We start from the raw sequence: 72,089 nt of genomic DNA, 5'->3' as shown, positions 1-72,089 counted from the left end.
GCCTCAACCTCGCCCATTACCGTAGTAGAAGACTGTTTCGGCCTAATTTTTTTCTTCTTCAATACCTGAAACCAACACCACAAAAAGAATTATTTTTCCCGTCTGATGGAAGTTCTAAAAAAGAAGCGCAGCTAGAATCTGCGTACCTGAACAGCTGCGACATTCTTCGATGGGAGTATAGCACCGGAACCATCCTCCTCGTCTCCCTCTACGACGTCCAGGGCATAAGGAAAATTCATGCCCGCAAAGTTCAGACGCCAGGGGCAGAAATCTCCATAGCGAACAGGAGGAGATTCGCGCGGCTTACTATTCTCGGTAGGCCGCCAACCGCGGGGACCAGGAATCCAACCGTAAGCCCACGGACCAACTATCTCGATAACGGTGGCGTGCCACTCGTAGTCATGATCGCGCTTGATCCTCTCTCGCGCGGGGAAGAGTTTCCGACAACTGGACGCCTCCGTGCCAGGAACATACTTCAGCTTGGCATCGCTGACCTCATTTAACAGACGAATCTCGCCTCGAGGAGCAGGGAGATTCCGAAGGCTGACACTCCACGGCTTGCGATTCCTACTATTGACGTAATCACCGAAGGAGTTATTGAAATGCTCAGGAGTATACCATTCCTTCTCCGCGGGATTGGGGACGTAACAAGTCATCGACGTTTCCCCCTTACTCCACAGATAGCATTCCTTCAGGGCGCGGAGATAATTCCCCGATAGTTGGGATACGGAACGGCTGTGAGTATTGGTGGAAGAACCCTCACGACTAGCGAGCACGTCGTAGTAGAAGGAATCACCTGATTTGTACAACGGCAGCATCAGACCAGCCTCGAATGCCCCAACCGTCGTTAACAAATGAAATTCATCGAACTCATACTTGGAGATAAGATCATACGTAATATCATCCTCAGGGGCATAGAAACGAACCCCGAAGGCTTGAAGCTCATGCTTTTCCTTGAATATTTCAAGATCGATATGCTTGAAGGTTACTTTTTTCCTGCTAACAGAGACACTGCGTATCAAGGGAGCAGCCTCATCCTCCTCGGCGGGGCCGGATGAACTAACGAACGCTTCCGAAGCTTTTCTCTTCACGGGGGGATTTTTTGAAGATTCAACCCTAGGAGCTACGCCCTTCGTATTCTTCCCTTTAAAAGTTGGAGAAGACCGTAGATGATGCTCGGGCACTAACGAACGTAGAGGAGGAATGTCAAAAGAAACAGCGCGGGGCGGAGCCTGCGTACTCCTAGTATCATCACGAGGATGAGCCATTGAGCGATCAAAGACTCTTCGAGAACCAGATGGAATTATCAGAGGATTCTCTTCCCTAGAGGACGAGGCTTTCGCTCCAGAAGAAACTCGACTCCGACGAACATCATCTTGAGACTCTCGACGCGGAGGAGATCTCGATAACCCAGAATCAGGAGTCTGATAAGTAGGCCGCGGACGGTCAGACATGGCTGCGGAAAGAATAAAATCAAGAACAAGTTACACACAATCAAAAAACACATCCATAGCAATACAACCACGATAACGTAGCAACCCTAAAATTAGTATACATGCTCAAAATTTCACCCTTGAAGTAATGGCTTCCTTAATTTAAGATGAAGAACAGGGGCAAACTAGTATGCAAGCATCATAAGAAGTTCTTCATCACAAACAAGGAACAACAGTAGCAGAAAATTCACAAATCAACACAGCATAAAACGGTGGAAATAAAGAAAAGAAAAACTTACCGGCAAAAACAGCAGTAGAAGAAACAAACAGGAGAAGCGGGCGTGGTTAATGCTAAGGTGGAGAGAATTTAAGATCACAGGTGCAATGAAGACTGACAGAGAATTTAAGATCACAGGTGCAATGAAGACAGACAGAAAATTTAAGATCACAGGTGCAATGAAGACTGACAGAGAATTTAAGGTCACAGGTTCAATGAAGACAGACAGAAAATTTAAAGGAAGAATGAAAACTGAGAGAGTGTTTAGGAAGAATGAAATTGAATTTTCTTTCTATCCTTAAAATACCCGAAAGAAAGAGAAGGAAATTAAGGGAGGAATGGGGAACATGCCCGTTACATAAGCAGTTAATGCACGAATAAAAGACGTGCCCAAGTATCTAGGAGAAGTTATTAGGAGTGAGAAGAATATGCGACGATAGTTTTTCTTCAAGGCACCCATTAGTCATTCAAGCCCGAAGAAAAGGGGCAAATTGTGTACACATATATCTCACTATCATACACGTGTATATAAAAAGGTACGTGGAAAGCATGCAGGCCAAAACATCAAAACATGATGCGTCACGAAACACCGAATAAACCCCGAGGAGTTACTTTATCTCATCCCCAAAAGAGGAGCTAAGATCAACGGTGGATAGAAAGTTAGCTGACACGGACTGACAGGGGCAGAAGACACTTGTCTGACACGAGCAGACCCCTCAACTACCCACATTAAACACTCTGAGCAGTGTACGTGTCGACCAACCTGTGGAACGAGCGAGGATGCCTCTGCGGGATCAAGAGGCAAACGCAGACCTCCGCATGATGGACGCAAGGACACAAGAAGATAAGGTTCCAACGGTCTTCAGAGATGGGTCCCACGTTCTAACCTTATAAATATCCAATCTCCACCAAGAGGAAAGGAGATCGAAAATATCAGGAAGGGAAGGAGAGAGAGAAAGAGAGAAATAGTAAGTGTAAGTTAATCCCTTAGAGGAGAGAAACATGTAAACCCCAAAAGTCATTCAACTATTCGTGTAACCGTGAAGAACATAGTAAAACAACAAACCCCGTGGATGTAGGCCTTAGTGCTGAACCACGTAAACCTTGGTCTTATTTACATTTCAACACTTTACATTCATTTAGCTCCGCGCATGTTTGCTTATATGTTTTGTTTTCCTTAATACTTATATCCCATGCACAAACACCACGCATGGAGTTGTTGGATGAGGCCATGATAAACCCGAAGGTTTTGAGCCAATGAATCAACACCGGGGTACCATCATCATAATCTCTTTAGATGTTAATGATTGATTGTGAGCGTTCGGACCCCCTCGTGGTCTGGGTGCCCACAATCACTATTACCCAATACTGTCAATTTCGTCCATGAAAATGATTATACTGTCAATTTCGTCCATGAAAATGATTGAAGGCGCATGTTCCCTGTAAAAGAGCAATACAACACAAGCCATATAAATAGAAGGTACCAAAACCAGAAACTAGTATATTCATTTAATCATCTCTAACGGTCGGTTACAAATTGAAGTGTAAAGCTTTCCAGAAAAATGATGACGTACCTAGCCATAACAAAAAGCTCTCTGACCATTCTAGATCCTTCTCCAATGTATTTTTGAACCAGCTCGGAACCAGAAACCCTAATGAAGGTACAGTCGGTATGATGAGCCACTGCCCTTGCGAGAAGTGTTTTTCCTGTTCCAGGTGGACCGTAAAGCAGGACTCGCTATCGAACAATAAAGAAAGAGTGGGAATAAGGAGTTGGGGAAACGTGAACAATTACAAAGCTATAAAACAGCACAGACAAACACTTCGGTACAAAAGAATTACCTTTGGTTGAGCAATTCCAACACTCTCAAAAAGCTCAGGATGCTTAATTGGCAGCTCAATGACCTGTAGATCAGAGTAAAGCACAACTGGTTTAAGTAATTCTGATAGCAAATTCGACCAGAATGTATATAACATTAAGAAACCTCATGCTGACTGTTCAAATATGAAACAAATCTGAAATTAGAAGTAAAAGGTTGTCCGCATAAGAACCTCTTTGATCTCTTTGATTTGCTGATCAAGACCACCAATCATGTCATATGTAGAGTCTGGAACTTTTCAACTTTCATGATGCTGACAAGAGGATCTACTTTAATGGGCAAAACCAAGTGGAGCACATAGCCATCATTACGAAGAGCAACTCTTGTTGTGGGGGTAATTTTTGTGATGTCAATGCTTTTATCAATGTCGACAACATACTTCCCTTCTGGGTGAACCTACACTCAAGAAACTAATTACGAAAAAAGGCCATCAGAACAAAACTCTGAAAGGGTGGATGCACTACAGAACATAAATTTAGGGCACATCCAGATTCCTCCACAATGAGCATGACTGAAGTATTTTAAATTTGCATTGAAATATGTAACATCTGGAAAAATTATCAGTTCACCAGTAAAAATTGTAAAACACAGCTGCCATGCAGAGGATGGAGTGCTGTATTGGATTCCAAACGACAAGAGATCACAAAGAAATTCACAAAACATGTATTCCGAGCAACCTTCATGTCAGACACGTTTGAGTTCAAATTCTGCTTTCATAACATGCATCATCATATCAACTAGTTTCTAAGCTTAATACACGATAAAGGCACACTTTTTCCATACCAAATCAGAGGTTTGTGCATGATAACTACTTTAGCATAATAATGGTGTAAGATTTTTAATCAGCTGATTGAACAAGAAGAGAGAGAAACTGGGGACACTGAGTGGAAGCCATATAAATATAAGCACATAGCTATCCTGTGTCAAATCATCATTTTGGCTTGTCAAATACTACAAAACTATTTGATGGCTGCTAATATGCTCAGAATCCTGTTGTCAGCAAACTGCGACTGGTCCTAACGTACTCTGTAATTGGATGTAGTTCTATGATCTTTACACTCTTCTGGTCTCTTGCTACAGTTGCTTTAGGTATGATGGCTTCAGAGTCAATATTTGATCAGTTACTGAGCTCTCTTTTCCATGCATCAACAGCTTGCTATAAGTGTACTCCTTTGAGAAGGATACTAAGTTGTAGGAGACCCCAAAGTTAAAATGAAAAAAAAAAAAAAAAAACTTGCAGAATTGCCTAAGCTTAATCTTTCTATGTTTCTGATGTATGTCTCATCTGATTTGAGTATTGCAGACCTAAATTTCACATCCAGCTTTGTTAAGACTGTTATGGCAACCATTACTTCTTTAGCCTATCTTGGAGTTCTGGCTATTACTGTTTTCTAAGTCCGACCTATATACTATGCAACTTCTTATCAAGATAAATTAATAAGAGAATGCAAATAACATGAGAAACTCAACTAAATATAGACTAATCAAACCACATGCATCTCTATTATATATTCAGAGAAAGAGAGAGTGCATTGTTGGAATAGTAAACTTGTTTTGTATTATCTAAGAAAATACGATAGAGATACGGAGAAGTCTCGTAACTAGTAGAAAGGTTTAGAGTCCTTGTAAAACAAGGGATTGAAGTCGGTTAGCTTGGTACCTAGAAATATCTAGAGTCTGTACGGTAGAGAAGAAATATCTAGATGGGTCAAAGTCGGTTGTAAAATGGGTATGACTAGTGAATATTCTAGACATGGCTAGATTAGTTAGAGTCGGTTGTTACTCCCTATATATAGGGCAGTTGAGGTACCAATTGAAAGTGTAATCGAGTGAATGCCTATAGAGTGGTATAGGTGGAGTGAGTAGTTGAGCGACTACTTGTGTAATAGAGCGGCTAACCAAAGTGAGGTATAGGTAGCTGAGTGTAAGGAGTAGAAATCTTTTGTAAAGATCTGTGTACGACCAAGATTGAGTGCAATAAAATTCAGTTTTAGTTAAACACCAACTTGAGTGATTGTGAGCCTGTTTAGTCATTCCAATACCCATTTTCAATACCCATTTAGCCATTAACCCAAAATTCATTTCCAACATGCATCAATATCTTCAAAACACCAGTTCATCCACTCAACACACGTTCATACTCACTCTTCAAAAGTAAAAGACTCCGTAACATAACACAAGAGACCCCCAAGCAGTAAAGACTAAAGACAAGTAATTAAATGTAGCATATCCGGTAAAGAGTAGGATAGAGAGACAATGAAGAACAACAATGGTATTGTTGCCCTTGATCAAACTCTATGAACAAAAAATTGTTCCAAAAGATAAACCCCAGCAGTAAAAATCTGAAAAAGAAGAGAAGAAGCCTCTAAATAGACAGATTTTAACAGTTATCCTCTTTCATCTTTGCCGTTAGGGCAGTCATGAGGCTTTGGATTCACAAAAATCCAGAATCAAACACATATTATTATAACGAACTCTTTTCCTTGCTAGAATAAGGAGAAGAAGATTACGATTTAAGATTATACCTGTGGAGATTCTGAGACAGATCTTTAAAAATTCAGCTGTACCTATAAACAAATAAGCTCTCAACAATCCATAATCGAAAAATATTAAACGAGAATCATAGAATAAACGTGAGAAGAAGATTACTCAGAGATATACCTAGAGAATTTTTTATTTTTTTTGATGAAACCAGATAAAATAATCCTTGCATCACAAATTTGAATAAGTAAATGACAGGAGGTATCATTATGCTGATCACCCGAGTCTGAAACGCGTCGTATCAATTTCCTCACCTAGTGCAACTCGGTCTAACTCATCAATAACATCATCCCGTGGAGTGCGAACTGTGTATCTCCTTGAATTTTCTCCCATAGCTTCCAATGAGGCAAAGGTATTTACGTGAGCAATTGCTTCGACATCTTCCAACTTATCAGATGACGCTTTGTTGGAAATCACCTTCAAAATTGTGGTTTTTGTGTCATAACAATATAGCACAGATTTAGCACATAAGAATATGATTTCTCCTTTCTTTGTAAGTAAAATCGGCTGAAACTTCCTTAATTTCGACTTCCTTCTATGAGAACCACCTACTACGGCTTCGAAATCTATATCAAACTCCATACTCCAGGTTTCCTTCGAGTCGCTACCTTCCATCAAGGACCAGATTTTCATATGTGATGCATATGGATAAGATGGATAAAGACACAAAAGCCTTCCCAATGCAACAAGTCCAAATAGATCTTTGATGTTACGGTTTTGCAGACAAGGGGGGCCAGATAGAAATCGAAACTCTTCCTTAGCCAAGTCAAAGGCCACAACTTTGTCGGATGAAATCCAATAAATAGCATCATTTGCATAGGTACCCGTACCCTTGCTCACGGAATTCATTCTACCGGAAACTTTACCTATCGCTCTCCAGCCACAACCACTGCCAAGTGTGTATACTTCGACAGTTCCTTCCATATAGTCGAGATAATGGATTCTAACGACCTTGTACTCATTGGTTGAACTAGCATAACCGAATCCACATGCTACATCATAAAACATGTAGACGTCTGTGTCCACCATACGACATACACGGCCAGGACTAAGGTCTTCTTTCTTTACAACTAGTTTAGGAAGATACGTATATTCTCTGGTAAGAGGATTGCAAATATAGATGGGATCTAGAATTGTATTGTGTAGTTGAAATGCACATACCAAACCATTGTTGGAAAAAATTGGGTTTCACAAAGGATGAATGAATCAGAGAAGAAAGTGTTGCACTCCAAAACTTTCAAGGCTTGTATAAATTTCTTTTAGACAAATATTTCTACCCTCCCAATAACAATTGGCGATTACAACAGGTATGCGAAATATTGCCTTCAGGATACAATGAAAGCCCTGCAACGAAAACTGAATTCAAGGTTTGTACCCCTTGATTCAATCAAGAACATACAAAGAGATTTCTGATTTCTGATGATGCTTTTTGAAACAGAGAAAACAGATTGATTTTTTCTTATATGTTTAAACGAAACTGGGAGAAGCTATTTATAAAGGGTTTTGCACCTGTTGGGAATAGGTTTTTATTCGCCAACAGGTTTCTATTCACGAAACGTCGGGTTCCTTCATCAACAGACATCAATGGTGTCTTTTGGATTCGAAATTTTCGAACAGGCTTTTATCGGCCAAATAAAACCGTCAGTTCAAAAAATTCTTCCGGGGGCGTTGCCCCCTTGAAACCCCCACCAGGGGCGGTCTCCCCTGGACCCCCACGACCTGACCTGTCAGGTCGACCACAGCCCCCCTATTTTCAAAAACCATAAAACAAAGTTAAAACTTTTAAATCAGAGTGACTGCATCACCGAAGTGACTGCCTACGTACCCGAGTGGGATCAAGCCAACGTAGTTCAAGCACAATTGAGACTAAGCATCATCGTTGAAATCAACACATAAATGATAGGTATCTTTTGGATTTGAACCTTCACTTAGTGTAAGAAACTCAAAGCCTTATCGAGGTTCTATGGTGAAACCAGTCTTGAACCAAGTACCCCTTATGATAAAACCGGAGTCTCCACACATATTGATTTCATAAAATCATGTGTTCTGTAGCCAAGCACGTTAATGGCCATGTGCTTATATCCTTGTTCATGAGTCTTCTTTAGAGAACGGTCTTCTTCTCTTAGGAAACGGCCTTATTTCCATACTCATATAGGTAAGTCTCGAAGGTGTTTCTGCGATACACCTTTTACTAATCATAGACTCATTAAGGATTTACATCCATCCTATTTTCTTGCAGAAACCAGCACTAATAATAAATGGGAAGTTTTTATATTAGTGCTCCATAATCTACTTCCATAACTTGTTGGTACCACATTGAACCTTGTTTATCCTTTTCAAAACATAGGTTGGGTTTCTGCTATGGGAGATCAAACTTCCTTCACAGACCTTAGTCCCATTTCTTTCCTTTTTATTGAAACCACTGAACTTGGTAGACTTTTCGTAAATGGGTCTGCCAAATTCCTCTTTGATTCAATAAAGTTAACCGTAACTACTCCCCTCTTGAGTAGTTGTCTAACCATATAGTGTCTAAGACTTGCATGTCTAGACTTTCCATTATAAGTCTTATTAGAGACATTATAGATTGTAGCTTGATTATCACAATTAATCAAGACCGCCGGAGTTGGCTTCTTCCAAAAAGGAATCTCCATAAGTAGGTTTCTAAGCCAATCTGCCTCCTTACATGCATCAGTTAAAGTTATCAATTCTGACAACATTGTCGAATCAGAAATACAAGTCTGCTTCTTGGAACTCCAAGACACAGCAGCACCCCCTAATGTAAAAATCCATCCAGAAGTTGACTTGGAATTTGATTCTACATTGTTCCAGTTAGCATCGCTGTACCCCTCTAGTGCAGCGGGATAGCCTTGGTAATGCAAACCAAAATTTATTGTTCCTTTCAAGTAAGCCATAACTCTTGAAACTGCTTTCCAGTGTTCATATCCTGGATTACTTGAGAAACGACATAATATTCCCACGGCTTGGGCTATGTCCGGTCTTGTGCAATGCATAGCGTACATAAGACTCCCAATAACACTAGAATACTCAAGTTGAGCATGAGTACGGCCGGTGTTCTTCATTAACTTGATAGTATGGTCTAAAGGAGTAGGTGCTGGATTGTCATCAAAGTGACCATATTTCTTGAGAAATTTCTCAATATAATGAGATTGAGTTAAAACCAACTCATCTCCCTTTCTTAGGATCTTAATTCCCAAGATTACATCAGCCTCTCCTAAATCCTTCATATCAAAGTTAGAACTAAGAAACTTCTTTGTTTCTTCCACAACAGATATGTCAGACCCAAAGATTAACATATCATCAACATACAAACAGAGAATCACACAACCAGAACTATCGTGCTTACTATAGATACATTTGTCCGCATCATTCACCACAAAACCATATGACAAAACTACTTTATCAAACTTCTCATGCCATTGCATAGGGGCTTGCTTCAAACCATAGAGAGATTTCACTAACTTGCAAACTTTCTTCTCTTGGCCTGGTGATATGAAACCTTCAGGTTGTTCCATATATATCTCTTCTTCTAAATCCCCATTTAGAAAAGCAGTTTTGACATCCATTTGATGCACAACCAACTTATGAATAGAAGCAAGTGCAATCAAGCAACGAATGGATGAGATGCGGGCAACAGGAGCATATGTATCAAAGTAATCAATACCATGTCTTTGTTTATAACCCTTGGCAACTAGCCTTGCCTTAAACTTATCAACTTCACCATCAGCTCTCAACTTTCTCTTGAATATCCATTTACTTCCTATTGCTTTAGCACCAGGAGGTAAATTTACTAATACCCAAGTCCCGTTAGTCAAAAGCGAATGCTTTTCATCATTGATGGCTTCTTTCCAGAAATTTGCATCTCTAGAACTCATGGCTTCAGCATAAGTTTTAGGGTCATCATCAGTATGCATAACATACTGGTTAACACTAAGAATTCTATTCTTATTTGCCTCTACAAGGTAATAAATAAAGTTTGGATCAGGCTTTTTCTCAATCCTTCCTCTCTTACTCCTTCTAGGTTCGATATCTTTAGTAGGCACTGAAATATCATTGTCATGAGTAGGAGAGGGATTTTCATCATTGTTATCAATCTCCATAGGTTCTAGATCAGGTAACAATGGATTCTCCATGGGTTGCATTTGAGAACTGTTCCTATTTAAGTTCTCAAAGAATTCCACATCTACAGATTTTATAATCTCAAAAGTGTCAAGGTTTATAAATCTGTAGGTGATACTATTAAGAGAGTATCCCACAAAAGCACATTTATAAGCCCTGTTTCCCAACTTTGGTCTTTTGGGATCAGGCTTTCGAACATATGCTAAACAACCCCAGACTTTAAGTCTTCTCAAGTTTGGTTTCCTCTTAAACCACAACTCATAAGGAGAAACATTCTTCTTTTTCAAAGGAATTCTATTCAAAATATAACATGCAGACAACATAGCTTCACCCCACAAAGAATTAGGCAAACCAGAACTTATAAGCATGCAATTAACCATATCAATCAAAGTTCTATTTTTCCTTTCAGCCATACCATTTTGTTGAGGTGTGTAAGGTGCAGTACGTTGATGAACTAAACCATGCTCTTGACAAAAGGAATTAAATTCAGTAGGAAAGTATTCACCACCACGATCAGAACGTAAAATCTTAATTTTGTGCTCTAATTGTGTCTCTACTTCTGCTTTATAAATCCTAAATTTATCAAAGACTTCATCCTTAGATTTCATTAAATATGTATAAGCATATCTAGTACTATCTTCTATAAAAGTGACATAATACTTATTTCCACCACGAGTGGCAGAACCATGCAAATCACCCACATCACTATGTACTAATTCAAGTAAGGAAGAATTTCGTACTACAGACTTATGGGAAATTCTAGTTATCTTTGCTTGCACACATATTTCACATTTAGAAGCATGATCAAAATTGCAATCAGAAATCAAGCCTAATCGATTCATGTTTCTAAGAGAACCATAATTCACATGCCCTAATCTACCATGCCATAAATTAACCGAGTCAACAATATAAGCAGAACCATTATTTATTAAATTAAGCTTAATCATCCCATTACAAGCATATCCTTGTCCAACAAACACACCATTTTTGGACAACACAAACTTATTAGACTCATAGGTCGTCTTGAATCCAGCCTTCATTACAAGGTCGCCGGAAACAAGGTTCTTCACGATGTCAGGGACATGTAAAACATTAGTAAGAGTCACAGTCTTTCCCGAAGTAAACGAGAGTTCAACAGTGCCTTTCCCAATAACTTTGCTGCGTTGACCGTTTGCGGAGACAACATCGTTTCCTTCTCCACTAACCGGTTCGTATGTCTTGTAAAGATTTCTATCCTTACAGATATGGATGGTTGCACCATTGTCGTACCACCATCCACCCCCAGTTTCAGCAACAGCATTGGCGGCTTGCACCACGATCACAAGTTTGTCATCGACCATATTTGCCTCATTTTTCTGGTTCTGCTGTTGTTTCTTTTTGAGACGACAGTCACGAGCAAAATGGCCGGGTTTGTCACAGAAGTAGCAAGGGCCGACAGCGCCCTTCTTCTTACTCTTCTTGTTGGGATGCTTCTTAAACTGAGTATCATTCTTAGGTTTCAAGGAATTCGATGTTTTAGATTCTTCTACGCTATTCACCTTAGAATGGTTTTCAGAATGTGGACTATCCTTAAGTTCTCGCTTACGAGAGTCCTCTTCTATGCGAAGATGACGTTGTAAGGCCTCTAAATCATAGTCAGTCTCAGCATGCTTAAGTTTCTTCTTATAACCATTCCAAGAAGGGGGGAGACGAGAAATAATAACCCCAACAACAAACGCAGAAACAAGATCAATTCCAGCATCCTTAAGTTGATTAACTATGAGTAAAAGTTCACTGACCTGGGCAATGATTGACTTACTGTCAACCATCTTAAAATCCATGAAATTGCAAATCAGGAATTTCTTGTTGCTTGCTTCAGAAATCTTGTATTTGTTGTCAAGCGCAGTCCACAATCCCTTTGCAGTCCCAATACTCCGATGTGCATTGTACACATGTTTGTCCAGAGCATTCAAAATATGACCACGACACATGAAATCATCTTCCTGACGCTGCTTTCGTCTAGCCTTCAATTCCTCAGTGTCATTGTCAGTTGCAGCAGGAATTTCCTCCAATCCATCTTCAAGTATGTACCACAACTTGATGGTGATCAGGAAAAACTTCACAGTCTCTTGCCAACGGGTAAAACCTTCACCATCAAAACGTTCCAATCGAGTAAAGGTTTGGTTCATCACTTGCAGAGATTGAGCAGTAGCATTCGAATTCGAAGATTCAACCTCCATTGCCAGAAGATATTTGTCTAAAAACTGTTGGAAAAAAATTGGGTTTCACAAAGGATGAATGAATCAGAGAAGAAAGTGTTGCACTCCAAAACTTTCAAGGCTTGTATAAATTTCTTTTAGACAAATATTTCTACCCTCCCAATAACAATTGGCGATTACAACAGGTATGCGAAATATTGCCTTCAGGATACAATGAAAGCCCTGCAACGAAAACTGAATTCAAGGTTTGTACCCCTTGATTCAATCAAGAACACACAAAGAGATTTCTGATTTCTGATGATGCTTTTTGAAACAGAGAAAACAGATTGATTTTTCTTATATGTTAAACGAAACTGGGAGAAGCTATTTATAAAGGGTTTTGCACCTGTTGGGAATAGGTTTTTATTCGCCAACAGGTTTCTATTCACGAAACGTCAGGTTCCTTCATCAACAGACATCAATGGTGTCTTTTGGATTCGAAATTTTCGAACAGGCTTTTATCGGCCAAATAAAACCGTCAGTTCAAAAAATTCTTCCGGGGGCGTTGCCCCCTTGAAACCACCCCCAGTTTCAGCAACAGCATTGGCGGCTTGCACCACGATCACAAGTTTGTCATCGACCATATTTGCCTCCTTTTTCTGGTTCTGCTGTTGTTTCTTTTTGAGACGACAGTCACGAGCAAAATGGCCGGGTTTGTCACAAAAGTAGCAAGGGCCGACAACGCCCTTCTTCTTACTCTTCTTGTTGGGATGCTTCTTAAACTGAGTATCATTCTTAGGTTTCAAGGAATTCGGTGTTTTAGATTCTTCTACGCTATTCACCTTAGAATGGTTTTCAGAATGTGGACTATCCTTAAGTTCTCGCTTACGAGAGTCCTCTTCTATGCGAAGATGACGTTGTAAGGCCTCTAAATCATAGTCAGTCTCAGCATGCTTAAGTTTCTTCTTATAACCATTCCAAGAAGGGGGGAGACGAGAAATAATAACCCCAACAACAAACGCAGAAACAAGATCAATTCCAGCATCCTTAAGATGATTAACTATGAGTAAAAGTTCACTGACCTGGGCAATGATTGACTTACTGTCAACCATCTTAAAATCCATGAAATTGCAAATCAGGAATTTCTTGTTGCTTGCTTCAGAAATCTTGTATTTGTTGTCAAGCGCAGTCCACAATCCCTTTGCAGTCCCAATACTCCGATGTGCATTGTACACATGTTTGTCCAGAGCATTCAAAATATGACCACGACACATGAAATCATCTTCCTGACGCTGCTTTCGTCTAGCCTTCAATTCCTCAGTTTCATTGTCAGTTGCAGCAGGAATTTCCTCCAATCCATCTTCAAGTATGTACCACAACTTGATGGTGATCAGGAAAAACTTCACAGTCTCTTGCCAACGGGTAAAACCTTCACCATCAAAACGTTCCAATCGAGTAAAGGTTTGGTTCATCACTTGCAGAGATTGAGCAGTAGCATTCGAATTCGAAGATTCACCCTCCATTGCCAGAAGATATTTGTCTAAAAACTGTTGGAAAAAAATTGGGTTTCACAAAGGATGAATGAATCAGAGAAGAAAGTGTTGCACTCCAAAACTTTCAAGGCTTGTATAAATTTCTTTTAGACAAATATTTCTACCCTCCCAATAACAATTGGCGATTACAACAGGTATGCGAAATATTGCCTTCAGGATACAATGAAAGCCCTGCAACGAAAACTGAATTCAAGGTTTGTACCCCTTGATTCAATCAAGAACACACAAAGAGATTTCTGATTTCTGATGATGCTTTTTTTGAAACAGAGAAAACAGATTGATTTTTCTTATATGTTAAACGAAACTGGGAGAAGCTATTTATAAAGGGTTTTGCACCTGTTGGGAATAGGTTTTTATTCGCCAACAGGTTTCTATTCACGAAACGTCAGGTTCCTTCATCAACAGACATCAATGGTGTCTTTTGGATTCGAAATTTTCGAACAGGCTTTTATCGGCGATGCCCCCCAGGACCCCCCTTTGGTTAGCGGCGTTGAAAATATTCCAACATTCTCCCCCTATTTTCAAAAACCATAAAACAAAGTTAAAACTTTTAAATCAGAGTGAGTGCATCACCGAAGTGACTGCCTACGTACCCGAGTGGGATCAAGCCAACGTAGTTCAAGCACAATTGAGACTAAGCATCATCGTTGAAATCAACACATAAATGATAGGTATCTTTTGGATTTGAACCTTCACTTAGTGTAAGAAACTCAAAGCCTTATCTAGGTTCTATGGTGAAACCAGTCTTGAACCAAGTACCCCTTATGATAAAACCGGAGTCTCCACACATATTGATTTCATAAAATCATGTGTTCTGTAGCCAAGCACGTTAATGGCCATGTGCTTATATCCTTGTTCATGAGTCTTCTTTAGAGAACGGTCTTCTTCTCTTAGGAAACGGCCTTATTTCCATACTCATATAGGTAAGTCTCGAAGGTGTTTCTGCGATACACCTTTTACTAATCATAGACTCATTAAGGATTTACATCCATCCTATTTTCTTGCAGAAACCAGCACTAATAAGAAATGGGAAGTTTTTATATTAGTGCTCCATAATCTACTTCCATAACTTGTTGGTACCACATTGAACCTTGTTTATCCTTTTCAAAACATAGGTTGGGTTTCTGCTATGGGAGATCAAACTTCCTTCACAGACCTTAGTCCCATTTCTTTCCTTTTTATTGAAACCACTGAACTTGGTAGACTTTTCGTAAATGGGTCTGCCAAATTCCTCTTTGATTCAATAAAGTTAACCGTAACTACTCCCCTCTTGAGTAGTTGTCTAACCATGTAGTGTCTAAGACTTGCATGTATAGACTTTCCATTATAAGTCTTATTAGAGACATTATAGATTGTAGCTTGATTATCACAATTAATCAAGACCTCCGGAGTTGGCTTCTTCCAAAAAGGAATCTCCATAAGTAGGTTTCTAAGCCAATCTGCCTCCTTACATGCATCAGTTAAAGCTATCAATTCTGACAACATTGTCGAATCATAAATACAAGTCTGCTTCTTGGAACTCCAAGACACAGCAGCACCCCCTAATGTAAAAATCCATCCAGAAGTTGACTTGGAATTTGATTCTACATAAAAAAAAAAAACTTTGGTGGATGTGCTTTTCACTGCTAGACCTTGTTATTATACAGGCTTCCATGATTCTAAGCAACACTGATAGTAAGAATAGAAAATCATCTGATCTGGGAAACATATCTGAACTAGGAAAAGGAAACCTTCTAGTCTAGGAACTAATCAAACAGAAAACAAGGAGAACGGAATCCTGATAAAAGACAGATTAAAAAAAAAATTACTGTCTAAATTCCATTTGAAATTATTTATTTATTCTCTAAATTCTTATTGTAAATTAAAAATAATACTAGTAAAAATATAGATCAATTGAATTCTAAAGCCTTTGGAGTATTTATTTTTTAATCCAATTTTAATCTAAAAAATAAAATAAATTAATATTGAGATATTGATATCCTCACGATAAGATACTAACAATTTATCTTTGGAAAATAGTGTTTAAAGTTATATAACTAGATATGATAGTATATCCTTTAACTGTAATTTGCTACCATGTCAAACCTCATGTGGCGACAGAAAAATAATTTCGTCTGCGTCGTCATTTTGTGAGCTGGGGGCTTTATTTTGGTAAACGTGGAATCCTCAGAAAATATGACATTCGTTTTAATATACTAGTATTTGATTATATATTAGAAATTTTGGTATTGGGAGAAGATTATTAATTTATTAATTTTGCCTGGCGTTTCTAGGGGCCACCCGAAAGAATTTAGGGGCCAACAATAAAACAAAAAAGGTCACCCAAAGGGAAAATGTAGCCAGCCCTTATCTCGCGTAATTCGTAATGGCGAAATTACCCTTATATATTCGGAAGATATGATAACATTGTTATCCTCCGAATGCAATCGGAATCCAAAATATTTCCCAGATTTCCGATTGTAGTCGGTGCAGTATTTCTTGGTTCATGTTTTGGATTCAGCGTTAATCGGGAGTTAAGTATATTACAAAACCTACCGATTATAAGTTGCCGCAAATTCAAATTTTGAAAGCTATCATAATCGGTAGATATGCTAAATCCAATACCTACCGATTATTGGTTTCTCCACATTCAACTTTCGTCAAATTAGCCGTTGGAGTTTTTGGGAAAAACAAAAACAGCCGTTGGACCCTAAACCTACATAAAGAAACTCATATCTATCACCCCAATTGCACCAAACTCTTTCCTCTCTTCAGTTTTAATTTTCATAACAAAAATCATGGATATTGCTTTTACCGAAGAAGAAGATTGTGCTATTTATAGAGCGTGGGTTGTGGTAAATGCTCATGATCGTGTTCACAAGCTCCACAAATCGGAATCCGAAGAGCAGATATGGAACCGTATCTTAATGGTATTTGAGGCCTTAGATGGTAATCGAATTCGAAGATCATCCAATAACATTAAGATGAGAAAGAATGCGCTCGATAAGGAGATTGACAAACTTGAAGATGAGGAACGGTTTGTTAGGAACGCTTTTCCTTGGTGGACGTATGAAAAACGAGTAAGTATCTCTGTAACTCCAACTCACATTAACAAAAGTTAGTACTAACGTGTTACTCATTCGTAATTTCGGAGAAATCTTGCGGATCGCCGGTATGTGGACCTCTACGGGAAACGATTTGAACATGAAGGATGTTACAAAATCAAGAGGGGCAATTTCTATGGTCACTGGAAGTTATGATCTGTTTTAATACTTTTATGGTCAATTAGGAGTATGGATTTAGGTGCTTTTGACGAAATTGTAAGGTTAAGGCCGTTTGAACTTTATGTAATGGATGTAATCGGAGTATTATTAATATAAAAACAAGCCGATTATACGAAATCGGTAGATTATTTTGTTAAACTACCTACCGATTGTAATATTCGGTTATGGCCGTTGAGGTTTCGTATCATTGGTGCACTACAATCGGTTATTAACGATACACGTATTACCCCCGAATAAGACATTCGGTGGCAAACTTAAATTCTTATCTACCGATTAAGTTGGTATTTCTAAACACGACTATATTATTCGGAGCATAATTTTTTGTAATGTTCCGAATGTACGATGGCCCAAAAATCAGAATTTGGAAAAACTTAAACTTTTCAAATTTTGTCTTTGAAATAATCGGAGGTTAAATTAGTTACCCAAACTTCCGAATATGGGCTGTCTAACCTTCAATATTGGCCCTTGGAACCACCTGGAGCCATGGCGTGGTTTGTTTTGAACTTGTAATATTCGGAGGATAATTTTTTTGTAATGTTCCGAATGTACGATGGCCCAAAAATCAGAATTTGGAAAAACTTAAACTTTTCAAATTTTGCCTTTGAAATAATCGGAGGTTAAATTAGTTACCAAAACTTCCGAATATGGGCTGTCTAACCTTCAATATTGGCCCTTGGAACCACCTGGAGCTATGGCGTGGTTTGTTTTGAACTTGTAATATTCGGAGGATAATTTTTTTGTAATGTTCCGAATGTACGATGGCCCAAAAATCAGAATTTGGAAAAACTTAAGCTTTTCAAATTTTGTCTTTGAAATAATCGGAGGTTAAATTAGTTACCAAAACTTCCGAATTTGGGATGTCTAACCTTCAATATTGGCCCTTGGAACCACCTGGAGCCATGGCGTGGTTTGTTTTGAACTTGTAATATTCAGAGGATAATTTTTTTGTAATGTTCCGAATGTACGATGGCCCAAAAATCAGAATTTGGAAAAACTTAAGCTTTTCAAGTTTTCTCTTTGAAATAATCGGAGGTTAAATTAGTTACCAAAACTTCCGAATATGGGCTGTCTAACCTTCAATATTGGCCCTTGGAACCACCTGGAGCCATGGCGTGGTTTGTTTTGTACTTGTAATATTCGGAGGATAATTTTTTTGTAATGTTCCGAATGTACGATGGCCCAAAAATCAGAATTTGGAAAAACTTAAGCTTTTCAAATTTTCTCTTTGAAATAATCGGAGGTTAAATTAGTTACCAAAACTTCCGAATATGGGATGTCTAACCTTCAATATTGGCCCTTGGAACCACCTGGAGCCATGGCGTGGTTTGTTTTGAACTTGTAATATTCGGAGGATAATTTTTTTGTAATGTTCCGAATGTACGATTGCCCAAAAACCAGAATTTGGAAAAACTTAAACTTTTCAAATTTTGCCTTTGAAATAATCGGAGGTTAAATTAGTTACCAAAACTTCCGAATATGGCCTGTCTAACCTTCAATATTGGCCCTTGGAACCACCTGGAGCCATGGCGTGGTTTGTTTTGAACTTGTAATATTCGGAGGATAATTTTTTTGTAATGTTCCGAATGTACGATGGCCCAAAAATCAGAATTTGGAAAAACTTAAACTTTTCAAATTTTGTCTTTGAAATAATCGGAGGTTAAATTAGTTACAAAAACTTCCGAATATGGGTTGTCTAACCTTGAATATTGGCCCTTGGAACCACCTGGAGCCATGGCGTGGTTTGTTTTGAACTTGTAATATTCGGAGGATAATTTTTTTGTAATGTTCCGAATGTACGATGGCCCAAAAATCAGAATTTGGAAAAACTTAAACTTTTCAAATTTTGTCTTTGAAATAATCGGAGGTTAAATTAGTTACCAAAACATCCGAATATGGGCTGTCTAACCTTCAATATTGGCCCTTGGAACCACCTGGAGCCATGGCGTGGTTTGTTTTGAACTTGTAATATTCGGAGGATAATTTTTTTGTAATGTTCCGAATGTACGATGACCCAAAAATCAGAATTTGGAAAAACTTAAACTTTTCAAATTTTGTCTTTGAAATAATCGGAGGTTAAATTAGTTACCAAAACTTCCGAATATGGGCTGTCTAACCTTCAATATTGGCCCTTGGAACCACCTGGAGCCATGGCGTGGTTTGTTTTGAACTTGTAATATTCGGAGGATAATTTTTTTGTAATGTTCCGAATGTACGATGGCCCAAAAATCAGAATTTGGAAAAACTTAAACTTTTCAAATTTTGTCTTTGAAATAATCGGAGGTTAAATTAGTTACCCAAACTTCCGAATATGGGCTGTCTAACCTTCAATATTGGCCCTTGGAACCACCTGGAGCCATGGCGTGGTTTGTTTTGAACTTGTAATATTCAGAGGATAATTTTTTTGTAATGTTTCGAATGTACGATGGCCTAAAAATCAGAATTTGGAAAAACTTAAACTTTTCAAATTTTGTCTTTGAAATAATCGGAGGTTAAATTAGTTACCAAAACTTCCGAATATGGGCTGTCTAACCTTCAATATTGGCCCTTGGAACCACCTGGAGCCATGGCGTGGTTTGTTTTGAACTTGTAATATTCGGAGGATAATTTTTTTGTAATGTTCCGAATGTACGATGGCCCAAAAATCAGAATTTGGAAAAACTTAAACTTTTCAAATTTTGTCTTTGAAATAATCGGAGGTTAAATTAATTACCCAAACTTCCGAATATGGGCTGACTAACCTTCAATATTGGCCCTTGGAACCACCTGGAGCCATGGCGTGGTTTGTTTTGAACTTGTAATATTCGGAGGATAATTTTTTTGTAATGTTCCGAATGTACGATGGCCCAAAAATCAGAATTTGGAAAAACTTAAACTTTTCAAATTTTGTCTTTGAAATAATCGGAGGTTAAATTAGTTACCAAAACTTCCGAATATGGGCTGTCTAACCTTCAATATTGGCCCTTGGAACCACCTGGAGCCATGACGTGGTTTGTTTTGAACTTGTAATATTCGGAGGATAATTTTTTTGTAATGTTCCGAATGTACGATGGCCCAAAAATCAGAATTTGGAAAAACTTAAACTTTTCAAATTTTGAAATTGAAATAATCGGAAGTTAAATTAGTTACCCAAAATTCCGAATATACCACACAAATCATTGTCATTTGAACTTGTCTAACTTAGTTACCCAAACAAATTTCCGAATGTACAACAAAAATCATTGTCATTTATCTGCTCTTCTTTACTTTACGACCGTGACTACCTCCCAGTCCTGCACGACCACGGGTTTGATCACCTTCAGTTGGAGCAGCTTCAGTTGGAGCAGCTTCAGCGCTCGATGAAGCTCGAGTGCTTTTACCCGTCTTTGATACTGCCACCTTGGGCGGATGCCTCTTCGTGACTTTCTCCCCAAACTGGGAAGCATAATCTTCGTTATCCATATTATCAACTAGGTCTCTAGCCTCTTTGATCTTCTCAGCTGGCATGGGATCTCCGCTCTTCAGGCATGCAGTTAACATTTTGGAAACACGCTTGAACCTATTCACCTGTTTTTTATACGTAATGACATAACATCAAACGGTAATTAGCTAAGATTTATAGGAATAATATAAAATTAACAAAAATATAAGAACACGCACCAGTCTATCATAACCAGCTGGTTTGTCTTTGATGATACAATTATAACTTGAACCCGCCGCAGTAGTGTTGGATTTGATTTCACGGATAACCAAAGGATGTGATACCTTTTTATACCAACTCATATAGTCTGGAGAATTTTCACCACCTCGGGTGGTTCGTCTTCCAGTGTCGATAATGAAGTCATTCCTCTTATCCCAGTTATCAAGAACAGTAGGTGGGCCTGTGTGAACAATCGTAAGATTATCACCACTAGAAGAGCACAACTCCAACTCCAATTTGTAGTAATCCCCCATTTTCTCCAGAGGTTGATGTTGTATATACCCGTGTTGTCGCATCACCACTAGAGGGTTATACATCACATATCCTGTGGGGTGCCACAATGGTCCAAAATAAAGGACAAGTCCGACCGACAATTATATATGCCCACTGGCCTCGATCTTCCTTGTATGGATCAAAGCATACCTCCGAGGCCTTCATTGGTCCAAAATCTCCCTCATGACATGCGAATCAACTGCTGCTCTTTTGTCCTATAACGTTGTCTTCAAATATATACTTTGTTCCTCTAGGAGTAACCTTTGCCCCCCCGGGTTCTCTCTCGGCCAACTTCAGGATAGGAAGTGGTCATAGATCCATGCCTATATACAATAAGAAACCAAGTTTTAGTAAATAGATTTTGTATATTCGGTAGTATTTCCAAACATAATTTCCCTTATGTATAATCGGAAATAAAACCTAGAAACACACGATATCGCTATCCCGAATACCCATTCGGAATCTATATGGATCATTTCCTACCGAATATGCGTCATTTGGAGTTCAGTAACCTATAGTTTTTCTGGCCTGTATATTCGGTAGTAATATCAAACACATATTTCCGATTATATATAATCGGAAGTAAAACTAAGTAACTAGACACCGAATAAAAAACATTCGGAAAATTAGATGGATCATGTCCTACCGAATATGCGTCATTTGGAGTTCAGTAACCTCTAGTTTTTATGGCTTGTATATTCGGTAGTAATATCAAACACATATGTCCGATTATATATAATCGGAAACAAAACTAAGTAACTAGCCACTGAATAACAAACATTCGGACAATTAGATGAATCAATTCCTACCGAATATGCGTCCTTTGGAGTTATGAATATGCATCATATGTATTGTCTACCGAATAACTATAGAGTGAGTTATAGAGTTAAAGAAAAAACCTGCAATAGAGCCACGTTCCCGGCAACTTGGCAGGTTCCTAGCCTCGACGCCTTTCTCAACTCTTCCATCAAGAATGCTAGGCATGTCGTGCCCCAAGTTGTATAAGGTTGGCGTCGATCCGGTTGCCAGAAGTATTGGGGAATATGACACATCCAAATACACAGAGGAGATATGCAGTGGCAGCGTGATTCACTTGCTCATCAGTTAACGTTCCATTCTTTTCCTTCTCCAAGGTGCCTCGGAACATATTCATCAAAGCTGTAATGTTGATCTGTCTTGTTCTATAACTGGCATGCCTCCTAAACTCTGCTGTTGTTGTCTCTTCATCCCAACCTAAGCACTTGTTAATTAGAGAATAAAGTTGTGCCCAACTTAACTGCTTTGTGTAGTTAAACTTCACAGCTGTGCCTTGGTCGGGAAGGTTAAGAATCTGCACAACATCAACCGGGGTGATCGTCATCTCCCCAAACGGCATATGGAAAGTATCGGTCTCAGGATACATTCTCTCCACGAACGCCGATATGGCCACACGATCATGTTCCAACAATGAATTCTAGGCGGCATTAGCTAACCCCGAGTTGGCAACAATTGTCTTGAACCTTTCACATTCACCGGATAAAGGACATGCAAGCATTTTTGTTGGTGCGGCGGTAGGTTTGAGTAGACGGACCGCATCTTGATGATCCTATTAAAGTACATAAAAAAATCCTTAATACAAGTATTACGATATAACACATAGACAATACATTAATAAAAAATAGTAATTTTATTACCTCGGTTTCATATATTTCGCTGGCCCATGAGTCTTTGTATCCAAATAGCAATTTTCCTCCATCCGCTGGTAGTCCAAGGATTGTGCCTGCTGGAATACCCTTCTTCTTCAAGTGCTGAGGGACAAGATGTGATGCTTTCTTAGCAATATCCTTCCTTACAACATCTTTTCCTTTTTTGGCTTTTTGGGCACCACTTGGTTGTCCTTCTTCTTCTACTCTTTCCACTGGATCAACTGGTTCAACACTTGGTCCTGCACTTTGTTGAGCGGCTTGTTCAACACTTGGTCGCACCCCTTGTTCACTGCCTTGTTGTTCAACAGTTGGTTGCACTCCTTGTTGACTGCTTTGTTCTTGTTCGCTTTGTTGAGCACCTGAGTTATCTTTGGCACTCCTTTCCCTTCTAGCACTAGCTGTCACTTTCTTCCTCCCTTCTCGACTTTGTCTAAACAACAAAGAAAGGAACAATATTTACAAACTATACAATCGGAAGACAAAGTATGGAAATATAACCCGAATGTACACATTCGGACGTAAGAAGACACATATTGTTCCCGAATACAAAACAATCGGAAGCTAACTAAACATATTTGCAACCGAATATACATCAATTGGAGTTCAGAAGCTGTAAATTTTTCATCCTACACAATCGGAAGACAAAGTGCACATCTATAACCCGAATGTACAAATTCGGAAGTAAGAAGACACATATTTTTTCCGAATGAAAAACAATTGGAATATAACTAAACATGTTTACAACCGAATATTCATCAACTGGAGTTCAGAAACTCTAAAATTTTATCCTACACAATCGGAGGTATAAAACATTATATTGTCTTCCGAATAAATACTGGCCCCAAAATGGGATTTTTCCTTGAGATTTTTTCAATATATACATTCGGTAGTGAGTGTTCTTCCGAATACTGTGTGTCTACTTAAATATATTCGGTAGACAAAAAATTCATTAAATTACCGATTATTAGCAGTTTGTATCCAGGAAGATATGGCCACCAATATTCGGCAGATAATTATCAAATCTTTCTCCCGAATACTGTCGATGTTCTTGAGAAATGAAGAACACGACTACATTCGGTAGTAAATGAGCATGCATATCGTCCGAATTTGGATAAATAACCGAAAACCCTAGAAAATTTTTTTCTCGATTCGACGAATTAAAGCGAAATAAACCCCAAAAATGATAGATTCTTACCTAATTGGGGCCATTTGAAGTTGACGAAGTGTTTGAGTCTCGGAATTGCCACCACCGACTACATTGCCGGGTACTTGTTCTTCGCGTTCTTCTTCATTTGCAGCAAGAATTTCTTTATTTCTTGCTAAAATTCCAATGTTTGGATCGATACCCCGAGCAACATTTTTGGTTCTAGGTCTGTGGGTTTCATTTCTGTTATCCATTGTTTTATAATCGAATCGACGATGTTTTGATTTTACGATTCGCGGCGATGTTTCGGTTGAACGAGGAATTTTTTTTTTTCTTCCACAATTGGAAGATAATATGAAACTGGAAGAAGAAGAGTTGAAATGAGTAGAATTGTTTTTGATTTGGTTTTTTTTATACAGTTTTACCAGAAGGGCATTTATGTAACTTCAATATCATATAGGGTACCCCTTAACTAGAGTCTTTGGCTGGGTATAAATTGATGGCCCCTAAATCCTTTGGGGTGGCCCCTAAAAACGCCGGGAAGGATCTCACCTGCCATCTTTTTCTTCTTATTTGGTTGGGCTTGGACAGTAATTGGTTAAAGCCTCTAAGGTGCAGACAGTGTAAGAGCCTGTAGAAAAATAACCAATCAAAACAAAAACTGTAAAACAAATTTCATGTGGTTTCCAAAAATAATTTCATTTCTTATTGATTCAAAGCAGTTGGTTTGGAGGTCTAATACAGTTTGAGTAAAATGTAGACACCAGTGTCCTAAACAACACATAAGCTACAAAGTTGAGGTTATTGATAGACCTAATCCTCTCACTTTTGTAGTTCAAATGTAACATATCACTCTCTGTACAAGTACAACCATCTCTTTTGGATCCTCTCTAATGTTGAATATGACAGCCATCTCTTCTCTGACTGCCTTTCTCGCGTCTAGAACTTAGAAAAAGCTCAATAGTGGGTTCTCTCTCTTCAAGGGCAAGTCTGCTGAATCACGGTCTAGGAAAATGGAACTCAAATTGGATAACAAGATTGATCTTTGAGACGGTGTCTGGCCAATTAGCTGTTAAGACAAAGCATGAAAAGTTTAGACAGGTTCACTTCTGCAGGATAACGAAATCCAGCGTTTAAACTACTACGTCTTAAGGCCTGCCGTAATTGAGTTATGACTCCCCTCAGTTCCTTTATCCAAAATCTCGTGGATATCGTCTTTAACAATCAATGAGGAAAATCTAACCCAGAACATTTTTCACGAATGGAAAGCAAACCCTATAAAATCTCGACTAAAATTGAATGATTATTGGTTCATTCATGTTGCAACCTAAACAACAATCAAACTAGCAGTCAAACTCCACCGAGCACATCCTAATTGTTTACACTAACTTGGAGAAAACAAAATTAATTAAGTTAAGGTTAACTCTAGCAATCATAGGAAAGTCTTTCTAAAAGAGATGAAATTCCAGCAAGATGAACAGGAATATGACCTGCTAGTGCTACTAACAGATGGTAAAAGCACAAATGAACTCCAAACAACTGTTTTAATCTGCACAACGAAGATAGGCTAGTTAGCATGCAGTCATACCTCTTTCTCTATTTAGTGTTTGAAAAGTAATGTATCTCCGCAACTTGGTACTAGTGGTTGCGTTTTCAAGAGCTGCAGATGTTCACGTCCCTTAGTGTTGCTTCCTATGCTGCAAAAAGATAAAGTATACATTTAAGCCTAGACAAAGTCCATATTAGAATTTAAGGTAACACTGAGCATTCTTTCATGACGGCTTCATCACCTAGTATTATCATACTCACACATATAAAGCAAGCATAATCAGTTCCTAAACAACATTATAGACACCTTAAGCGACACCAAAACAGAAAAACATAAACATAACCGTAAAATCAACCATCATAAACACTTCGTACTTGGATCCTTCATGATTTCAATAAAGAAATCATTTTTTCCCATGCAGTTGTAAATTGAGCACTATACTCAATTCTCAGGGCACAAAATACTTGAAGGCGAACATTATGATGGATCCCTTAGCCAATTTGTTTTCATTATACAAATGAGACTAAATACAGTAGTCCGTAAATATTTCTGGATGATCTCGAAAATTGATAACCCAAACCCACTTGTTTCCAGTTGAGCACTGTGCTAAATATTGACATGAGACCAAGTACTTTAGGATGTCTTTATGATACAGAAGAGGGATCCACATTATCTCATGACTGCTTTACAAATTGAAGAGATTTCCATATAAGCATATACAAACTACTTAGATGGCCATATTATATGTTGATTTTACTAAAACATGTTATTAAAATGACTAACAAGTCTAACAGAGTATCGGCGAGTTCCCCAGCTCACCGCTCCTTGCACCCAGCCGAGCTGAGCAGGATCAACTACTCTGATTGTGGTAGATATCCCCAAACCAAGAACAGTTTTCCATCAGATGTTATTCAATGTACAAAGTAACTCAAAGCTAATGTTTATTTTTTGACAAGTCCAAGTTTATTTAAACGCAAAAAATGAGAAACCAAAAGAAACTAAGGTACCTTAAGACAAGCCAAAGGGGCCCCGTTGAAAAAATTAAACCCACCTTGTGGTAGAAAGTGTTTGGAATTTCAGCTCTTTAACCTTCATGCTTTAGGACTAAACATTATATAGAACTAACAACATGCTGAAACCTGACTAGAACCTAATATCATCATACTCAAAACCAGCACCATACATAGAAAGAATACCACATATAGTTCATACAAAAGAGATTACAGTACAAGGAAACGGACCTCACTCGCACACCTAACCTACATGACTTATTATTAACTTCTATTTCCTCGTACTACTTGATAATGGATGAGAACAAATTTTCTTTTAAAGAAAACATGTGAGACAAGAAGAGAGTCTTAGTAATGCTTGTCACATGTCACTCCAACCTTTACGTCATGAGTTGGATGACACCTCATGGCTATATTGGATGCCTAAAGGGACAAGAGACGCATCGTATAATAACATGATTGAAACATTAAAAATGCCATAAACAAAACAAAAATTAGCTAACATTAAACATGCATTAGCTTTAGTCTAAACATGATTTGTTGTGCTAACCATAAAAAGTCTAACATTCTCCCACTTGGTTAACCAACAAAGCTTTTCAAAAATTTTGCTAGCTGCACACTTAAATCAAATAGTACGCTAGCCTTCGACTGTAGAGACTTATACGTCACATTTAAGATGCATAAGCCATTTCTACAATCAGAAAAAGTAGACAACCTACTATTCTCAAGAAAAACATTTTATTTTCAAAATAGAAAACATTTTAATTTGCATAACCATACGCCAACAGCAAGCTGTATAACAAACTGATGTATTTTTGGTCAATAGGGTTCTTGAAGCCCTAAAAGATGGAATTCGACTATATTCGTGAGTTAAGTTGTGTTTTCAAGAATCTAGAAAAAATTACTACCTCCATTTCAAAAAGATAGGTTTGTTTCATGTGTAATAGCTTACAAATTGTAAATGAAACCAGTCTATCTTTTTGAGACGAAGAGAGTATATAACTTTACAAATTGGAGGGCTTAGAGTCGTATCGTGACCAAATTTCTTTGATTTAGAAGTCCAAAACGTGTCAAAGAAGTGCTTCTCCACTTGTTCCTGCCGCTTATAACAAACAAAAAAAGCGTCAAGAATCAACAGGTTCAATCCCCACAACCGTGTCGACCGTAAAGGTCCTTGGCCTATTTCCCATCAAAACAGACCCCTACTAAGCTAATCTATGATATTCTCTTCGGCCTCCAAGTAAGCTCTTGCATGGTCATCTATCATTCTCATCTTCTTTCTTAATATTAATTAAGAACTAGGGTCAATAAATTAGGATAATACATTGGTCTACTTATGTTTACACAAGTGACTAATAAGTCGAGTTTTGTCAATAGGAGATTCGAGCCTAGTTAGCAATTCGGGATTCGGCAAATATACGGAACGTCAAACGTACGAGTATTATACGGTTTTGTAAAATCCAGATTCGGTCCAAAATTCGGTCAACGAGACGTGATTCGTTAGTAATTCGGAACAGCATACGTACGTGTATAATTCGATTTATAAATGTGAGTTCGGCTTTGAAAATTCGGTATCTATATATAACAAATAATTTGTATTTATAAGGTCATAGACCAATTTTTATGCATATGTGTGAGTTATTTAAAGAAAAAATAAACTTAATATGATGATATTAATAATATATACAACATTAGTTATCCAAGAGGACGTCGTATGGTGGTTTAGATGCTTGGTTAGTGAGTTTGAGATCTCTCTCACCTTCACCTTCAAATCTCTTCAGTCGTTTTTGTTTCATAAAAATTACAATACGTCTAATATTCGGACGTGTATGTTCGGGAGGCAGTAAAGCCCAAAAAGTGGGATCTTTGAAAAGTAAAAGCTAAAGAATTTATGGCGAATTAAACGGACGTATCATTCGGGATACGTAAAATTCGTGAACGATTCGCGAATAATCCAGGAATGCCACATACTACGCGATTTGGGTTCGGAGTTGCAAACGTACGCGAATAAGACGGTAAAATTCGTGAATGATCCGCGAATCATTCGCGAACTTACTAACTAGGGATTCGAGTTTTGTTAACAGGAGGGAAGTAATGGATACGAGGAAGGAGAGCACGTGAGGTGGAAGTAAATTTGAAGATTTTGTATAATTAAAAAAATGTTAACTTGGTGATTTGAAATTTTAATTTCTGATAGCAAAGATGGTCAATATTAGACAATGATAGATCATGCTATTACGCCAAGATCAAAAGCCTTGATAATTAACATAGAAACTGCATATAAATATGATATGATTTTATCAATTGTGTTATGGAAGAAATAAGACACTCTTGGAGAACCAAAGAAACTCAATTCAGGGGATGGATTGCCCACATCGATATTTATATTTGTCTACAGGTTTCTTAGTGTAGAGGATAGGTTCTATCACATTCCACCCCACTTTATTCACTCCTCAAATCCATTCTTCCCTCCTATTAACAGTGAGTTCCCCAGCTTGCCGATCCTTGCTCCTAGCTGAGCAGGATCTGAGAAACAAACAAGCTCGACTACACGATTGTGGTATCCAGATTATGTATCCGATTGCAAAGTATTTGAGAAAATTGCTCCCAAAGGGGGTATCCAGATTTAATCAAAACTGTATAACCTAATCAACAAAAACAATCACCAATTTGGCAACCCTAGTATATGATTGGCACAGGAGACTGATAAGAAACCCATTACTGACAGATTATGTATCTGATTTCATAGTACTTGGGCATCTTGCTCTAAAGGGGTAATCCATCTAACATAAAAAGTCACTGTATGTAGATCCGCTTTAATATATATCATACTAAAATACACAAACAAAGACAATGAATATATTTTCTAGGTTTCTGGAGATACAAATTCTAGTGTAGGACAATAGTGGAAATGAACATGATAAGGAGGGATAGACTGCCAACAGCTACCGAGTAAGCAGAGTTCCCCGGATCAGTGGTGGTTTTAGGTGGAGTTCTGAAACTAGATGGAGTTTCAGGTCCAGAATTGCTACTGACATTGATGGTTATGTCTGGCCTAGTTCATAGTGCTGCAAATGTAGTATTAGCCTGTCGAGATACTGTAAGATCTGTCCCAGACAAGGGCTTGGAGTGGGCAAAATAAATGAAGGTTCAAGAATTTTACACTTTAGTAGGATTCCATGTAGACTGTAGAAATTGCTTTCTAATCTCTATGGGCTGGAGGGTCTTCTCCCCTTTGTTGGAGTCCTGCTGCTAACTCAAATGTTTATTTTTCCTTTTATATGTTTAATCTTACCCATTCAGATAATATTATAAAACATAAGCCTCTGTAGTTCTAGGAGATCTAGATGATGGTTGTTTATGAAATGGTTCCAGCATGATGAAGGTGAGTTCTTGGTTTAATTAACAAAATTGATTACAGGCTAATGTCATGTACAAAAAGAATGGATTAAAGTTGAGTTTGAGATCAGAGGTTTTTTGAATCTTAAAGCCATCATTTCTGACGAAGTAAATGGCATATAGATCCAAGCTAGAGATTTCTTATACTTCGACCAATATTTGCTTGGTACAGTATGGTTTGACCTTATTTTGTAGATGTTGCTAGATTATGTGTTTGATCGTTTGTATTGGTGCCCTAGTTTTTGACTTGTTATAGTGCTTAAAACATCCTCTCTTAGAGCTGTTATGGTTTACTTGTTTTCTGATTGTTAAGTTTGATGGATGAGATTAATTTTTATGTTGGACAGAGTTCAGGACAGGTACTTAAAAACAACATCCTCTCCTAGAACTGTTATAGATTACTTCTTTGGTATTGGTTAATAAGATCAATTTTTATGTCGGAAAAGTATGTCATGTAAAACCTTTTTCATCTTTTAGATTTTGTTTGTATTAGTAAATTCTTGTTATAGGTGATTTTGGCATAGTTTAGCAACAAAATGGACACGAAATAAGTAGTATCACAATCGTATTATAGTCAAGCTGATGAGCTAGAGATCTAGCCACATTATTCTTTAAATAAAAAATAACAATTACACCCGTTACACATGCCCTATAGGCTACAGAGATTGGCATTGTACTGGATATCCTAGTAAATTACAGAGATCTCAAATAGAAAATCTGCTTTGAAATTGAGAACTTATCATTCTAATGTAATAAAATAGTGGAAATGAACAACATAGCCAGGGCGAAACTGGCAGTAGCGGTGTGTGAAGCAGAGTTGCGTGGAGTAGGAGCAATAGGCAGAGTGGTGGTAGTGGTAGGGGAATTAGATGGAGTTTCGGTTTCAGAATCATCAGTGACATTGATGGCTAATCTCTGACCTTCTTTACAGTGCGTACTGATGGTGCAGATGAAGTAGTGTGGGCCAGTCGAGTTAAGAGGGATCCTCGCAGGACCTTGTTTCAGGATGTTGTTTTGGTTCGATGCGGTGCAGCTATCGTAATCTTCCATTGATACTTTTGCCACATCATGTGCATTTGTGCGAAAGTTAAAGACTGCGAAACAGATGAAGTTAGATAATTGAACTGCAAAATTTCTACAGATCTATTGAGAAGCAAAACCAACATATAAATCAAGCTTTTACTATTTTTTCTGGGTCAAAATAGTTTTCTGTTTTAGGACCTTTACAGGAACGAAGAAAACGCCATTACTGAAATCTGGGATAGAACTTAAGTGGCTTACCTAGGGTGTCACCGACTTCGAATTTCCTTCCAGCAGCCCAGGTGCGATAGACTTGATCGTTACCCACGGTTGGTACTGTCCATCCTTCTTTGTCTAAGACATCAATATCGTCAGAGGTTGCATGATGAAGCAAAGCAAATGCAGTGACGAAAACAAGTAAGAATCCTCTCAGACCCACATTAGAAGTCATCTCTAGCTCTCTTTAACTCTGTGATCTCTGCAGGTCCTCCCTGAAATGCGTATGAAGCTGTGAAATTGTAATATGAGAAGAGGAGGGTTAGGGAGCTATATAATCCCCAAACTGACTTGTAAAGAAGACTAGACTCCAGTATAAGACAGGAACAGTGTAGAGAAAAGTCCTGTTGAAAAATCAATGGTTGGAAAAGTACAGTGTGAATAACTTAAACGAAACGCCGTAGGCTTAGTCAAATTCTATGACTTGATCGGCTTGACTGCCAAAGTCTTGCCTGTAGTAACAGCCATGAAATTTGAGTGTAACGTTAAGGCTTGTGGGATATGCTGATCCCACTCTAGGGAACTTCATTGCGGAGATTGATGGAGATTTTCAAGCTACTACTAAGAATTGTTAACTGCATTCTGAATTGTTTTTGGTACATTGTTGTGCTTACAGCCACACTTCCGCTTCAGTTATACCCATTTTACGGTGTCTAATACTAGCAGTAAATAAATTTGTGGATATATCTTGGTGCAAGCTGTAATATGCTGATAGCAACTGACCTCAACCTTTATAAATTACATTATGTATATGGACCTCAACCAAAAATAAACATGTTACTGCAGAAAAGCAAATCAGAAGTACGGAGTTTGCAGTGATTACCTGGCAGAGGAAACTTAAGATTTGAAGACGTCGGAAAACAATGACAAAGACAGGGGGCAATGATATTGGCTAACATTCAATTTTTAAGGGGGGCGCTTTTATGACTTGACTACAACGTGGGAATTGTTTGAAGCGGAGAACAGAGGCCCCTACATGAATAGTTTAGGAACGTTCAAAAACTATGAAACTCGGCACCCATTATTTTTCAGACCTAACCATGCAGTAGTACAATAGCATAAATACTTCTTTCTCATCTTCTTTTAGTTTTAGCGTGTAACATTCTCCCCAAACTCAGCTTCTGACCAGTTAACAGTGATTGCTAGTAAGAGTGGACGGATAAAATACATAGATCTTAAAGTTAAACATTGGAACAAATTCAGACTGAGTTGAGAGAGAATCAATCAGATACAAATGAGTCTGATTAAGAAAAGACACCCGGTTCTGTATTTCTTAATCCCACTGGAAAGAAATACAATAAAGAAAAACACAGGGGAGAGTTCGTGTTCAGGGAGCATAAAAAAAGGTCTACTTCCATAACTTCCGCAGGGACATGTTCTTATCTGTCTCTTTCTTCATTACCTTCGCCACTGCCATCTCGAAATCTTCCTGTGTTACGTGCACTCTCCTCTCCCTTAGAGCAAACATTCCTGCTTCTGTGCACACAGCCTGGAAAATAGGAGTAGATCAGTGAGAAAGTTCATTACACAGGTTATTACATAATGACCTATAAAAGATGTCTTTGAGGGGATATCTCATAACAACTTAGGTACAGGTAATAATGATCATGCATCAGCTCGAGAATACAAAATTGTGCTTCTACAGTTGCTGTGGAATGAATTACCGAGTGAACTGGTCGGTAAACAGCAACAAATTTACCAAAACAGAAAATAAGAGGTAATGACAAACCTTCAGCTCAGCGCCAGATGCCCCACCCATCTTCTCTGCTATCTTCTTCAGATCAATTCCACGCATCAGGTTCATTCTCCTTGAGTGGATTTTCAAAATATCCCATCGAGACTACAAGAAGCAAGAAGATGTGAAACAAAAATCATGAGACGCTGGCTAAGAGTAAATCATGCAAACTGAATCAGAGCACATTATTTACAAGAATTTTTAAGATTTACAATTTCAGCAGCAAAGTTGTTTTACTAAAAATATCTACTGCTAGTAAGATTATCAAACAACTAAATGATGGGCATAGAATCATGAAAACAACTAAGAAAATCAAGACACGAGATCAAAATGATTCAGGAGGTGCCAAAACTACCTGTTTCACCCAGAGGTACTAGGGTGAACACTAGTCAAGGTGAACGTATATTACATACCTCCTCGTTCGGATTTGGAAACTCAATTTTCCTGTCAATACGTCCAGGCCTTAGGAGTGCTGGATCCAGAATATCAATCCTATTTGTAGCCATCAGAACCTGTAAAAATCATGCATCGAATTGTAAGAAATAAGCACCAAGGAGAAATATCAAACTTTATGCTACAATATCACAGTAATTGATTTTCTACGAATGCCCAACGTATCTAAGAATTATCGAGTATACCTTGATCTTGTTTGATGCTTCAAATCCATCCAACTGATTAAGAAGCTCAAGCATGGTCCTCTGCACTTCACTATCACCATTACCAGTTCCAGATTCCATACGGGCTGATCCAATACTGTCAATTTCGTCCATGAAAATGATTGAAGGCGCATGTTCCCTGTAAAAAAGCAATACAACACAAGCCATATAAATAGAAGGTAGACCAAAACCAGAAACTAGTATATCCATTTAATCATCTCTAACAGTCGGTTACAAATTGAAGTGAAGCTTTCCAGAAAAATGATGACGTACCTAGCCATAACGAAAAGCTCTCTGACCATTCTAGATCCTTCTCCAATGTATTTCTGAACCAGCTCGGAACCAGAAACCCTAATAAAGGTACAGTCGGTATGATGAGCCACTGCCCTTGCGAGAAGTGTTTTCCCTGTTCCAGGTGGACCGTAAAGCAGGACTCCCTATCAAACAATAAAGAAAGAGTGGGAATAAGGAGTTGGGGAAACGTGAACAATTACAAAGCTATAAAACAGCACAGACAAACAACTTCGGTACAAAAGAATTACCTTTGGTTGAGCAATTCCAAGACTCTCAAAAAGCTCAGGATGCTTAATTGGCAGCTCAATGACCTGTAGATCAGAAGAAAGCACAACTGGTTTAAGTAATTCTGATAGCAAATTCGACCAGAATGTATATAACATTAGGAAACCTCATTTTGACGGTTCAATTATGAACCAAATCTGAAATTAAAAGTAAAAGGTTGTCCGCATAAGAACCTCTTTGATCTCCTTAATTTGCTGATCAAGACCACCAATCATGTCATATGTAGAGTCTGGAACTTTTTCAACTTTCATGAGGTTGACAAGAGGATCTACTTTACTGGGCAAAACCAAGTGGAGTACATAGCTATCATTACGAAGAGCAACTCTTGTTGTGGGGGTAATTTTTGTGATGTCAATGCTTTTATCAATGTCGACAACATACTTCCCTTCTGGGTGAACCTACATTCAAGAAAATTATTAAGAAAAAAGGCCATCAGAACAGAACTCCAAAAGGGTGCATGCACTACAGAACAAAATTGAACATAAGAAAGCCACAAAACATGTATTGCAAAAGCAATCTTCATGTCAGACACGTTGGAGTTCAAATTTTGTTTTCATGACCTACATCATCAGCTCAACTAATTTGGCATGCAATACATGATAGAGGCACACTTTTTCCATACTGAATCAGAGGTTTGTGCATGATAACTACTTTAACATAATGGCGTAAGATTTTCAATCAGCTGATTGAACAAGAAGAGAGTGAAACTGGAGCACCGAGTGGAAGCCATATACATAGCTATCCTGTGTCAAATCATCTTTTTGGCTTGTCAAATACTACAAAACCATTGGATGGCTGCTAATGTTCAGAATCCTGTTGTCAGCAAACTGCAACTGGTCCTAACGTACTCTCTAATTAGGTGTAGTTCTATGATGTTTACACTCTTCTGGTCTCTTGCTACAGTTGATTTAGGTATGATGGCTTCAGAGTCAAATTTGATCAGTTATTGAGCTCTCTTTTCGATGCACAGCAGCTTTCTATGAGTCTACTCCTTTGGAACGTATACTAAGTTGTAAGAGACCCCAAAGTTAAAATGAAAAAAAAAATCTTGTAGAACAGAGCAAGATTTGAGTATTTTAGACCTAAATCTCGCATCCAACTTTGTTAAGACTGTTATGGCTACCACTACTACTTTAGACTATCTTGGAGTTCTGGCTATTACTATTTTCTAAGTCCAACCCACACAAGTACGCAACGTCTTATCAAGATAAATAATGTTTTTTTTTAAATAAGCAAATATTTTATGAACAACTACGGAAAGTTATATACAGAAATGTCACAGCCGTTTACAGGAGCTTCCATAACAGAGCATTTCAGGCTGTTGTGTAGAATCTAAACCACTCTATTCCCTTCTTAAATGATAGAATCAATTTTACATGCTATAAATGCCACACCCACAAACAAGGGAAGCAAAGGAGTCGTTGAGACTGAAAGATGGAGAAGGATGACCATAGCAAGATGCAAAACCAATTCAATGAACTGATAAGGAAGGATAAAAGAAACACTATAAAGCAAGAGAAACATTGTCCCTCACTAACTTACCTTAACTAACACCTTCGATTTCCCCATAACTTTCACCACCTCTCCAACATAAGATCCAGGCTCCTGAAGCAACTGCAACTCTTCTTTGAGCATCCTCACTGTCGTAAGAACAAACACACTTCGTAAGCCCAAATTTTTAATCCAAATACTCTAAATCCCCTAACTAATAATGAATCCTAAGATATAAACTCAATAACTACAAATAATTCAGTGATAATCAAAGGATAAGATACTTAACTATCAAAACCCTAATTTCAAAAAAAAAAAAAAAAAATTAAGATAATAAAGGGAAATCAACCACGAATTTAGTGTAAAACAAGTAAAATCACCTGAACGAAACACAAAACCATATCAATTATCCCAAACGAACACTAATTTGAGAAAAAATCCAAATTAGGGTTACGTAGTAATGTGAAAAAGAGAAGTCGGTTCGATATTACCTCTAGAATTGAGATCATTACGCTGAGCTTCAAGACGATTCAAATTATGAGACTTCTGTCGAACTTGAAGCTGAAGATCGTGAATATGTTGAAGGTAATATTGTCTAAGACCTTCACCTGGTTTATTCTTGGTCATCATGGCATTCTTTAAGTTTATCGCATCGATAAATGATGAACCATTTGATTCTATATGCTTCCTTTGTACTATCTGCTTCCTTTGTACTTCTGCTTCCGCCATTAGAGAGCTTCAGAGGTTCAGGTTTCTTGTTAATGAAGTTTAGATTTCGTGTTCTTCTTTCTCTCCACTTCCTCTCTGCAGAGAGTTTTGTGTTGCCACCGCCTCAGTTTTTCCTTCACACTCTTTTATTAGGCCGTGTTTGGTACCATCGACCCAGAGGTGTTTTTCTTTCATCTTTTTTCTTTTACGGGCCGGGACTTCTAATAGTAGAACCATGAACCTCTCCGTCCATACCTTAAAAAAAAAGAACAGTGGTTCTGAACAGAGTGTTTGTTCGAACTACATAAAAACGGTTTACTTATAAAATCGGGATTTTTTTGTATTTGCGGTTATCAGAATTATGTTGTGTGTTTTTACTTTACTTTCTGCATTATAATTGTTGTTTCAGTTATAATAGAGTAATTGTATTTGTACATTAACTAAAAACATTTGGGTTTGATCCCTATAGTTAGGCAAGTGTAGACCTTTATCTTCTTGACATTCTTTGTCTATACTAGATCATGCAAAGTGTGTGTCATATAGGTTGATATAAAAAAATGTGGTATATTCGATACCCTCATCATTCCATATATTGTCTTTATAAGATTATACAAGGTGTTTAGTTGGTACGAAAAAATTGTGGTGTACTTGGTATCCTCGTCATTTCAATCGCAACATCAATCCCTAGCTTCTTGTTCTCCTTCTCCTCATGTATATATAAGAGTTTCGAAAGTCTTCTTATATGGATATGTCTGTTACAAGTCTTAGAGTCCCAATTTTCCTTGATTTTTTTTTTTTGCTAGGAAAATTAAATTCATTAATATTAATGAGAGATTACAGCCTGAGGGAGAAAATATGGGTGATTGTTGACATCCCACTCTCCTAAAATTCTCAACATTCTACTGTGTTTTGCAGCTAAATCTGCTAAGCTATTATGATCTCTCTTAAGATGAATGAATCTAAAGAGGAGAAATATCTTTTAGAAGGAAAGGACAATCATCTAATACAGAGCATGAGGTCCTACTAGTTTGTCCTTTGCTATTATTCAGATAAGCTATAATGTTTTTAGCATCACTTATAATGTAAAAGTCCTGAAAGTTATTCTTTTTAATCCAACTTGCAGCCTCCAGTATTGTTGCACTTTCAGCTACTTCAGAACTTGCACTCCTCCCCGAGACTAACTTGCATCCCTTGAAGTCACCTGAAGAGTTTAAAGCCACAATCCCAACACCAGAGTCATTAGTATTCTTGTCAAAGGAAGCATCACAGAAAATTAGAAGACTTTTATGGGATACAGATTCAAGAAAATTAGAAGCAATATCAGGAACAACATTGGTTATGTTGGGCACAGATACAGGGGCAAATACATTAATGGTTTCACCCACAATTCTTAGAGCATTTCTAGCAGTAATCTGAGGGTTTAAATGTATGTTATCAAACACTTTCGAGCATATGTCTTTCCAGATACACCAGGACGCAGTAAGGACAGTAGCTGATTTCTCTTGTAGAGGTTTGGATATGAGCCACTTATAAATCCAGTACTTAATACTGAAGTTGGTATCAGAATCCTGCAAAATAGAGTTACTAACAGCAGGAATGTTTGACCAAACATTTTTAGCAAAAGAGTAGTGAATTAACATATGTTCTAGAGTTTCAGTGGCACCAGAGTTACAAGATTTACACCTATCATCATGGGTGTGGTTGAATCTAGCTAGTTGGATGCCAGTAGGTAGGATATTCTCAAAACACTTCCATATAAACAATTGGGTCCTAGGCAAAAGCTAAGACTTCCAGATAGCCTTATGTGTTTCAAAATCAAGGTTGGGACTAGAATTATGAGGCAATTCATTTGCTAGCATTTTGTAGACAGATTTTACAGTTAAGATACCATTTCTATTGTAATGCCAAATTAAAGTATCACAACCAGAAATTGGAATTCTCATGCTGCATATTTTTTGACAATTATCACTAGTGAAAAAGGACTCAATTAAATTTGTCTTCCAAGTTTTAGACTCATAATTGATAAACTCAGCAACTTTATAGTTGGGGTTTGGATAATTGACACACAAAGACTGAGAAGGGTTTAGAATCCAGTTGTTAGTGAAGTCCTGAACTGAATTACCATCTCTAATGTCCCAATAAGCATGTTGTTTTAAGATATATAGACCATGACAGATACTAGACCACACCCAAGACATAGATCAAGGTTTCTTGTAATGGAGAAGGTGACGGTTCTTGAAATACTTGCACTTAAGAATTTGAACCCACGGATCATTGGGAGAGTGAATGAGCAACCAAGCAGTTTTGGTTAGAAGGGCTATTTTCATTTTTTTTAGGTTCCTAAAGCCTAACCCACCCTGCAGTTTATGGGTACACATTTTTTCCCATTTTCTAAAGTAATAACCCTTATGACCATTTTTTCCCCACCAGAAGTCTCTTTGGGACTGCTCCATTTTGTTAATGATATTTTCAAGGAGGATAAAAGAGTTCATATGATAGTTATAGGAAGATTTTAAAGTATGCTGAACAAGTATGGACCTACCTGATTGAGTTAATTGTTTACCTTTCCACTTAGACACTCTAGAATCATGATGAGTGTTTAAGTGGGACATACTCTCAGTACTATTTTTTGTAATAAAGAGAGGTATACCTAGGTACTTTTCATTAAGTTCTATCTTCCTAACATTCATAGCTCTGATAAGAGACACACAATGATCAGGTTGAACATTCTTACTGAGAAAACAAGCATATTTCTCAAAGTTTATCATCTGACCAGAGATACTACTAAAATCTCTAATCAAAGACATAAGGTTACTTGATTCATAGTGAGTAGCTTTGGTAAAAAGCAGACAATCATCTGCAAAGAGCAGATGGGATATATTGGGAGCTTCTTTAGTGACTTTCAAACCATGATTTAAGTTAAAATGTTCAGCTTGTTTGAGGTATCTAGAAAATGATTACATGCACATAATGAACAGATAAGGAGACAATGGGTCTCCTTGTCTTAGACCTCTAGTAAGAGAAAAAGAAGTGCATGGAGAACCATTCAAAAGAATGTTGATATTGGTGGTACTTATACACTGAGAAATTAATTGACACCAGTGATCTGAGAACCCAAATTTCTTAAGAACTGCAATTAGGAAGGGTCATTCTACTCTATCAAAGGCCTTAGACATGTCAAGTTTAAGGCCCATGATGCCACATCTATCCCTTTTTGTTTTCATAGTATGAACTAGCTCATGGGCAATCGCCACATTGTTTTGAATGTTTCCACCAGGTACATATGCACCCTGGTATGGTGATATTATTTTACCTAGCATAGGTTTCATTCTATTTACAGAAATCTTAGAGATGATCTTATAATTAGAGTTGCAAAGAGAGATAGGCCTAAAATCAGCTGGAGTAGTAGGCTTATTCACCTTATAATAAGAAGTATTTCTATCATGGTTTTTAATAAAATCAACTTTATATTTTTGAGCCTAAAAGGATTCTTGAGCTTTTTGGGCCAACTCAAGATTATGTTTAACTTCCTTTATGGCCTCATTGTTCTAAATAGAATAAGGATTATTATTCAGATGCTTGAGTTGATCAGTTAGAGAGAAAACTTTTTGATCAATATTACCATAATGGGAAATATTCCATTTCTTAAGCTCATCTTTAACATTTTTAAGGCAGTTGACTATTTTAAAAGCATGAGAGCCTCTAACATTAGTTATATAGGCATCCCTAATAACTTGCTGGAAAGTAGGGTCTTTGAACCAACATTTAAAGTATATATAAGGTTTTTTACCTTGATGGTCACTGCAATTAGTATCCAAGAGGATAGGTAGATGGTCAGAGCCTATTGCATCTATATGAAAAAATTTAGATTGATTATAGTGATGCAGCCAATGACCATTCACCAAAGCCATGTCAAGTCTAGCTTTAACATTGTCAGAATCAGATTGCCTATTGAACCATGTAAACTGAGCACCTATATACCCTAAATCACTCAAGTCAGATCTATCAATGACTTGTTGTATCATAGGGTATTCAGTGGTAGTTGGCATAGTATTGGTGGATCTTTCATGAGCAAACATAGTGATATTAAGATCACCAATTAATATCCATGAAAGATTAATGCCAGAACTAATACTATCAATGTAGTTCCATTGTGCAATTTTCTCATCATGGTAAGTAGAACCATAAATAAAAGTAGCAAGGAACTTTGGTTTACTAGGGTCATAAGATATTGTTGTGTGAATTATCTTATCAGTAGACTGGAAAATGTTTAAAGTGAATCCACTCTTCCACGAAAGAGCAGTACCACCTGAGAGACCCAAGGAAGGGCATATCCAATTGTTAGGATAGTTGAATCTCTTAAGATACTGTCTCATTTTTGTAGAGTCATTTTTGGTTTCACACAAGAAGATAACATCTGGATTTTGACTTCTGATTTGATTCCACAAACTGTTCCTAGTATCAGGGTTGCCGAAACCCTGACAACTCCACGACAAGATTCTCATGATTGAGATAAAAAGATAAATACCAGAATAATTATGAACCTTAAGAAGAGTATCACAGGAAGGTCTGATGGCTAAGTATCTAGAGTAATAGCAAGACACTAAACTGAAAGCAATGACAAGACTATACCAGTGATAGACATACAAGCAATAATTAACAGAATTCAACAGATGCGGAACAAGACAATTAGAACTATGAGTGTTATTGAGAACGGGAAAACAATTATCTTGCAAAAATCTTCTAGAAGTGAAATTGTAACTAATATGAGAGAAGTCACAGCAGAAATTTAGTATTATAAAAAATAAATGTAAAACTAGGGTTTTGATAAAAAAAAACCCTGATTAGCAGACGCAGCATTTCCATAGTGATTCCGTGAAGCCACTCCAATATGTTCAGATTCTGCGCTATCAGATGCCTTAGAGCGATTATCATCCATTGAATTAAGTTGGTATTCCATCCTATTTTCAGCTGGGAGATCACTAGAATCGAACATTTCTTCAGCTCCGTTATTAGGACTTTGGTAAATGGGATTGTTGTGGGTAATCAAGGGATTGATATTATAAGGTAAAGCAGTATTGTGTATGGGATTAATCTGAGAACTATCTTCTTTAGTTCGCTTATTTTTCCTCGTCTCAGCGTCTTCTATTTCCAGATCTAAAATTCCTTCGTTATGAGAAAGTGGTAACAGAGTAGTCGAAGGAGAAGCAATATCAGTACCCTTGGATATTTCCACCCCTACATCCATTATATTGGCATCCTCACTTGTTATATAGGCAGCCAGAATTTTTTTCACTCCTCAGTCTGGCTCCATACAGCGTATTCAGCTTCTGTCATGGCTTCCACTTTTTGTTCTTGAGCAAGTCTTTTACATTTTGTGTCCTCATGATCCACAACCCAACATTTTTTGCAGATCTCATAGGGATGCATTTCGAAGTGATATATGACCCATTGCTTTTGGCCATTAGGAGTAATATACCATCCTCCACGTCTGAGTGGTTCAGTAAGCTTGACTTCAATATAGACCGTGCTTCTGACACTTCCTCTTGGCTGCCTTCTCCTCCTTTTGGATTGACCTTTTTCCCTATATCCTTGCATATTTTATTAGTCAACCTATCATTGAGAATGATATTTCCCAGGTTTTTCAACTTAACAGTCCAGACATGTTGTTCAAACTTGTGTTCAGAGATAGCTATGTTGGCATCGAACTGGATTAGTGATAGCAAGTAACCCCATGATATCCCAGGTTTTCATTCTAACTCCATTTAATGCATCTTCTTTCTGAAACCTAAAAAGAAATAGGTTTGTGCCTTTTGTGATGATTTCATACTTACGATAACTTCTCCAGCGATCGTTTATTTCTTTCTTCACATCTTCATGATCTAGCGGATTTTTAAAGATTGTTTTTCCAAGAAGACTAAAGGTAAACCCATCAGTATCTTCGACAGATGGTTGAGCAGATGCTACTATTCTTCTTACTGATCTAAGAAGAGTAGAGGCAATTCCAATTATTTGCATATTTGTGTTTGGGTTCATATGATGGTTGTTGGTTTGAGAAGACATAGTTTTACCAGGGTGTTTGATGAAGAAATGGACTTTTCCAGTAATGTCTAGGGTTTTAGGTTTCTTTTTATAAGTTGGATACCTTATTGGATTATGGAAATCTTTGTATTGATGAAAATAATTTTGTTTCCATATTTGTTGGGAGAGAAGAAAAATATCCGGTCTAATATTATTGACCAGAAATTTGAATTTGAAAGTGAAAGAAACATTCCCTCTGAAGGAGCTATAATCACGGAAATAGGGTTTTACTGATTCAAACGAGTAGACTGATTCGCAACGGAGCTTAGAGGTGATGAATCTGAATGCAGACATGGATGAAGTTGGAGTCTGAAATAGGATCTTTGTTGCAGCAATATTGAGGATTGGAATACCATATTCAAAATGACCTTTTGAGATCACATAAGATATGATGATATCACAATAATACGACTATTATTTGAAGCAAACACTACTGTGACAAACAACAAAAATCTGAACTAGTATAATCACTATTGATTACCACCACTGGGAGCGACACCGGAATCGACTATGGAAATCTGCAAAACAGATTAAAACAACATAATATTAGAACTAAAATGATTAAAAGGACTCATAAAGAAAACCAATGAAAACAAGAATAATAAGCAAACTACTAAGACTTCAAAACCCTTCAACAAGCGAGATTGAAGCTAGGGGGATAACAGATTAAACATAAGATGAAAATTAAAAAGGGTTTATTTAAAAGTTAGATTTTGATTCCCTCATTTTGAATAGCAAAATATAAAACTTGCATCATAATCGTGTCCCGGCTACAGCTAATATTAAGATCAAAAGGGTTTATCCTAAGGTTTATACTGATTCTCTTCCCAAGAGAATTTTAAAAGAATAAGAATAACTTTCTCCAAACTTCTTTGAGCATACAAGAAGAAAAACAAAAACATGTCTAAACTTCCATATAAGTTAAAAACGTGTTTTAGAAGTGGCCCTCTTCGAGGCACAATCGACTGATACAAACTTCCGTAAGCACTGAATATAACCTCTCAATATTGAGAGTTTTCTGTATAAAATAACACCTAAAGTCGGTGGATACAAGTTTCCATAAGCACAACTTGTTAAAGGCTCAAAAAGAAAAAAAAATTATCATATAAACATACCTTTAAACCGGCCTACGTGACTACCCCACATCCACTGATCCTTAAAACTTTTTTTTTCTTCATTGTTTTCTCATAAATTCTTCATACGACCTCAGAATGACCTCATTCTTTTTGTGTTACCTTTGTTTTTCAATTCTATTCAAGCTTATGGTAAGAAATTCTAGATTTGAATGGGTTGAAATTTATCTTTGGCCTCTTCACTTGCGGAACTTGAGTTCCTTGTTCATTTTATGTCGCATTGAGCTCATTTCTTTCCTTTTGGTTGAATAAACTTCAAAACACCTAAAGAAACTAAAAAAAAAAAAAAAATCATAATGAATTTAAAAAAAAACAAACAAACAAGAAATCAATGAATTAGAATATCAAACTAGTGCAAATAATACAAATATCAAATTCCTCCACACTTGTATTTTGTTAATCCTCATCAAACTATATTTAACTAAAACAAGATACAACAACTCATTTTCGTTAAAGTAACAGTTGCACTTAGCATGTACAACATGCCTTTAAACCCCTAAATTTTCCTAGTGGACGAGTTATAGTCTTTTGAGGGTTTAAAATAATTATACCCACAAAACATATTTCAACTTCTAAATATTCCAGCTGAAAAACGAGGGTACCCAAATACACCAAATATTTTGAATATCAACCTACAAGTCCTATACCTTGTTGTCTATGGACGAGGTCGAAACAATACGACAAAAATATATTTACTTGATAATAGTTACAGTAATAAAAACCGATTGACTATTAGGATCAATGTCAAGTAATTCGGATTATCGCACAAGTGTATTTATTTTATTATCATATAAAACAGTTATAATACCGAAGTAAAGTAAATAACACAACATAAGATTTTGTTAACGAGGAAACAGCAAATGCAGAAAAACCCTCGGACCTAGCTCACCTTTGGATACTCTCAAAATTAAGCCGTTATACGAAATCTAATTCCAACTTCGTATAATTGAGACCAAGTAGACTATCCCTAGATACTTAATTTCCTCAGTATCCCCGCATCTTCGACTTTTAGAGTCATGCACATGAATCACCACTCCTTTAGATCGTATTCCAAATAACAAAGAAATGAAATTGTTTAGTAATCACTCTAATAAATCTTCAGTGAAAAGATATGTTTGGGTATTTGACAAAGGCTCTTCAATTTAAACTAATAAACTCCTTTATCTGGTTAGGTTAATCCAAAAATTAATTAACGAAATAACCAATTTCCGGATTCGCAATCAATCAATATAGAACTCAAAGAGTAACTATAAAGTGATGTCGATCTTATCAACTATATAGTCACAAGTCTATCAAAAATAAACAAGATCTAGTTGGATCTCAGACGATCAAGATGTGTGCACAAATTCACAAGATATGAAAACTAATAAGAAAATCTTATTCGTCTTCAAATTTTCGATTGCCTTCTCAATAACTTGCACAACACAAACTTGAATCCTCTTGTGATCAATCACGCACAGAACAAAGTTTGTTAACAATGGATTATCACAAGATGTATTTAGATCCACGAATGGTTCTAAATATCCCGTCGATACTTTGATCTAATTTTGTTGACTCTTATGTCAGAAGATACGGCTCTTAAGAATAATCAAACTAGGTACAATCAAAGTTTCAACAACCGTTAGTCAACCTAATCAATAATCAAAAACTAAAATAAAAATGTAAGTATCTAGTTTCCCACCAACAGTACTCGTGGAGTTTCTTGATCCCATAAAAGTCTTTAAGCGAGCGGTTGTAAGAGATTTCGTCTAATTAGGGTACTTTCATCTCCAGATAGACAAATCCACCAGAAACAACACGAATGAAGTTTTCCTGGCTCTTAGGATAGTTTGCAAGAAATGCAAACTCAAGTAATTATAGACCAATGTTGTTTGGACAACAAGGAAATCTCAAAATCGAAAATATTCCCATGATATTCATTAAGTATCTAATTTTGTCTTTCCTATTTCCAATTAAATGCCAAACCATATTTCTGAAATCTCTCTTAGAAAACTTTTATTATTAGATTTGCACATTAACTAATAAACCTTTTCCAGAGGATATGCTTTAATTGATGGTAATTTAAACATATATATTTGAAAATCATAATTAAATGCTTTTCAATATTTCGGTTTAGGATCACCTTGAGCATCAAGGTATATCTTTGGACAATTAATGATAAGAGTTATGTACATGTTCAAATTATCTTGACATCAAGAAGCTTCTCATCTTAGCAAACCGTAATTCACACACAACCATGAAGAAATGTGTGGACTTTGGAAACTCGATTTTGCTCTTGGAACCGGTTATACCATGACTCATAATATATGTTGTGACTGGCTATACCCTGCTCCCCAAGATAGGTTGTAATCGGTTACACCATGCTTCCCAATGTAGCTTGTGACCTATTACACCTTGTTTCCCAATATAGCTTCTGATAGATTACACCTTGCTTCCCAATGTAGATTGTGATCGGTTAAACCTTGCTTCTCAATGTGGCTTGTGACCTGTTACACCTTGCTTCCCAAAACTAGTTAGGATCGGTTACACCTTGTCACACAATATAGGCTGTGACCGGTTATACGTACCTTGATTCTCAGCATAAGTCAAGATCGGTTCTATCTTGTCATCTTGTATTGGTCATCGAAATGATATTCAATAGTGAACTGGACCAACACACTTATGATTTCCCTTTCGATTATGAAACAAGTTCATACATCTACTTCCTTAAACCAATATAATAATACATATTTTCCTATGATAAAATCACACCTATATCCCACACATAATCAAGTAACTAAATATGTAGATTATGTTGATGTCGGATTTACGAAGTTCAGAAGATAAGCGTTATACTTCGTAATACAATTCCTTGATACTTTGATCATAATGCTATGATCAAGTCTAATCACTAGAGTGTCACAAATATAACTTTGCATGTTATATTTTTAATATAAAGCGACTTGAAAGATATATTAGGAATGAAAACAAGTCAAGTTAGTATTACTAACCTCAACTGGAAGGATGATGTCTTCGTTGCAGTCGTTACTTCTTCACTTTCTTCCCATTTTCAAAGTAATACTTGTAAGTCTCAATATTCCTAGACTTTTTAGTCTAACCTAAACGAAGTTAACTCTAGTAAATAATCAAGCAACTCTAGATGAGTTTTGATACTAAAATATGACAACCAAACTTGATATAGCAACGCTTGGTGGGTTCAACCGAGCTATGGTCTAACACCAACGTCTCAAGCATCAGAAATACTAATAATAGGAATTTAAAATACAAAAGAACTTTATTCTTACCCTGCATATGAAAAAATGCAGTCTCGAGAGAAACCAATAATCATTTTTCCTCGACTTATGCCTCACTAGTTAGTATAATACAAGACTATAGAAATGGGTCTCACCTAGTGTGTAACTAGAAATTAAGAAATAATTTTTATACACAGATGACATGGTGACGCTAAAAGTTTTTTTTTGTTTTAATTTTGAAACTTCTTTTCATATTTCTGGTGATTTGTAAGAAAGAAAATCAATCATAATGCGAGGATGGGAATGCCTACTTACCTTATCATCCGATCTACATTCAGCACTACTCTCACGGCCAATAAAATCGTCTTCGTATTTGGTTTCAAATATTGATGATGAACTTCTGAACTTTGTAGAACTTTGACAACTTATACCTGATATCCTCTGAGTTCTTGTTGCTTGAAACTTCTATATATTTTTTTCTTTTTCAAGGCCTTACCAAATGAAATAACACACTAACTATAAAATTTATTAAATTTTTTCATTAACATGTGATAAAAATGTTAGAGTATTGCTCGGTTGAACCCGCCAAGCATTGGTATGCCAAGTTGGTTGTCATATTTAGTTCCAAGACTCAAGGTCGCTTGATTGGATTACTTGAGTCAACTTCGCTGGGTTAGACTAGTAAGTCTATAAATGTTGAGAAAAACTTGTGTTACTCTGAAGAACCTGAAGATGTATCGGCATCAACAAATACATCATACTTTTGTTTGAGGTTAGTAATACAAGACTGACTTGTTTTCATTTCTATCTACTTTGTTGTCAAGTCGTTTACATTGAAAACATGACATGTTATACATGTGAAACTCTCATATAAGATCATTTCATTATGATCAAAGTGTCAATAGAGAATATAGATGTTGTATCACAACTTTAGTATATTGAATTACGATGTATAACATCTATATTTTGAACTTTGTAATTGCAACATAGACACTATATGTGTAACTTGTTAGATTGTGTAATGAACTTTAGATTCCACGTCTGGAAAACTATGTTTAGCTACATGAGTTTAGCTACATGAGTTTAAGGAAATAAACTTTCGAAAGGAGTCAACAAAATTGAAGGACCGATCCATATTGGGGATCTATATAGCAGGACCGACCCTTATTGGGAATCTCTTGTAGGACCTGTCCCAATAGAAATTTCGTGTTTCCATTTCATATGCACTTGGCGAATATCGGAATATGAGTTGCTATTTAAGAAATTTCAAGATGTCGACTTTAGGTTTTTCATATACATATATATTAATTTACCATAATCCATGGACTATTTTTGGGAAAAATATATTTATATGTTAAAGGAAAAAGCATTGATAATGTGCAAACAAATCTCCAGTAACTCCGCGACCTCAAGGGACAATCAGATAGTGATTTAAAGTAAAATTATGGGAAATTTCTTTATCAAAATAAAATTAAATCAAGATCAATATAGTCACCACAAGGACTAATGATATTGGCTAACAAACAGGGTGCGTACTCTTTTTGATCTTTAACGTCCTGGTATATTCCATCTATAAGTGGAATAAAACTGAATTTTGGAGGTTTTTACTGAGGAAAATTAAAAATGCTACCTCATGATTGCAGCAATTCCCAGTAGTATTTCAAATTGGCTTATATGTTTAGTTTGAAGAAAAATAAAGAAACATATACAAAAAAACGACAAATAGATGGTTTCTTATAAGAAAAATATAAATCATCGTTTTTCCATTCTCATCTTTCAAGAAAAAATATCAAGAATTACCAAGTTTAATTTTTTTTTAGATAAGTAAAAGTCCATACACTCGCCAGCTAAAAATTGACAATAATTTATGTTGTCTTGTATCTTCAAGGACAACTTAAACTTGGTAAATAAAATAACCATGATATTGGTTAAAGATATCCTAATTAAGATTATGAAGGATTTCTTGTAAGGAATAAAATCCATTATAAGATAAACTATATTGGAAAATTGTAAAAAAAAATGCCAATATCAACATCTCATATCATAAGATCAATAGAGAAAGACCAATACCATTATAAAATTGTATCGACAAAATAAAAAAAAAATTATTGTTTCAGTCATCACATAGGGAAAATCCACTTTATGGTTGGCGGATGATTTGTAAATAGAAATCATATACAAATCACATGGTCATTGTTAAATGGACAAAGATACCAGTATTAATTGATCGTAAACTAAACACGTGATTAGTTACCATAAAGGTAATTAGATTACGATAACACCAATTTTGGGGGTCCGTATCATCTGTGCCAAAGTGAAGGTGAGCCATCTGTGCCAGCCCAATGGGATTGTGACATTTGTACTTCCTTATTTGTAACATAAGATCCAGTTAAATTTTCTTTTTCACTCTTCTTGGTTAAGAAACAAAATCAAACCTCATTACACGTAATCTAATTTTCTGATTTTCGCAACAACAAAAAACCCGACTATTTTTAACATTTGTCTTCATAATACGTTTTTGTGATGTTAAATCAACTAGCAATGATTCGTGCTACTGTCTAAGCAAACAAAGTAATTTTAACTCGACTATTGATATTCAGATGCAGGCAAAACAAAGTATGTTATGACGTAAATATATGGAGAGCTCTGTTCATTGAAATATCAAACTTAAATGCAACTTTATGCATTTGGGGAAGTAGAGTATGAATCTGCGTAGACCTATGCTATATGGATTGGATTTGACTTAGGATGATGTTTTGCAAGATTCATAGTTAATTTTTTGTAATGGAAGATCCATTAATCAAACTTGCACAACAAACTGAGACAAAAAGATTTAACTATCTTCATTTTTAAGATCTTACACATGATAACCATCAATCAGGGCACCCTAATATAAGCAGAAGTATTTAGATCTTGGATTTTTAGCTTCTCCCTCCTAAACTTTGTAAGCTAATCAATTTGGATTTTGTTTCTTAACTAAGAAGAATGAAAAAGGAAAATATGACTGGGTCTTTTGTTACAATTAAGGAAGTACAAATGTCGCAATCCTATTAGGCTGGCACAGATGGCTCACCTTTATTTTGGCACAGAAGATACGGACCCCAATTTTGGTGATTACAGTATCATTAGAGGAATGGAAACTGTAAACCAGCTTTTGATAGTTTTTTTTTCTTTCTCCATATAAAATGAACTAGAGAAAAAAGGAAATCAAATTTATTCAATAATATTGATCGCTTGCATCCATAAATATATACCATGGCTTAACCAACATATTTCAATTGAACCAAAAATAAATAAAATTTGCAGTGAAAATATGAGATCTATCCGCAAAAATGTTTGCAACATATTCATGGAAGCATGGATATAATTTTTTGTTTTTTATTTCAAGAAAGAACAATAACATTAAATATGTCTGAACAATATAATACATAGTTATGAATACATAGTAAATCGATTCGGTGATGATAATAATATTGAATTGTTACAACAACAAAAAAAATCACATGGTATAATAAATCAGTTAGCAAATGTATTAACAATGACATTAAGATAAATATCATAAAAGATTTTTTACTGTTATAGCGAGGATGCATAGCTTACTGTGAGGCCTCTAATTATATAGACAGAAGAGCAGACAAAAGGTTAATGGAAGAATGGGAGAGAGATCTTTATATATGTATATGTAAAATACAAGATCTGCGGACTCTATTTATATAGATAAAAGACATGGCGCACAAGATATGTAAGCCATAATGATAAATACAAGGGCATCTTAGACGATAAACATTAGTTTATAACAATACCAAAGTTTTCATTCCGCCACTTTGTTTTCTCATATCTCCCCTTAAATAATTTATAATGAATACATAAAAATCAACTTTGACTTCTCCATTCATTGTAACCGATCGTTTCGTTTCTTTTTTTTTTTGTTATACTCAAGATATGTAATAAAGATGAAAAATCAATTGAAGAAATATACCAAACTAAGGTGTGTTTATTTGCTCTACATTTTTTCTATCTTGTAATAAGTCACTATGTTTACTTTCCATCTTTTAGATGAAGTGCACATTACCTAACATAAATTTTATTTTGTTTGCGCAGACAATCTAATTACATTTCCGCTCTACAGTTGGTGATAAGAACTAGTTCATATGAATATGCCAGAAGACATAGATGACAAGTTAGTTAGAAGTTGTGTCCTTGTGACCGAAAACAATATGCCGCATAGTAGTAGGCACTTTAAAGTTCTTCCGAACTTAATATCAAGCTATGGGAAAAGGCCGTGCATACATGAAGGTTGGATAATATCTTTAGGGATTGTGCTTAAATCTAATGACTGGTGGGTTGTGGAGGATGTTCGCAATATATATGTAATGACTGGAAAGGATGTTACAATCACATTATAAGTACTTTTTTTATCAATGTTGTAAGTATTATTGTTAACGCTATGTCTAAAGGGTATAAATTGAGAAAGCGTGGTTTTCCAGAAAGCAAATAAGAATTTCATGTATCCACAGTCAATGGATTGTCTGATTTTTATTAGGTATGCTAATTGTGTTTTATTTTCGTTGTGCTACAATGACACGAACACGGTTTACAAATGTATAGAATGTTCACTATAAGTTTTTAAAAAAGAATTTGTTTGTACCCAGAAATATTTCCAGGCACTAAACACGATGTTTTTGGTGTTGTTGATGAAAACAGGGTTAAAATATAAAACAAGAATAAAGAAGGGAGACACAGGTTTACGTAGTTCGTCATGGTTTGCCTACATCCACGGGTGAATCCCCATGGGGAGTAGTGTTTTATTGATAATAGAATTACAGTCTATATTTTTCTGTATCAGCTCCTCCTCTCTTGTATTGGCTGACCTCCCTGTTTATACAGTTGAATACATAATTTCAATACAAACTTAAATGGCCATAACTGCTCATTCATGCCTTCCATGTTAAATTCTGCATGAAACTGCTCATTCATGACTGCTGGAATCAATTCTGCATGAAACTGCTTGCATGCATGCTGGAATTAATTTCGCATGGAAATACTCATTCATGGCTTCTGGAATCAATTCTGTATGAAACTGCTTTGCATGATGGATTGACTGGCTGACAAGCATCATGGATGGCAGTATGGATGGGTGCTGGCTGACAGCACAGCTGACAGCATGGGTAGAGATTGGATGGCAGTGTGGCATAATACTTAACTGGTAATTGGTTGGCAGTACAGCTGACAATTTGGCTGGAAACTGCATGGCAGCACTATCGGCCATATGGATGGAAACTGTATGGCTTCACACTTGACTGATAGTTTACTTTGACTATTGACCGGGAGTTGACTCTTACCATTGGCCATGACCGTTGATCGGGCGTTGACTTTGACCATTGATCGGATTTTGACTTTGACCATTGACCGGTCATTGAATTTATATAATGCTGGGCAGGCTGGCGGGCTGCTTCGGTTGACTGGTTAGCGGGCTTGGATGAGGGCCAGAAGATGATTCAAGTACCAATTTGTCCCATTATGTGGCATTTTTACTTATGGTACAAACATCCCCCCTCTTAACCTCCAACTTGTTGGGGGTTAAGAAAATTTTGTTTTCCTTAGTCATTGACAAAACTCGCCCCCAAGTGTGGATTATTGATGTTGGGGTGATCGACGAATTTCCCTTGTTGTTTGAGGAGACCTCAATCAAGACGCCCCCAAGTGAGGCCATTGTGACTGGGAGATCGACGGGCAACAGTTGGGCATGAAGCGTTGTTGTATGTAAAAACTGGTATGATGGCTGAACTAGACAGCAACGTAAGAGTGATAATTGAATGGAGTGATGTTGAAAGTGAGCTGTAACTGTTAATCTAAAACTGAACTGTGGTAGTTGCGTAGAACTTTGACTAGTAACTGTTTTTAGGAAAAGATGAGCCATAATTGACGACACTCGGCTGGAATCTGTGTGAGTTGTTGTTGTAAGCCCAATTTAAATTTTCAGTCTGTCAGTAATTTCTGTCTAAACTAGGTAGTAGTAGCTGTTGGTATTAAGATGTTTTCAATTACGGAATGAGTCGCGGTAGTTACGAGCGAGAGGGTGTGACCCTTTAGTAGTTGAGATGGTAACATACTTTGTGTGTTGTTGGATCTTCAATGGTCTTGGTTGTTGCTACTGGATAAACACCGATCTTCATATGTCGTCAATAATTATATGAATCAAGACAACAGCAATGATGTCGGGTAGATCACAATAGTTGCTATGGAACTGGATTGCAGTGGTGATGGTAAAATGGATTGTGACGGCCACAAAAACTGTCATGTGCAGTAATGAGCAAAACTGGGCGGTGACAGCATTGAGCAAGGATGATCTACAGTAGCTGCGATCAGCTGGACTGCAGGAGCTGCGAACATGACTGCAGCAGCTGCGGTCAGCTGGACTGCAAGAATCGCGAACAAAGCTGGACTGCAGCAGCTTCGATCAGCTTGAATGCAGCAGCGACGAGCAAAGTTTTACTACAGCAGCTGCGATCAGCTGGACTGCAGGAATCGCGAACAAAGCTGGACTGTAGCAGCATCGATCAGCTGGAATGCAGCAGCGACGGGCAAAGTTTTTACTGCAGCAGCTGCGATCAGCTGGACTACAGGAGCTGCGAACATGACTGCAGCATCTGCGGTCAGCTGGACTGCAGGAATTGCGAACATAGCTGGACTACAGCAGCTTCGATCAGATGGAATGCAGCAGCGACGAGCAAAAATTACACTGCAGCAGCTGCGATCTACTAGACTGCAGGAGTTGCGAACATGACTGTAGCAGCTGCAATCAGCTGGACTGCAGGAATCGCAAACATAGCTGGACTGCAGCAGCTTCGATCAGCTGGAATGCAGCAGCGACGAGCAAAGTTTTACTGCTGCAGCTGCGATCAGCTGGACTGCAGGAGCTGCGAACACGACTGAAGCAGCTGCGGTCAGCTGGACTGCAGGAATCGCGAACATAGCTGGATTGCAGCAGCTTCGATCAGCTGGAATGCAGCAGCGACGAGCAAAGTTTTACTACAGCAGCTGCGATCAGCTGGACTGCAGGAGCTGCGAACACGACTTCAGCAGCTGCGGTCAGCTGGACTGCAGGAATCGCGAACATAGCTGGACTGCAGCAGTTTCGATCAGCTGGAATGCATCAGCGACGAGCAAAGTTTTACTACAGCAGCTGCGATCAACTGGACTGCAGGAGCTACGAACAGAGATGGACTGCAGCAGCTGTGGTCAGCTGGACTGCAACATCAACGAGCAAGACTGCATTGCAGTAGCTGCTGAGGAATTGGATTTAGATAGTTCAATAAACCTGGATGTAACAGTTATGAATAAAACTAGACTGCATCAGTTGCGTCCAACTGAGTACAGGATGGATGAGCAAAACTGGACTGCATCAGTTGCGTCCAACTGAGTGCGGCAGTTGCTTAGGAACTGGATTACAGCAGTTCGATCAACTTAGTTATAGCAGTTTAACATTACTGATTGCAATAATTACGTCAAAATATTAGGGTGTATGCTCGCCCCCTCTTAATCCTATAACTCGTTGGAGGATTAAGAATTTTGGGTTACCTGAAGTTTCGATTTTTAGAAGCTGAATTCCGCATTGAAATTAGGTGATATGTAACTCGCCCCCAAGTGTATGGAGTGTTACACATCTTGTCCCAAAAGAGTTACTTTAGACCATGAGGTGTTACATATCTCGCCCCCAAGTGATATTCACCCACGTTGAAGTGATATGCAACTCGCCCCCAGGAGATAGTAATTGTCATGCTGCTCAATGCTCGCACAAGGGTACACAACCTTGCTGCATCTTGCTCGCGCATGAAATGAAGTTGAAGGTGTCTGCTATTTGGAATTCGCGCAGGGGGTCAATCCCACTATTCCAGATGCGCGCAGAATTGAAATGTGTGCATCTCCTTGTGATAAAATGCTCGCCACATTGTAGGTGTTCCAGTGAACAAAAGTATGCATTATTATATGAAATGATGTAAAAATATGTAAATTGTATACATACCTTATGATATGTGATATTGCGACTTTGTTTACGAGGTGATTAAAATGTCCACTGGCTATGTTGAAGTTTTCCAGCGACGATGACTAGTGTAGTTTCCTTAATGTCTCGGCTTGACTCAACAACTAGATTGTCTGCGGGACTGGAATTCACCAGTTGAATCAAAACTGGATTGAAGACAATTTCCATGGAACTGTATTTCAGTGGCAGCAATCAGCTAAACTATAACAGTTATAAGTAAAACTGGATTGAAGCAGTTGTTGAGAGACCGAACTACAGAAGTTCGATCATATTGGACTGAAGCAGTTGTGAGGAAAACTGTACTGAAACAGTTTTGAGAAAATCCAGACTACAGTAGTTCGATGAACCGGACTGTTGTAATTATACGAATAAGGACTGCAGCAGTTCGATCAATTGGACTGCAGTATTTGATGAGAAACTAGACTACAACAGCTCGATCAACTGGATTGTAGCAGTTATGATCATCACCGAACATAAGTGTCTTGAGATTTGAAATCTACACAACAAACACGAACATTTGTGGACTTAAATCGACATTACATCAATCTTTGAAGATTTCGTTCTGGCTTCATATGGTGATAAAAATGCACCCCTCTTCGATGTCGCCATTCCAATCTCAAAAAATATTTTTTCTTTAGACGTTGAAATTACGTTCTCAAGTTGTTGGAAATTGACACGCGATCGCAACGAGCCGAAAATAGCTCAATTTGGACGTACGATGAAGAAGTTATCGAAGAAACAAAATTGGGCGGTGAGTGCATTGATCCAAACATGTTGATAATGTGGTTGGTCCAAAAATATTCATCTTCAAGTGCAAAAATTTTACCTTCATGTTGTAGGATATTGAAATGCAAACGCAACGAGCCGAAAATCATCCAATTTGGATGTCGTATGAAGAATATATCAAGGAAGCAGCATTGAAGACCAAGCCCAAGAAGAATAGTGTGCCCAAGCCCATGTGGGTGTATAAATCCACAAAGTAAACGCAAAGGGCTGAAATATACATCAAGCCATTGGCTTCACTCAGCTAACGGCTCGGCTGGATGAGTTGGCTAGCCAAACCAGGTGGGGTTGAAATATCCTCAGAGGAAAAAACTTGGGGCGCAAATATCTGAGGGCCACAAAAAATACAATGCATCGTGAAGCATAGAATCGGGACTACGAAATTATCTTACAACCCGATACACAAAAGTAAAGATGATGGCGGACGGATGCGGCTGGATGGGCGTTGCTACATGGGATCGGTGTCGGACGGAGGTGGCCGCCAGGCAAGGCCGCCGGCTAATGCTTCCGGTAATGGCTGCTGGTGACTTGTTGCGGTAACCGTGGCTGTGGAAGACGATTGTCGCCGGCAAGCCGTCGGCGGCCTGCTTCTGTAACGTTGACGGAGGAGATGACGCTGACGGAGAAGGTGACGGCAACGAAATATTCCCGGAATATTCTAACAGCGTTAATGGTAACGACATCAGAGGAGAATATTCTGACGGCGTTAACTGACGTCATGCTGACATCGCTCTTAACTGACGTGGCAGAGTTGACGTGGCCTCCAGTGACAGGAAAAAGTTGATGACGTGGCAGGATGACTGGACCAAGTGCTGACATGGCAGTTACTGATTGGTCGCATCTGATGATGTGGCACAATGACTGGACCAAGTGCTGACCTGGCAGTTACTGATTGGTCATTCTGATGACGTGGCACGATGACTGGACCGAGTGTTGATGTTTGATGTACCGCAGATCATCGAATTTTGATGTACCACAGAGTGTCAACGGTTGATATGTGTAGTGCATCGAAGTTTGATATAGCAAGAAGTATCGAATTTTTCGGTAGTGTTAAACTTTGGTGTATCGCAGATCATCGAAATTTGATGTACCACAAAGCATCGAAGGTCGACATTCGCAGATCATCGAAGTTTGATGTGTCATGATGTATCGAAATTTTCCTGACTGTGGACGGAATTGAGAACGGACTTTGACTGCCGGGCATAGCCGTCGGCTGAAATTGGTTAGCAACTTTTAGTTGCTATAGACTTTCACCAACTGCTAATAGTTTCACACATTCTGCAACTGACAATTGTTATAGGATTTTTGCAACTGAATCTCGTATAGACCTTTAGCAATTGATACTCACTTAAACCTTCAACAACTATTTTTGTTCTCGTTTTTAGACCTTCAGCCACTGTTCTCGTTTGTATACTCACTGTTCTTTTTTGGTGACACCTTTCACGGACTGTGGTTGTTTCTCTCGAACCTTTTGTAACAATTTTCCTAACTGTTGTCTCTCCCATCTTGCAACGGTTGGCGTGACAGTTTAGGAAACGGGTATCTTTTCTCCTTGAACTTTCTGTAATGGTTATTTGAGATGCCTTTGTGGAGGTTTTTCCCAGGGTTTACAAGCGCCTAGAGATGCAGGTAATTATACAAACTCGCAAACATGACAGTAGTGATTTTAACATACTTCAAATTTGAAAAGGTGGATGTTGCATTATTTGGAAAGCGAATTTTTCCAACTTTGGTCTTGAATATGCCGCGGATCGAACATCCTGACGACGATCTTAGCGATCTTTCCAATGAGTTAGTCTTGGTGACCTCTGACTATGAAGCTGGACTGCAGCAGTTGCGATCAACTGGTCTGCAGTATCTGTGACAAACTGGGCTGCAGCAGCCGCGATCAGTTGGACTGCAGTGAATGGAATTAAAACTGGACCCATCCGTGTTGCGATCAAATATCCAGCAACAATTTTGACGATGTTTTTACACCATCTTTTACCCTGGACCGAATGTCCTGTGAGCGGTTTCATCAATCTTTTAGTGATGTAGTGTTATTGGTTTCCGAACGTGATAGTTTATGTATATATGAAACAGCGAATCTGGATTGCAGCAGTTGCGATCAACTGGATTGCAGTATCTGCGATTATACGGTCAGCAGCAGCTGTCAACTGGACTGCAAAAATTGCGATCAAACTGGATTGCAGCAGTTGCGATCAAATAGACTGCAACAATGATTTTTCAAGACGTTCATACTGCTTTTTGACGGACACGATTTTCAAGTATTTTGTACAACTTTTCTCGATGGGAAAACATGATTCCTTTTCTCGTATTCCCCTTAGTCGGCGCCAATGTTTGTACCCAGAAATATTTCCAGGCACTAAACACGATGTTTTTGGTGTTGTTGATGAAAACAGGGTTAAAATATAAAACAAGAATAAAGAAGGGAGACACAGGTTTACGTGGTTCGGCATGGTTTTCCTACATCCACGGGTGAATCCCCATGGGGAGTAGTGTTTTATTGATAATAGAATTACAGTCTATATTTTTCTGTATCAACTCCTCCTCTCTTGTATTGGCTGACCTCCCTATTTATACAGTTGAATACATAATTTCAATACAAACTTAAATGGCCATAACTGCTCATTCATGCCTCCCTATTTAATTCTGCATGAAACTGCTCATTCATGCCTTCCATGTTAAATTCTACACGAAACTGCTCATTCATGGCTGCTGGACTCAATTCTACATGAAACTTCTTGCATGCATGCTGGAATTAATTCCGTATGGAAATACTCATTCATGGCTTCTGGAATCAATTCTGTATGAAACTGCTTTGCATGATGGATTGACTGGATGACAAGCATAATGGATGGCAGTATGGATAGATGCTGGCTGGCAGCACAGCTGACAGCATGGGTAGAGATTGGCTGGAAGTGTGGCATATTACTTAACTGGAAATTGGTTGGCAATATAGCTGACAATTTGGATGGAAACTGCATGGAAGCAATGTCGGCCATATGGATGGAAACTGTATGGCTTCACACTTGACTGATAGTTGACTTTGACTATTGACCGGGCGCTGACTTTTACCATTGACCATGACTGTTGATCGGGAGTTGACTTTGACCATTGACCGGACTTTGACTTTGACAATTGACCGGTCATTGAATTTATGTAATGCTGGGCAGGCTGGTGGGCTGCTTCGATTGACTGGTTAGCGGGCTTGGATGAGGGCCAGAAGATGATTCAGGTACCAATTTGGCCCATTATGTGGCATTTTTACTTATGGTACAAATAGAATTCTTGTGTTGTTGGCAATAAAAGAGTTCAAAGACACAAGGTTCAAATCTCTCATGACATTGATTCAATCTACGATGTTCTTTAGCGAAAATATGTTGGATCCAAGTGTCATAACTTTACTCAATTATCTTCTTGAATAGAGGTAGACTTTGTAGATCTATAATAATTATTTGAAAAAATAATAAAAATAATTATTGATTAATAGAACTTTCATAAGGTATTTTAGATTAAACAATTATTTAAATCCTCTATCGTTTATGAATGTCTTATTACTGATTCACTGATTCACTTTTGATGTTTTTAGTTCTTATAACATCAATATGGTTCGGAAAAAGAAGTGGAAGTACCTGCATCGGCATCCATTGTTTATGACTTGTGATAAAAAGGTTAGTATTTGATCATAATGAGAGATATAATACTGGCAAAAAGGTTTTTGGCCTTCAAGTATAAAGGAAAGAGCTTGCACCACAAATGAACGAGATTCCGGGAGCTTCAGTTGTTTCTTATTATATTTGGGATAAATTGATATCACATAATGGCCTTCCACTGGTTATCAAGACTCGACACAATTTGTTGATAAATAATCAACCGAAGGATGGAAACGAAAACCCTCTTTATTATTATAGGACACAGGTGTCAGGAATCATCAAATTTCTTAGAGACACTTATGAGCATGCCAATGAGAGGGTATAAATAGGTAATTAGTATTAAATCTGATGATTTTTATTTTATTTGTTTTATACATCCCTCCTCAAATCACAAAATGTTATTTCTAGACCCCCAATCCAGCTCAAATCGGTGATTTGGCAAACTTTTTTTTAGTCATTTTGGCCTTATTGCAATATTAGCACAACTCTGTTATATTTTAAGTAATTTTAACTGGGTAAAAAAACAGTTATCTATTCAACTCAATATTATTCTCTCGTTGATTTGAAAACTGAGTCTCTCTTTCACAGCAACTTGAAGTTCTCCTTTTTGCATAATCTAATACCACCCTTCAGATCTGTTAACACCTATCAAAAGAATCATACATGCATGATTTAAATTATCAATATCATACGTAATGTTTAATAATAATTTTTTTTAATAACATAATAATGGTTGTTTCTATACTTCGGAAGAGTTTGCAAACAACACTAACATTGTCGCTCCATGATTACTTCCCTATAACTTTGAACATCATGTAAGTGGTTGCACACCAATTTACATGAGGTTATACATGTTATCAACTTACAACTTGTTTGTTTGTTTGTTTTTATTGGTTTTTTTTAATTATTACATCGTAGCATGAAGGCACACTACGATAAGAAGTATGAGTGATAGGTTGTATGTTAAGATGACTATTGACTACCGCGAAATTGTCTTTTAATGTAAGAACTCCGAAAAACTCTTTGTAGAACCAAATTAAATGACTTAAAGATTGTTTTCTTTGGCCTTTTCCCTTCGCATCGAAGTGAAAATTAAATGTGCTATAGTTATATGTTGTCGATATGCTAAGGATATTCTGGAATCATTTGTGTCTTTTTCTATGTGAATGCACAAGTTGAATATGATTATTTTCCTTCTTATAACTCAACAATTAAAGGCTTAAATCTTCCGTCAAAGTGCACTATAATCTTATTATGGTTATGTCATCACTGTGTAGCGGGGTCACCAAGTTGATTATATCCCTTTTATCTGTACAAATAGTTACTTAACAAATTTGGACACTAAAAGATGTGTCATTGCTAAGGTTATGTTGAAAGTATCAGTGTTGTTTGCAATGAAAATATGCAGGTTGAATATGATGAAATTATATGTACTCGTTTTTGCCGAAGGCAATCTAAAATATTTAGCGTCATTTTTTGTGTGAAAAATCAGATCATATTTGATAATATTAGTTCTCATGATATCACCTTTTGTTTCTGCAAATATTATCTCAAGTGAGGTTGAATATTATCTTAGCACATATTATTGCTGAGTTGGAGTCTATAGAGATTACAGAGTTGAAATGATCCTAAATAAATTTGGAAAAGTATAGCTCTATTACGGGTTCATCATGATTATTTTTGGAAGCTATCAGAAAACAAAACATTTCTTTATTTACGATACTTCAAACACATGAAACATAAATAGATAACATAATGTTAACCTAATTGACTAACATATTTTATATGAAAGAGGAAAACAACTATTGATCAAGATATTCAAACTAGATAATCCTAATCTTTTAATATTTAGAAAACTTATTCAAAGTTTCATATATCCCCATCGAGTTGGTGTGCATATGTCAGTCATACCGAACTTGCCTCCTAAGAAATCAAAAGTAAGCTTGAATATTTATAAGAATGCTTGTTGTTTGCTGAGCAGTCGGAATAAATGGTAAAAAAATTGCTTCTTTCTTGATCTTCTCTATTATAAAGCATCCATCAATTTCTATGTACTTTATTCATCATGTTGTAGTTAATTCTGTGTAGTGCTTTTCCCAGTTATAGTAATACAACTTTATTGGAATATTCAATGGCACTGCTAATTCTTCAACGATGTTCTTCAGCCATATTAGTTTGCATATTCCATTAGATATGGCTCTAACTCATCCTATGCATTGCTTCTTGCAACTACATTTTGTTTCTTGATCTTGTAAGTAAATAAATTTCCCCACACATATGTGCAATAACTAGAAGTGGATCTTCTAAATCTGCATCTGTAAAAGCTTTATTCTTCTTGAACCATAATTCCGTAAACCGCGTCCAAATGTTCTTTCTTTGGAAAATGCATGAATTGACTTACTCGGCTAACAACGAACGCATTATCATGACGAATATGTGGTAAATAAACTAGTTTCTCAACTATCTTTTGGAACCTAGTTATGTTAACTTGTAGATTTTCTTTACGAAATCCAAGTTTTTTTTAACTAGCATCAGTAGGTGTATCAATTAGTTTACAATCACTTAATTAAATTTGTTTCATGAAGAAGAGCCGCCACATACTTATGTTATATCGCAACCATGTCGTTACTTGATCGTGTGACTTGCACACTAAGAAAACACTTCCAGTGTCCTAAATCCTTTATTTCAAATTCCTAAGCTAAATCTGCCTTCAAACTCTCCAAGTCACTCACATCATCACCAGTTACTATGATGTAGTCACATACGCAATCAACTCTTCCACCTGACGAAATTTCGAGTACATTATGAACATTGTGTGATCTACTTGAGCTTGAGTATACCGTTGTTTCTTTACAGCATGAGTAAACCTTTTGAACCATCCATATATGGGTTTGTTTAAGTCCGTAGAGACCTTTCTTTAGATTGCTTACTTCCAAACCAAACTACTCCTCAAGCCATGGTGGTGGTTTATGTAAGATTTCTCCTAGAAATACCATTCAAGAATGCGTTTTTGATGAATGATATAAGGGCCAATTTTGGAACAATCGATAAGAAACAATATTCATTTTCACAACAAGAATGAATGGTTCAGCGTAGTCCATGTTGTAAGTCAAATTTAAGTATCATCTTTAGTGTAAATTCTAGCTTCCCATCTTCTTTTGTTCACGAGTTTATGATATTAGTTGATTGTGCTCCAGTAGAGCTGGAGTCCAGGTTTTCTGATTATATACATTAGATTGCAGATCGGAATGGCTACGTTTCGATATTATAATATTACTGCTCAATTATTACATAAGATATATTTCCTCGAGGTTGTTACCAATTCTCACCTCAAGAACATTTTTCCCAGGGATCCAGAACAACCTCTTAATTTCAATTATGATGGGCCCGTTATGTTCAGGGGGTTTTCATGATATTTCGTTCAGTAATAAGTGTTTACTTATATTTTATGGTCTATGGAGCATGGTGTTTTCTCATAAAAAAATACCTCCAGAATAAAGGTTCATATCCCATCGATTAAGGATTATCATGCGACTTTTATTAAACAAACATATTTTATTGATTATACATGTTTTTCCTGTTTTCTTTTGATTTAATACAATGAACTGTCTTTTGTTTTTTAGATAAAAGAAAAGCTGAAGATATCGGCCTCTCTCCTGAATCTGCAAAAATATCTAGGATTCTGGGTTCTGGTAATCTATCTCTGGAAACCACCATTCTGGTTGGTACTCACGACTTCCAATTTTGGTCAAAGCACTGCAAGCGAGTTGCTTATTGGAGCAAGATGCTCGATTTTTTTCTTAATGTTCCTCGACATGTATACCTTACACCACTTTCTTATATTTCTCTTTTTATTGATGAAGTTAGGTAACTTTCGAGATTAGTTGTGATATCTTTTTTTTTCTACTGAAATTGTTCTTTGGCTTGATTTTTGATTGATTAATGAAAAATATTCATTATTATTATTATTTTTTATATTTTTTTTTTAGGTTGTAGATGAATATACCAGCGGTATCCTTCGCAGGAAACATATAAAGTCTAAGTATGATGAGGATATGAATATTCACAAACCTTTGAAGGTTAAGTGTTATCTGTTAAAGTCCAAATTGGACAGTGAGTGGGATGCCAATAAGAAGGTATCTTACTTTCACGAAATTCCAATACGAGTTAAAAGCTGCTACATATGAGTGTAGGAATTATAAAGTTGAGAACGAGTTGCTTAACAACCATATAGTTGCTTTGAACATTAATTTTGAAAATGTTTAGAAACAGCTTAACCTTTCAGAAGTTGCACCTTTCCTGAAGACGTGTCTGAGATCTCAAACTAGTAGGATTCTTTTCAGGAAACAACTTTGGGAAACGTTCTACTAGCGACTCCTCAGACTCCACCAGTTTCTCTTATAGGCTCTTCGACCTCTAATGAATCTAATGATGCTCTAACTGATGATAATTATGTTGATCAGTCAATCATAATTGATAAATCGAGTGCTTCTGTAAATAGAGGAAGCTGATCAATCAAGTACTTAGGCCTATTCCTATGCACCACCTCAAAAAAATTTACTTGACATGCCATATGGCATGGCAAAAGAGTTTCCCCACTATGGTAGATATGGAAAATTTAATTAAAGTGAAAACTGTATTTGTGTTGGGTGAGACCATAATGAATAAATATATTCAGTGGGACCCTTTTGATAGAACGTGCAATTGGGGGATAAAAAAACTAATTGGGGGATATAGTAAAAAGACAAAAAAGGGATTTAAACAGTAAATCAAGGTCACCCCTATCCAGGTAATTTCTATAATTCCTGATCTACCCCTCACTAATTATGTTTAGTGGTTAAATATAGTTAGTTAAGTTAATAGATTAGTTTGATAATCATTAGAATAATGTAGTTGCAGGAAATCCTACAACACACCCCTTGTATTATCATGACTATGATTTCTAGATCTAAACTTATTTGATATGAAAATAAAGATAAAGATAATGAAAATAGAAAATAAGACACAAGATTTACGTGGTTCGATCAATTTGATCTACATCCACGGGGTTAGGTTTCACTATGATTGTTGAATTACATATGAATTACATTGAGACTCCATTAATGAGTATTTGGATCTCTCTCCCTCTCTCTGATTTTTGGGTAAGAATAAGAAGATAATAATAATACAAGTTACTTTTCTCTCTCATACCTTTCTCTTTATATAGATATTTACATAGTGGATGACAGCTCATATGTGGTGGGATACATCTAACATTTCCCCTAATTTTAGAATCACCGTGCGATGTTCTCACAGGCTCACGTTGCATCTTACTTTGCACACATGCTACGTTCTCTCGCAAGCTTCCCTACATTCTCGCGAGATCTTATTATTGTGCGATGTTTGGATCCTACATCTTGCCTCTTTTTTCTTGAATATTGCTTGAAGAGCAATCTTTAAGGAAAAATCCGTCTTGTTGAAGTTGTTGGAGTAGCCTTTAGTCTTTATTGAAGAAGGAACGAGCAAAAGAATACTGTATTTGAAAAGTACGTACTTGCCTCTATTCTTTTGTGAAGTTCCGGAGTGTTGCGAAGTAAATAATAAGTATCAACCCTTGAAGTATAAGAAGTATGAAGTATCCTTTGAGAAGTATAAGAAGTACTTAATCCTCGAAATATATAAGAAGTATCCGTCTTTGAATGAGAATAATAAGTATTGCCTCTATTCGTGCGAAATTATTACTCCATTTTTGGTGAAGATTTTTGTTGTTCATTAGTGAACGTCCACTTTGGAAATGATTCTTGCCGAGGAGATAAAGAACATAAAATGTTTTCTTGGTAATCCATAGTTGCCTCTGTTCTTTATCTATGAGGGTAGAATCCTTGAGAAAATGTTGAATGTGCGAATTGTTTCTTCATTCTTATCTTGCCTCTGTCTCGTGTTTTGTGCTCATGTGATAGTTTAATCTCTTCAAATTGCTTATAATTGTGCGAAATAATTGAGCGATATAATCACATCATTCGAAATAATCACATTCTGCGAAATTCTGACACATTATATGAAATTTCGAATCATTCTGCGAAGTTTTGTATCATTCTACGAAGTTCTGAATAATCTTGTGAAATTCTGAATAATCCTGTGAAATTCTGAGTAATCCTGAATAATTCTGCTAAATTCTGCGATATTATTATAAAATTCTGCAATATTGTTCCGTACAGTTTTGTAAAGTACTTGTGCGAATACAATGCTTATGTGATGATTATGTTATGAAATGTGTATACGATGTTTATGCTATGAAATGCTTTTATGATGCGAGTATGATGCTTGTATGATGAGAATGCTTATCTATTTCAATGTATAGCTAATGTTTGTGTTACTTAGCTCATTTTGGACGCTAAAATTGATGTAGCTTTAAATTGCCTCCATTCTCCATTTCTTTGGCTTTTTCTTTAGTGTATGCATTCATCTTCGTGTAGTTATTGTTACTCACAAGTTCTTACTTGTGTTTCATCTTTCCTTTTTCCTGCATTATTAGTATCTCATAACAATATGATCATAATATCAAGTCTGCGGCATTTTCACTGCCTCAGTTTCATTTCCATTTACATATTCGCAAGCTTGTTTGCTTACATATAATCATTTTCGCAAGCTTATTTGATTACTCATCTTATTATGTGGTCTTATTTTGCCTTCCTAGTTAAAGGTCTTATTTTGCTACCTCTTGTCATTGTGACAAAATCGCAGGACGTTTTTGCACTTTCATGCAAAAACCCATTGATCTTGCCTTAACTTTTTCTTTTGTATTATTGCCTCTTCAGGATTGTTGCGACAATATGACAGGCCTAAATATTCTTGCGAAAATAAATCCCCATGACATTGCCGTCTTGCGACGAAATCGCAAGACGTCTTCACACTTTCATGTAATGACCCATTGATATCGTCTTATCTTTTTCTTTAGTATTATTGCCTCTTCAGGATTGTCACACAAATATGACAATCCTTAATACCCTTGCGAGTAAAAATCCTCATGACATTTGCGTCTTAAGACACTTATCAGCTCCCTAATGGAGGGTGCCGCCCTAATCTCCCCCCTGGTTGCCCCTTCAAGAAGGCGTACTTCTACCATACAAGGTTAGCTCCTCCCATCCGGTATTAACAACAACCAGTTGTTTTCGCATCCTCTTGTCCCTTTTACCTATAGGGCTTATGGTTACGAGACTGCATCCTAAGTGGGGTTTTCTTCGGGCCGAGTGCAGTATAAGCCAAGACTTGTCAAGAATGGAAAGGTACGCTCCAGACACCCCTGGCACTCTTGACTCAACCGTGTACCTCGGCGCCTTGATCAAATTCTGCACTCGTTGGAAGAGTCCTTATTACCTTAGTCGCCCAACCTAAGTCATAAGCTTAAGCTGAGAATCCAAGGTGCTTCTCCCGGATGGGCTTTATTGACCCCAAATCTCCATGACTCAGGTTCCGGGGGCGGTGTAAACTTTCCCTGAGCCATGCAATAGGTACCCCCTTATATGACGTACTTTAAGTCTTACATTTGCCTCTTGCGAAATTGTATTCGCGAACTAGGGTGTACGCCATAAAGGTTCTCCCCATTCTAATCTTAGATTTTTATGGATCTTAGATTGTCTCTTGTGAAATTTTCGCGTTTCTTTGTTCTTTTATTCTTTCATTCATTCTTTCTTTTCTGTCATTTCTTTCATCCACTCTTTCATTCTCATAATATCATATCATTTGAAGCAAAGTAAATATCCAAGAGAAATTCTAATATATTATAATTCTGAAATCTTTGTAATTGTGAAATCTTTGTAATTCTGCGATTGTTTCGCATTTTGTAAATCAAATCAAAAATCTTTTTATTCGTTCTTAGTATAAAATAAAATGTTCAAGGAAGTGGTACTTATCTTTCATGTGAGTTGTTTTTGTTGTCAAAGAAGTGAATAAATGCCTTGAAATGTATGAATTTCTTGCAGCAAAAAGAAGTGTGAGAAGTGACACTTGAACCCTCGACCCGCTTCTTGGATTTTCTTGCACCATACCAACTGTGATAAGCCTCTCTTGCGAAATAATCAAATTTCTTGCGAAGTAATCAAATTCCAACTGTGTGAGAGGCAATTCTGTATAAATTTCGTGTAACAAAAATAATCATGCGAGAAGCAAGAATTGATCTCGCGACCTTCTGCTTGCATTCATGCCTCCTGACCAACTGTGCAAGCATCTTCTTTGCAAAATATCTCTGCGAAATTATCATCAACTCTCTTCTTTGCGAAATAATCAAAGAAATATTTGTGCGAAAAAATAAGCATGTGTTGGGACTTGATCACACGACCATGAACTCATTAACTTCACAGATGACCAATTGTGTTGCCTCTTGTTTGCAAAATAATGAAACAATGTCGCGAAATTATCATTTTTGGCTCTCTGTAAAAAAGAAGAAAACTATGTCCGCAGGCGAATTCGAACTTGCGACCACAAACGCACATAATGCTCTCTGGACCAATTGTACAAGAACCTCTCTGCGAAATTAACGCATAACTTTTTTCCTTATTCTTTTATTCTCCCATGCAAATGAGAAGAAAATGAAAAATATGTGTCTGTGCGAATTCAAACCCGTGACCTATTTGTTGTTCGCTCAGCCTTGAACCATCTGTGCGAATTTTCTGTAAGTGATTGAAATTGCAGCATCTGCCTCTTATCTTTTCTTCGTCCTTCCTTAACTTCTTTCACATTTGCCTTCTTCTCCTGAACATGAAAATCTTCCACTGAAACTTTCATTTTTTCCTTAAATTTCACCACAACAACTAATTTTTTTCTCTCCCTCTTTTCATGTCTTTGAATTGTTGATGATGTTTACTCCCTGAAAGTGTGATTTCTTCCATAAAATTTCCATTTTTGAACCTAAACTTTGTAAATCTAGAAAAATATGAACAATAGCTAATCTTCATGGAAATTTCTTGAACCAACAAGCTACAGGAGGAAATCCTACAACACACCCCTTGCATTATCATGACTATGATTTCTAGATCTAAACTTATTTGATATGAAAATAAAGATAAAGATAATGAAAATAGAAAATAAGACACAAGATTTACGTGGTTCGATCAATTTGATCTACATCCACGGGGTTAGGTTTCACTATGATTGTTGAATTACATTGAGACTCCATTAATGAGTATTTAGAGCTCTCTCCCTCTCTCTGATTTTTGGGTAAGAATAAGAAGATAATAATAATACAAGTTACTTTTCTCTCTCCTACCCTTCTCTTTATATAGATATTTACATAGTGGATGACAGCTCATATGTGGTGGGATACAGCTAACATTTCCCCTAATTTCGGAATCACCTTGCGATTTTCTCGCAGGCTCACGTTGGATCTTACTTTGCACACATGCTACGTTCTCTCGCAAGCTTCCCTACATTCTCGCGAGATCTTATTATTGTGCGATATTTGGATCCTACAAATAAATCATTATTATTGAATTTGTTGATGCCACAACATTAAATCAAGATATTTATGATCATGAAAGTTTAGGTGAAGAACCAACCCATGAAAGTAAATAAGCTGAACATACAAGGGCTCCAATTACTCATATATATGTATTGATGTATTGAAATTTGATTTGTTATTCGTTGAATTCGTCATTATTATGCCTGAAAAACTCAGTGTCGGCATGGTAAAAGTATGAATATCATGCCGGCAGGGACCAAATCGGCATGGTATTCATACTTTCACCATGCCGGCACACAATATACCCCAATTTTGAATTGTAAGTACACTGTCGGCACATAAAGTTCATTATCGAGCATGCCGGTAGTAGTGTCGGCACATGATGCAAGATATTCTATATGTTTTTTTCCTCAAATCGGCGCGGTACACTTGGGAATCGACCATGTCGACAGTAGATATCGACATGGTATTAAAACTAAAAACCATGTCGGCACTAGATATCGGCATGGTATCCAAACTAAAAATAATACCGACACAATATACCAACATGGTATTCAAACGAAAAACAATTTCGACACAAAGTATCGACATGGTATTCAAACTAAAACAATGCCGGCACAGGAAATCGGCATGGTATTCATCATGAACATAATGCCAGCACAAGAAAAGTTTCAGTTTATGATTCTAACCCAAACGAAGTTTTAAGAACTTGTTAGGGTTTAATTTTGATTTTGATTTCTCTAGGCTAAACTTACACGGAAAAGTGTATATATATATAAATTTTAGTTTTTAGTTTTATGTTTTATGTTTTTAAAAGGTCTTTTAGTATTTCCCCAAAAAACACCCCTTAGCAGACACTATTGAAAGAGGATAGAAATTTATATCCCCCAATTAATATAAGTATCCCCTAATTGTGCGTTCTTTTGATATAAAAATATTTTATAAAAGTGAAAAAGTAGGAGAAAATGAGAGATTATGTGTGGCTATGTGTGTATATATATATATATATATATATTACTCGGAGATAAAGAGATTAACGCTGGACGAAGTCTCTATCACTCGGTAGAGACTCCATCGTGTATTCCTAAGTGACATTCATGCCATATAGGCGGGTGAATTTGGTACTCTGGCATACCCATAGTGGGTGCTAAAGTGCCAGATGATGGTGTTTGACATGTGCATAGGAATAGGCCTTATGCAGTGAAAGCTGAACAATTGAAAATAAATTTTAAAAACCATTGGAAAATTTCTCTTTTTGCTTTCAAAATTTCCTTTTATGATTTATTCAAGTCTATTTTATTTTGCAGTTAATGCATTTATTCTATATATAAATTTGCACTCAACTATTCCTTCCCTTTTTAATTTGGGAGCTTTAAGTTCAGATTCTGATACAATTGCCAGTGATGTTAGTTCAGATAATGGTTGTAGCGAATTTGATCTTTTTCTTTTCAGATAGCTAAAAAAACTTCAACTCATCTCTTCACCTTAAGTTGGTATTGAACTTTGTTTTCATTTATTGATCAAGTTTATAATTTCTTGACCTATTTTGCCTTTAAGATCTAATTTCAACCAAAATCAGATTAATGGGTTAAGTTAATCTATTTCTCAAATCCTTTGTTTGAATAAGTTTCGGACCTCTTATAAGTATACTAATCCAGATTCTTAATATTACGATCTTCCGTGGCCTTCAATAGTCTGGATCTTGTGCCTATTCTTATTTTGACTTTTGACCATTTCATATAGTTCTAGGTTATTTTCAGATCGATTATTTCGTGGAACCTATCTTTTTTTTTTCGAAATGAGTCTGGTCTTTCCATATTTTTCGATCTAAGTTATAATTAAACTTTGTCTATGGTCTCATTATTTCTTGAAATTTTAAAATCTCCCCCCTAACTCTTTCAGGTCTTTAGTTTGTGTATTTTTCTTTGAGATATCTGAATCTTTTTTACAGATTTTTCCTTTAATTGCTTTCTCTTGTTGGTGTTGATGGGAATTTTGATGGAATTATAACGAAGATGGACAGTTCTTACTTCGAGGTTCCTGGACAGGGTACCATCATGTGTTGTCAGCTATTAGTTTGGAGCTTTATCTATTGATTTTATTTTTCGGCTGCTCTCTCACCAAGATAGGTCCTTTTGATCTTTATGTCTTTATATCGTGACTTTGGTTTATATACCTTATGACTTATAGACCTGATATTGTATTTTTAGTTATTGACCAATATTTGGAGATGTAAGATGTCGAGCATTGTAAAATTTTACTTATTTTCACTTCGAAGTATTTGAGAGCAGCTCGTGCTTCAACAATTTTCAACAAGTATTAATACGTTACTTCGGTTTCAGCAAGTATTAATACGTTACTTCGGTGTTCTAACGAGTATTTTAGACCTTCATTTTTGAAATTTAATGAAATATGGTACTTCATTTTAGTCTCCAATGAGTACCAAGTACTTGATTTTATTTCATCTAATATGGAATTCAGTGATTATTTCAGTTTTTCACTATGGTTCTTATTCACTTGGTACCTTGCGAGTATTTTTATACTTCACAAAAGTAAGCTTAACATTGTATCAGTTTTCCTATCTTACTGAAAAGCTGCAGATTTCGATTCAAATTTAGAAGATATAAATATTGTACCTAGTTGTAAAGCTATAGGTTTTTGAATTTTAATAGTGTGCCTAGTAGAACTTTCATATATACGAATATAGTTGAACTAAAGTTGTAGATTATGGATGCATACAATTTTATTACAAATATAGGGTTTTGCTAACATTGTCAGTTCAGAGCTTCATATAAGATAATTTTATCTTTATCTAGTAGTTGTAGCTACTGGTAATACTTCTTTATGTGAGAAGTATTATATGGGTAACTCAAATCTTCACTCAAAAAATTATTCAACTTATATGACCCACGACCCGTCTTTTCGGAGATGATGTAAGGACCTTCCCAAGTTGCTGCAAGTTTTCCAAGCTTGTTCTCAGGGCTTCTTGGAAATACTTCTATGAGTCCTGTAAGTCTTCACATTGAAATTCTCTTGGCCTAACAATTTTTATTTTCTGCATATTCCTTTGATGTTTCTCTATCTCCATATTCCTTTGATTTTTCTCTATTTAGATTAATCTCTTTTAAGCTTTTGAAGATTAGCTCATCATTCATTTCCGAGTTTACATGTAAAAATAATATGCATCGATGTAAAAACCATTGCAGTAGATTGACTTGTCACTCTAGAACAGCTCTAAACGAGAATTCTCATAAGTTATTA

General features: G+C 36.9%; 2 protein-coding genes across 2 annotated transcripts; both read right to left on the bottom strand.

Annotated features, from left to right (window-relative positions):
* Window positions 1-30,534: 30,534 nt before the first annotated feature.
* LOC113340753 (umecyanin-like) lies at window positions 30,535-31,538 on the bottom strand. Its single transcript, XM_026585828.1, has 2 exons — window positions 31,279-31,538; window positions 30,535-31,091 (listed from the first exon to the last, which is right to left on the bottom strand). Exons 1-2 carry the CDS (start codon window positions 31,466-31,468, stop codon window positions 30,742-30,744), a joined length of 540 nt encoding a protein of 179 aa, XP_026441613.1. The 5' UTR covers window positions 31,469-31,538; the 3' UTR covers window positions 30,535-30,741.
* A 796-nt stretch (window positions 31,539-32,334) lies between these two features.
* LOC113340752 (26S proteasome regulatory subunit 8 homolog A-like) lies at window positions 32,335-36,621 on the bottom strand. Its single transcript, XM_026585827.1, has 9 exons — window positions 36,246-36,621; window positions 35,806-35,903; window positions 34,437-34,661; window positions 34,227-34,289; window positions 33,958-34,121; window positions 33,667-33,823; window positions 33,442-33,540; window positions 33,023-33,133; window positions 32,335-32,782 (listed from the first exon to the last, which is right to left on the bottom strand). The coding sequence occupies exons 1-9, from the start codon at window positions 36,481-36,483 to the stop codon at window positions 32,642-32,644; spliced, it is 1,296 nt and encodes a 431-aa protein (XP_026441612.1). The 5' UTR covers window positions 36,484-36,621; the 3' UTR covers window positions 32,335-32,641.
* Between the last annotated feature and the right edge of the window lie 35,468 nt (window positions 36,622-72,089).

Source organism: Papaver somniferum, unplaced genomic scaffold (assembly GCF_003573695.1).
Source record: "Papaver somniferum cultivar HN1 unplaced genomic scaffold, ASM357369v1 unplaced-scaffold_23, whole genome shotgun sequence".
Lineage (NCBI taxonomy): Eukaryota > Viridiplantae > Streptophyta > Magnoliopsida > Ranunculales > Papaveraceae > Papaver > Papaver somniferum.
Note: the sequence above shows the minus strand (reverse complement) of the source record. Positions and strands in the feature narration are given on the sequence as shown.

Coding starts and splice junctions, on each gene's coding strand:
- LOC113340753 (XM_026585828.1), bottom strand. CDS start 31,468: ATGACTTCTAATGTGGGTCTGAGAGGATTCTTACTTGTTTTCGTCACT. Junction 31,092..31,278: donor CGAAGTCGGTGACACCCTAG/GTAAGCCACTTA, acceptor TCTGTTTCGCAG/TCTTTAACTTTCGCACAAAT.
- LOC113340752 (XM_026585827.1), bottom strand. CDS start 36,483: ATGGCGGAAGCAGAAGTACAAAGGAAGCAGATAGTACAAAGGAAGCAT. Junction 34,122..34,226: donor TTGGAATTGCTCAACCAAAG/GTAATTCTTTTG, acceptor ATTGTTTGATAG/GGAGTCCTGCTTTACGGTCC. Junction 33,824..33,957: donor GAGCTTTTCGTTATGGCTAG/GTACGTCATCAT, acceptor GCTTTTTTACAG/GGAACATGCGCCTTCAATCA.